General features: G+C 43.6%; 1 protein-coding gene across 5 annotated transcripts; it reads left to right on the top strand.

Annotated features, from left to right (window-relative positions):
- The first annotated feature begins 30,903 nt into the window (after window positions 1–30,903).
- Window positions 30,904–48,738, top strand: DUSP14 (dual specificity phosphatase 14). Of its 5 annotated transcripts, none has more exons than XM_063444391.1 (4): window positions 30,904–31,268; window positions 43,031–43,084; window positions 45,656–45,774; window positions 46,922–48,738. In XM_063444391.1, exon 4 carries the CDS (start codon window positions 47,023–47,025, stop codon window positions 47,617–47,619), a length of 597 nt encoding a protein of 198 aa, XP_063300461.1. In that variant the 5' UTR covers window positions 30,904–31,268; window positions 43,031–43,084; window positions 45,656–45,774; window positions 46,922–47,022; the 3' UTR covers window positions 47,620–48,738. The 5 variants fall into 5 exon arrangements, with proteins under 5 accessions (XP_063300461.1, XP_063300460.1, XP_063300462.1 ...); XM_063444394.1 differs by lacking the exon at window positions 30,904–31,268 and adding an exon at window positions 32,810–32,878; XM_063444390.1 differs by lacking the exon at window positions 45,656–45,774.
- Window positions 48,739–72,089: the final 23,351 nt, after the last annotated feature.

Here is a 72,089-nt window from a genome sequence, read left to right as displayed (position 1 = left end):
TGAAACCAAAGTTTTGGTCCAAGTCAATGCTGGCTATGAAAAAATGATGACACACCCTGACCGTATCTTTGTGGAGTATTTTTTGTAAACTTTATCAACACACTCTAGATCATACTGACAATAATTTAGCTCATAAAACTACATTACAAGCTTCCTTGGACCTTCCTAGGGGCCCAGCTGCGCATATGAGTGTTTGACCACAATATTATGAAGAGGAGATGACAGTAAAAGTAACAAGAAACCTGTTCCACATGGCTATGGGTCAGTCTATAATACATTCTGAGAGACACTTGCCCTATATCTTTTACAATTATATAATAATACCTTACAATGTCATGGCTCCCACCCAGAAGACACGGTAGCCAACAGTCCTATTCCTAAAGAGGGAAAAGGCACTCAATATCACCTAAATTTCCCTTCTTAACATGGACTTAAACGTTATGTTCAAAATCCTTGCAAACAGGCTTGCAGGGGTGCTGTGTCACATTGTTCATCTGGATCAGGTTGGCTTCATAACCACTTGCCAAGCATATAACCCTCGGAGGAGTATCTCTTTAGTTTGTTTTTTAGTTCACCACAAAATGCCTTCTCTGCTCCCATGGCTGAATATAGAGAAGAATAGTAAAGTGGTAAACTACTGGTTTGATTGGCAACATTGTTACAGTAAATAATAATATGGTAACAAAAGAAGAAAACAGGGTAAATATCTTCAAAGCTTCAGTCAGCTACCTAAAGTTGCAGAGAGAGGTGGAATAACAGTGGCTTTCTTTCTGTTAGCTGATTTGTGAATTTAGACCTTGAAGTTGAAGAGAGAGAATTTATATTTCAAGTTCACTATTGCTCCTTTCTGAGAATACTCTGCCTACCATTGAAAGATTGGAGTGGGACTTGGCGGGGGATAATAGAGAATGGCGAATAGGAATATATTTGATAGATGACCTTCAAGGTGTCCATCTGAGTTCAATTACAGGAGCAAATGTACAGAATTATGATGAGGTGGTATACTACTTATCTTATACAAAATGGGATGTTGTAGCAAAGATGCTTGCTGCGGCTCTAGTGGTTTAAGAGGAACATTCATATGCAGTGTATGAGCCTTAAGATTGTCCCTTACTGGAAAAAAAATTGGAAAGTTAGCTGCTCACACCTTTGGAAGACCCATGGACCTAGATCCCTGGACTTTTCTATTGTTTTGTCATGTGGAGCGGTTCACCACTGCTCAACAAAAACTGTTGAATAGCAGTATGCTTGCTGGCCAGAAGGCTTTAACCAGATTGAAGAAGATCAACAAAGGAGTTAACATTAAGAAACTGAGTTTGATGGGTAAACACAAGTAGCTTAGAAGTGAAGGAGAGTAGAATTGAGCGGACACCTGGATGTGACCCGAACTTCACCCTGAACCCGAACCTCATTGAAGTTAATGGGGACCCGAACTTTTGGGCACAAAAATGGCTCTAAAAAACTCCTGGAAAGGGCTAGAGGGCTGCAAAGGGAAGTCAAATGGGGGTAAGAGTAGGACAAGTGCCCTGTAAACAAATGTGGATAGAGAAATTACTTAAAAATAACATAAAATAAGCAGCCGCTTAGTAGACAACTCCCTAATTCCCACGGTATTAGGGAGCTATCTACCAAAAGGCTGAAAGACCTAAATTGGTCTTTCAGCCACATTTACTAATACTAAGTAAAGAATACTTAGTATTAGTAAATTCAGCCCCTACTCGCTATACCGCACGAGTAGGGGTGTGTCTAGTAAACAGTGAGCAGCCAGTGGCTGCTCACTGTAAAAAAAAACAAACAACCTACTGCCCCCACCCCTGTGCGACGGGTGGGGGCCCTATATAAGAATGTGGAGGGGGGGGACCTACTGTCCTCCCCCCCGGCCCCCACCCCTGCACGGCGGTTGGGGGACCTAAATAACAATAAGGGGGGACCTAATGTTCTCCCCCTGGCCCCCACCCCTGAGCGGCGGGTGGGGGCCCTAAATAAAAATGTACCCCCCCAGGTGACTAGGGTTCCCCAAACTCCTAGTCTACCACCTCCCCAAAAAAGAATTACCCCTACCTACCCCCCTGATCCTAAAAATAATGAGGGAGACCCTTATCTAAATATCTGTTTTAAAAAAAAATAGACTTACCATTTGATGTCTTCTTTCTTCTAAAATCTTATTTTTTCAGCCACAAAAAAGGCCAAATAAAAATCCATAATAATAATTAAAAAAAACGAGTGCAAAAAAAATAATCCAATCAGAGTGCTCTGACAGGTAAATTAAGAGACTGACAGCTAAGTCTCTACATTTACCTGTCACAGCAATCTGATTGGTTGGCTTGAGATCCACCAATCAGAGTGTTATGAGTCAGATTACACAGCGTGGGAAAATTCAAAAGAACTTTCCCACGCTGTGTAAAATGACACAGAGCACTCTGATTGGTGGATTTCAAGCCAACCAATCAGAGTGCTGTGACAGGTAAATGTAGAGGCTTACCTGTCAGTCTCTTCATTTACCTGTCAGAGCACTCTGATTGGATGGCTTAAACCCACCAATCAGAGTGCTCTGAGCCTTATAAGCCTTTCCCCGCCCTGCAGAGCTCAGTCTCCGCGGAGCCCTCCATGGGTGAAAATGGATTTTTAAAATTTTTTTGCACTTTTTTAAAAAAAAAAAATTTTGCGTCGGTTATTATGGATTTTTATTTGCCCTTTTTTGGGGCTGAAAAAAGAAGAGTTTAGAAGACATCAAAGTCTTTTTTTTTTTTTAACAGGTATTTAGATAAGGGTCCCCCCTCATTATTTTTAGGATGAGGGGGATAGGTAGGGGTAATTTTCTTAAAGGGGAGGAGGGTGACTAGGGGTTTGGGGACCATAGTCACGAGGGGCGTACATTTTTATTTAGAGCCCCCACCCACCGCTCAGGGGTGGGGGCCGGGGGGAGGATATTAGGTTCCCCTCTTATTGTTATTTAGGGCTCCCACCCGCCACGCAGGGGTGGGGGCCGGGGGGAGGACAGTAGGTCCCCCCTTATTGTTATTTAGGGCCCCCACCAGCCGCGTAGGGGTGGGGGCCGAGGGGGAGGACATTAGGTGTCCCCCCCACCCAATTTTTATTTATGGCCCCCACCCACCACTCAGGGGTGGGGGCCGGGGGGAGGACAGTTGGTCCCACCCTTATTGTTATTTAGGGCCCCCACCCGCCGCGCAGGGGTGGGGGCCGGGGGGGGAGAGGACAATAGGTCCCCCCCAAGTTCTTATTTATGGCCCCCACCCACCGCTCAGGGGTGGGGGCCGGAGGGGAGGACAGTAGGTCCCCCCTTTAGTTTTAAAGCCCCCACTCGCGCGTCACGGGTGGGGGCTCAGGAGGGGGGATTTTTTTTTAACAGTGAGCAGCCACAGACTGCTCACTGTTTATTAGACATGCCCCTACTAGCTGGGTCACATACTGCGCTGGCCAATCACAGCCATGCCATTAGTAGGGAGTCAAACACTTGTCATTAAATCGCCGAACACCGAACTCCAACCCGAACATCCAGTGATATGTCCGTGTTCGGGTCCGGGGTCCAAAAAACGTAATGTTCGGTACGAACCCGAACTTTTCAGTTCGGGTTCGCACAACTCTAAAGGAGAGTAGTGATATGGGACGGTAGTTAGAAGCAAAAGTAGTGTCAAGAGATTACTTTTTAGGATGGGAATGGTGATTGTATGTTTGAGGTAACAGAGGAAGATGCCAGTAGACAGATGTTGACGTGCAGTCACCTCCTCCCAGCGTGTGATCTCGTCGCAGGGGGCTCGGTCGCGCTGTTAAAACCTCTTCAGTTACTCACCTTATTCCACTGACGGGCTCCCTTACCTCTCCTCCCCCGCCGACGTCAGCTCCCCCGTCTGACATCAGTGTAGCGGAATGCGCATGTGAGGCAGTGCCGCGCACGCGCGCATTCAAAGTATCCATAGGAAAGCATTTCTCAAAGCTTTCCTATAGACGCTCTGCGTGATGGAGGCATAATCACAGATGCGCCTCAAGTCCGGAAGACAGCCTCTAGTCCGCAAAACAGCCACTAGAGGCTGGCTTAACACCAAATGTAAACATAGCAGTTTCTCTGAAAGTGCTATGTTTACAGCAGACAGGGTTAACCCTAGAGGGACCTGGCACCCAGGCCACTTCATTGAGCTGAAGTGGTCTGGGTAACTATAGTGTCCCTTGAAAGGTATTGTAAGCTATGGCCTTGATTTATTTTGTTTGAAATCATTTCTGATGCTGATTCAGTCTTTTAGAAAAACAAACAATTGTTCATCTACAAATATTTCCATAGACTTTAATGGTAACTTTTACTGAAATATTATTTTAAGTTTTATTTTGCCATCAGTTCAGAATTGGCAGGAACCAGTGGGACCCTGGTACACCTATCTACTGTCTAGTTAGAAGAGGTCTTTATGGAAGACTTGTGGCCAAAATCCATACCTCCTACATGAAAACAAGGCCAAGTGACTCAACTATTCATGAAAACACGGAAGGAGTCTCTTCATGCAACAGCGAAGCAAAATGAAGGTTCCTTGCAAGTTTGCAAATGGAGTTGGGCATTTGATCGAAATTAATGGTCCCTTCAATGCTGAGATATTTATTAAATGCGTGCATTAATGTTTTTCAGTTGGTACAAACAAATCACATTCCCTTTAATCGACACCCAAACAAATTGATCATCTGGGATTTATCTGTGGAGTCTTATTGAATGAATTAGACTCCACAGGTAAATTCCCGATGGATTAAAAGACATTTGATTCATTTGCAGCAGCTACAACTTATTTGTGCACAAGTCTAATATTTTTCCATCATGCATTACCATCAGGGAGACATCTGACTGGCCTCAAATTATTTCTGCAGCATGACAATGCACCTAAACATACTGCCCAAATCATTAAAACCATCTACAATGTAATGAAGAACAAAGAGTCTTGGAAGTGGTGGCATGGCCCCAATAGAGCCCTGATGTCAACATCATCAAGTCTGTTTGGGTCTTACATGAAGAGACAGAAACAAATGAAGCTGCCTAAAGCCATGGAAGGACTGTAGTTAGTTTTGGAACAACCTACCTGCTGATTTATTTACAAATTTTTCTTCTGTTCCTTCACTTTGCATTTTGTTAATTGATAAAAATAAATTTTGAACATTTGAAAGCATTCTTAATTTTTTTATTTTTTTATTTGTATTTTATAAGGTACAAACATATAGCAAGCGTTATACAAAGCATACAGTATACTTTTACATTGTTTCGGTTTCACACATGTATTTCAACAGTTTCATTGGGGTGGTTATACAACATGTAAGAGGATATCTAAACTTAGCTTTCATATTTCCTTGGATTTTGTGAGTCCCTTAATTAGATGTGGTAACCACCACTATCCGCCTGCTCCTGTGGTGTCTTGTACCTGCTTTACTTTATAGTACCAAATGGTAAAAGAAAGGAAAAAAAGAAAAAAGAACCCCCCAAAAAAAAAAAAAAACAGGGGAGAGGTAGGTGGGTGGGACTAATGAGAGTATTGGGGATGGCAGGAATATGGTTTCCTTTTATTATGCCACACTTCATTTTATGGGGACATGTCTCACACATTCTCTCTATTTTTGCGAGCTTTATTTTGGTTGCATGCCATTTCCGCCCTAAGGTTTTGCTTTGTTCTGTAATTATCCCATAGGGTCCACGCTTCTGCCCAGAATTTTTTTGGTGCTCTATACGCTCTAGTCTTGCTTTCATATAGTTTGATTGTTTCAATTTGGTCTATGCATGCCGCTAATAGCGGCGGTTCTTTTTTCGTCCATGATTTGGCTATGGCAGTTAGGACTGACATGATGATGTGGTATACTAGATATTTATGGTGTTTGGCTAGGTTTGTAGGAAAGTGCTGGAGCAGGAACACCTCTGGGTTAAATGGTATCTCTATACCGTCTAAGTCATGTATAAGTTGTCTCACGTTTTCCCATAGCATTGCTATTTTTGGGCATTCCCACCATATGTGTATTACATCGCCCTTTGTAGAACCACAGCGCCAACATTCTCCTGACTGTGTGGGGTCTATGTGTTTAAGCCTGGTGGGGACCATATGCCACCTGTAAAGCAATTTCCTAGCCATCTCTATCTGTGATGTGCAGAGCGTGAACTGTTTGTTAGCCGTAAAGCTGCGTATCCATTCCCCTTCTGGGATGTGTTTGTTTAGGTCTTTTTCACATTTCTGTATATACCCCATGTGGTGTGTCTCCGTGTGGCAGCCATAATTTTCATAAATTTTGGCCATAGTGCCCCGTGTTTTCCGTGTAGTGTTGCATATTGATTCTAATGCATTCAGATGTGCCCTGTCTTTTTGTGGACGTACCATTTCTTTGCGCCGTTGGATCCATGAGCAGATCTGTCTATGCGCAAATTCTGCTGTGACCGGAAGATCATACTGTTTTTGTAGTTTGTGGAAGGGAATGGGCACTCTGTGGTCTAGGAGCTGGTATATGTGTGTTAAGCCTTTTTCCGCCCATTTGCTGATGTTGATATGCGGTATTATCAATTCAAAGGAGCGGAGCGTCATTATTGGAAGAATATTCCCTGCAGGGTTTATTATTTTTATGTACCTGTCCCATTCCCTCAGTGTTATTGAAGTGGTGGCACACATATGTGGGAAGGTTTTCCTACATTTTTTCTCTATTCCTGCAAGTGTGGTAATTTCGATACTATCTGTGTAAAAGGCTTCTATTTGAACCCATGCTGGTTTATATGCCGGGAGGTGAAGGGCCGTTACTAGAGGGCTGATCAGTGCTGCTTTGTAGTATCTTTCTATGTTCGGCATTCCCATTCCCCCTGTCTTTTGGGACATGTACATGATGTGTGCTGCTACCCTTGGTCTTTTTGCTGCCCATACGAAAGAATTAAGTGTTTGTTGTGCTTCTTTTATATAGGTTGTTGGTAGACGTATAGGAAGGGTTCTAAATAAATATTGTAGTTTTGGGAGGACCGTCATTTTCACAGCAGCTATTCTGCCTGTCCACGAAATGTATTTATTTTTCCATTGCATGAGCTGTTGTTTAATTGCTTGGAGAAGGGACGTATAGTTAGTTTTGATTAGTCTGTGTTCCGATTTTGCAAATTTGATGCCTAGAAATGTTAGGTGGTCATGTTTCCACTCAAAGGCATTCATGTCTTGCAATTGTTTATTTTCGGATGTGGGTATCTGGAACCCCATTGCTTGGGTTTTTGATTCATTTAATTTATAATATGAACATGCACTAAATTCGTTCAGTGTTGCTTTAAAAGCTGGGATAGATATTAATGGGTTGGTTAATGTGAGCATAACGTCATCTGCAAATGCCGTCAGTTTGTGCTCTGTGTTACCAATGGTAATGCCCATGATTTGTGTATTTTCTCTAACCGCTTGTAATAACGGCTCCAACGCTAAGATGTATAATAACGGAGACAGCGGACAGCCTTGTCTCGTTCCATTAGTTATACTAAATGGTTGCGAAGCAAACCCTCCATTGGTCTCTCTCGCGGTGGGTTTGGAGTATAGCGCTCTGATTATGTGTAAAAATTGCGTGGGGAAATCAAATTTGTGCAATACTTCATCAAGATAGTCCCAGTGCAACCTGTCGAAAGCTTTTTCAGCGTCCAGTGACAGGTATACCCTGGGACCACTCCTGTGAGCTTTGGTGTACATTAAATCATAAAGTTTTCTCGCTCCGTCTGTCCCTTGTCTTCCTTTAACAAAGCCCACTTGCTCTGAATTTATCACTGTGGGTATTACTGTCGCTAGTCTTGTGGCAAATATTTTGGCTAGGATTTTGGTATCTAAGTTCAATAACGATATGGAACAATAAATAAACAAAACTGAAAGACAAAAGTAATGGCTATCAGAAAATAAGAGGGAACAAGACAGAGTAATACGTGGAAGCTCGAAAACTGGAGTGAGTGGGGTTTCACCAAATCCCAAGGATTAACGTAGAAAAGATACAATTTATCCAGGAGCTTTTACAATAAAAAGAAGAGAATGCCTTATAGTTACACAATAAAATTCTAATTTCTAAAAATGAGGAAATTCTTAAAATGCAAATGTGTGTACTCAGGCAGACAAAGTTATACTCAGTATAAAATCACAGCATTATATTTCATAGCAGCAAATAGTCCAAGTATAAATATATAAGTCCCAAATTGGATGAATAATATATACCAGTCTTTTAGAGTGTGTATCATAAACCACCTTTGATCTGCTGGATGAAATAGCAAGATCAACTGGGGTATTTATGAATTTATATACTTTCAATACAAGAAAGATCGAGTGCAAAAGTAGAAAATTAGTGATAATTCAAAAAAATAGATCCAAAATGTCAGTAAATGAACCAAAACATAAAAATGGAAATGGAAATAAAATAAGGACTAATTAGTATTGCTGACTAACAGCCAAAATGCTTAGTCTCTCACCGAAAAAAATCTGGGCTGACAGCCTGAGAGTGATAATTGTGGCTGTAGCAATCAAAGATAAAAAATATATTGTGTTAAAGTCGTGACAGGATCCGTGTATAATCCGTGTAATGCCAATAAAAGATAAAAACTTGTAGGTGAAAAATAGAGTGTTATTTTATTTAATTAAAAAAGGTAAATCATCTAAATATAGGTGAATAAAATATTATAGAACTGCTCCAAAAAAGAAGAAAGCAAAATTGGCTAAATAACCTGACCGATGATACTGGATGGCTGTGGATGATATTCGTCTTCTACCAAGTGGGTGTTGCAGCAACCGGTGAGGACGGCGTCCGCAGTCTTGGTTAGTCCACCTCCGACCTCACATCGATAGGTGAGCCATCTCGGTGATGTCAGGCAGAAACAGTAGATAGCCAACAGATGCTTTCTCCAAACAGGCCTTAGTTCTCAAAACTTTCCAATGTGGATTGTAGCCTTACGCGTTTCAAAGGGTATTGCCCAATTTCATCAATAACGATATGGGTCTTAAATTTTGTGGTTTATTTGATGGCTTGCCTGGTTTTGGAAGTGTCGCTATATGCGCCATCAGCATGTCTTGCGGCATGGAGCCCGTATTTATTATTGTATTAAGAGTATCTGTCAAGTGAGGTCCTATGAGGTGGCTAAAGGCCTTGTAGTACGCCGCCGTCAGACCATCATTTACCAATCGGTAGAGCTCTTATAATTTGCTGCACCTCCGTTAGAGTGATTGGATTACTTAGTATCTCTCGTTGTTCCTGAGATAAGCTAGGGAGCTTCATTTTGGACAAAAATTTTTTGATTTCTGTTCTGGTCGGTTGGTGTGTATGTTTGTCATGTTTTAGATTGTATAGTGTTGTGTGGAAGCTCGCCAGTTCTGTCAGGATTTCGTGTGGGTTGTATGTTTTCCCTCCGTCTTTCCTGTAAATATACTGGATTTTGGCTTGAGCTTGCTTTTGTCGCAGTAGGGATGCCAGGGCTTTCCCGGCTTTATTCCCTTGAGTATAATTTCTAATTTTTGGTCTCTGCAGTGTGTGTGCTGTATCCTCAATGTGCAGTTCGTTGAGTACTTTAGTGATCCTATCTATGTCGTGTTGTTTGTCTAAAGTGGGATTAGCTTGTTGCGATTTTTGGGCGTCTTGCAGAGCCTTTAATAAGTTTAGATATTTTTTATGTTTTATTCTTTTGAGATACGATGCCCTGCTTATAAAAACCCCTCTTATTACTGCCTTATGTGCCTGCCATGTGGTTGTGGGCTGTAGTTCTGGAAGCGTGTTGTTTTGGAAGTATTCACCTAGTTCTGTTTCTATCTGTTTGCAGAATCCTTCATTTTGTAACAGGGTGTCATTTAGTCTCCATGGAGTTTTCCCCCTGTGATCAAAGTTAGATTGTAGTGTTATTGATAGTGGTGCATGGTCTGACCATACTATATCTCCTAATTGGCTAGTTTTTACCCTTTGCAGAATGTTATTAGCTACCAAAATCATGTCAATCCTAGAGTATGATTTGTGCACTTGTGAATAGTATGTATACCCTTTATCTGTTGGGTGATGTATTCTCCATATGTCATATAGATTGTGTTCCGCTATTAGTTTGGCTAATGTTTTGCATTGTTTTTTTAGGGATTGGGTTCTAGGTGTGTTAGGGCTAAGAGATGTGTCGGCCAGTGGGTGCATGACGTGGTTTAGGTCCCCACATAAGATCAATGAGGCTCGTTGTGGCGGTGGTATCTTATTAAGAACCTTGAGTAAAAAGTTTCTCTGGTCTGTGTTGGGACAATATACTCCTACCAGGGTGTATGTGGCAGTATTTATGATGCAGTGTAAGATAATGTATCTTCCATTTGGGTCTTTATGTACTTGCAGCAGTTCGAATGTAACGGACTTATGGAAGAGGAACGAGACACCTCTTGACTTAGATGTGTGCGTAGCATGGTATTGGGTCGGGAAGTCTTTTAGGCAAAATTCCGGTATTTTGTTATGCTTAAAATGAGTTTCTTGTATACACATTATGTCGATTTGTGCTTTTTTCATCTCTTCCAGGAGGAGTCTCCTTTTGTGTGGAGTATTTAGGCCCCTTACATTATGTATTTGCAGTTTTATGTCAGGCATGATAGAAGAAGGAGTTTGTGTGGCGATGCATTATGTTCTTGCGGCATGTTGTGCTGTGACTCTGTTGGGTGCAACCTAGTGTCACTTGTACTCTTTTGTTGTTGGTGTGAGGCGCTATTGTGCCCTTTATATCATGAGTGGGCAGTGGTAATTTACGTGTCGTTGCCTGCCATGTTCCTTTATCAATGCTTGGTTTCGGAGGAAGGGTGACGGGGTTGGGGTTAACTGGGTTAAACATGAACAAAACGTATGTACATAGCCTCTTCTGGTGATGCTGGGTACCCATTGTTGGTACTTCGGGGGTAGGAACTGTCGTGTTCCAAGTCGTGGCGACGGGTCTATTTATTTAGGTCTTATATTGATAGTCATAGTGCTCAGGTTTTTTTTTTTTTTTTTTTTAATTATATATATTTATATTGTGTGTCCATGTAATCCCTAACATGGGGAGATCTGGTTTTATCTTTCTAAACTCCCAGTTTTATGGACATGGTTATTTTCAACCTTTCCTGCTATTGGCCCTGTATAGGTGACTGCCTGAGCTAGGAGTATCTCTTATCTCCTAAGTGTAGCACCTATCTGCACCACCATTAACTTGAGTATATTTCTATCAGACCCTACAGTTATAGTAATAAAAGAAAAGTCCATCCTATCTTGCACAAATCAGTCACATATGTTAAATTGGTAGTATGGATTAATTTAAAACAACGGATAGCAAACGTCCTGAGCCGGCAAGAATTATCTGGTTGTCATGTGGGTGAAGCTTTATACTTGCAGGTTTAATGGTCTTCCCGTCTCAGCGAGGTGTTACTCCACTCCAGCGGTAAGCGTTTCGTCGGCGATGCCTCTTGTTCCGGCTTTTGGTCGGTAAGTCCCCATGTGTCGAGTTTGCGTAGGCCCTCCTCGGGTGTGTTAAAGATTTGGGTAGCTCCATCCTTGGTTTCGATCATTTTGGTGGGGAAACCCCACCTGAAGCGCAGTCCGTGCGTTCTCACTATGTCTGCAACCTGGGCGAAATATTTTCGTCTGCGTAGCGTGGATGGTGAGATGTCAGCAAAGACTTTAATTCCTGGATATTCCGCTGGTTGCTTGGCTTCGTTGCGGCACGCTCTCAGGATGTGCTCTTTGACATGATAATAATGAGCTCTGAGCAGAACATCCCTCGACGCCGTTTCAGGTAAAAAGCGCGGTCTTTGTAGTCGATGAATTCTATCTATCAGTAGCATTTCAGTGGGAATGTCCGGTGAGTAGGCTTTGAAGAGGCCTCTCGCATACGCCTGTAGGTTGTCCGTCGTTACTGACTCAGGTACCCCTCTTAAGCGCAGATTGTTTCTGCGGGCCCTGTCTTCCAAGTCTGTAAGTTTAATTTCAGTTGCCGTTATTTTTTTTTCTAGCTGTTCAACATGGGAAGCCAGATCATTGTGGGCTGAGGCAAAGCTCTCCATTTTAGTCTCCACATGTGCCGTGCGTTTCCCCAGCTCTTGGACATCTTTCCTCAGTGAGTCCATCGAGTGTTGCCAGGTACTGATTAATTTATTAGATAAAGCATCCAGCGCTGTTTGGAGATAGCTTTTGGTAATTCCGTCTGGATTTAGATCCGGTTCTGTGGTCTTGATTTGGCCTTCACGGCCTGTGTCGCTTTCTTGCGTGAGGGCTCGTGTAGTTTCTTGGTCCGTCGTTTTGGTGCCAAAGAAGTTTAATTTTTCCGCCTTGCTGGCATTCTTCTTGGTCTTCTGTTGTGCCATCGTTGTTTTTTCGTTTATATTTTGTGTTTATTCGGTGGATGGAGTTAGATTGCAGACCCGTGTAGCCGGAGCTAGGATTTATGCGTCCATTACTCTCGGCTGCTGGCCACGCCCCCAGCATTCTTCATTTACATCATTTTTAAAGTATGTAATTGACTGTCAAATAAACATCACTGTAGACAATAACAACATCACTTAACCCCTTAAGGACACATGACATGTGTGACATGTCATGATGCCCTTTTATTCCAGAAGTTTGGTCCTTAAGGGGTTAAAGGAACTCTCCAGGAACCATAACAACGTCATCTAAATTAAGTTGTTATGATGGCAGTAGGCAGCCAGGTGCTCTCTTACATCAAGAGGTTAAACCTTTCTTGAAGTTTTCTCAAGCGCCGATCTCAACAACTCCAGGCAGCACACGGCTTCTGAAATTTCAGTTTCAGGAAGCTTAGAGTTCCACCGGCCAAGGGCACTGCTGATTGGCTGAGAGTGGTCAGCTGATGCTCTCAGCCAATCACTGATAGCCGACTGAGGCAGATGTAGCTAGGGCTCTTTGGTGGAAACCCTAAAATAAGGCTATTAAGCGGGTATTTAATGTGATTTTTGATGGTAAACCTGCCTTCTATATCTACCTACACCATAACAGTCTGACTAAGTTTTGGAAGACAGATTCAGCGCTACTTACCTCAGAGCCCTACGATATCAACTAGGGTGGAGGGGATGGCTGCTCCTTCACCTCACATTCTTGCAGCTTGTTTTGGGCTCTGTCCCACCCCCACATCCTCTTTGGACCGGTGGGGGATATCTTGGTCCCCACTGGTGTGCCGACTGAAGGACGGTTGTAAGCAACAAAGATTAGCAGACAGTTCTGAGAGGCCATACACCTGAAACCACCATTCCAAGATGGCCACCGCAACTTCCTAGGCCCTCCATGAAAAGCGCATCGAGCAGGCCTTTGCACGACTGTGGGAGGTATTCTTGGCTAAATTACGTCAACAAGTAAAGAGAAATGCACAGAGGAAAAGTTCCTTGCAACCAAAACCAGATGGAACCCTTGACCCAGATTCTATTCTAACTCATCCTTATCCTGACATCTAAAGCGGGAAGGCGGAGAAGGGAAAGGCGGGGCCAACGCCTGCCTGGGCCTCAGCCCATCTGGAGAATACTCTATCAGCACAGCTCACACACTTAGAGGAAAGGAGACCCAGGGTACACATTCGGGTCACAGAACGCAGTCAGACCTGTGGGCAATGGGCACTGGATTGTGATGCAGCCTGGAACTGGTGGGGCGCAGCTATATGGATCCTGAGTAAAATAAACCTGCTGGGTACACTGCACTGTTTGGTGGGCATAGACTGAGTGTTTTACTTAGCATTGAGGTCTGGGACTTCCTATCTATTCTCTTACACAAGCCTCTAGGCTCATACCGGGCAGCTGTTTTTGTTACTTATCTTTGATCTCTACATACTCTGCTTAACATTTCGTTTGGTACCAGCGGCACAATCCTATTACACAATTTCAGCATGATAACATTTGTGGCATTATGCCTTTTATTTTACTACATTTATGTCACTTTACATAGTTTGCTCTCACTACTCCTCTTGATTACTACTTTACTGGCATAATCTGCTTCAGCATGTTTATTATATTATAAATTGTGCAGTTTTCTCATGTTCCATAGTATTGTTTCTTTTGAAATGCTTATGTTTGCTATTGTGGCAACACGAGTCAGTATGCCAACCTAAGTCAGTATGCCAACCTTTTGCACTACACAAATAAAGAATATTAAAAATAAATAAATAAATGCATTTATTTGTGAGTGTGTGTAAGAATGTGTGAGTGCTTCTGTCAGTGTGTGTGTGTCTGTCAGCGTATATGTATCTTCAGTCAGTGGCAGATCCAGGGGGGGCAACAGGGCAATTGCCCCCCCCCCCCCCCCCGAGATTCTCCCCTGCTGGCTAATGCAGGGCTGGCATTGTCCAAGTGGGGAGGGAGTGAGAGAGGACCCGGGAGCTCAGCCTGCAGCTTTGCCGGGTCCTCCTCTCGCGAGCATGGAGCGTTGCCGCGGTTACCACGACAACGCTCCAAATCTCGCGAGAGTGAACTCTAGCCCTGGAGCGTGGGCTAGAGTTCACCTCACCACCACCGGACCACCAGGAAATCCCACTGGACCACCAGGGAACGAAATATGTCCCCCCTCCTCCCAGTAAAGGTAAGAAGGGAGGGGGGACATAAAATTGATTAATTTTATTAAATAAAAAAATGTAATATTAAAAAGCCTCCTTCCCCCCCCCATACAAACACTGCCCCCATACACACACTACACACACTGCCCCACAAACACTGGCCCCCATACACACACTGCCCCAAACACACACACACTGCAACTCTCACACACACTGCCACCCTCACATACACACTGCACCGCTCACACACACACACACTGCAGCTCTCTCACACACACTGCCCCACACATACACTTCCCCCTCACACACACACTGCACCTTTCACACACACTTCACCCCTAACACATACCACTGTTCCTATGCCCTATATCCCAGCAGACCCCAGGTAAGTTGTCGAACTGTTCTTAAACAGTATGACTACTTACTCTGGGATGGGATCCTAGCACTACTGGCGCCATAACTACTACACTGAGCTGTAGTGGTTATTGTGCCTGGATTATTTCTTTAAATAATCTACAAGTGCCCCTCCCGAGATCAGGCTCTGGATCCGCCACTGTCTTCAGTATATGTGTGTGTGTATGTCAGTGAGTATGTCTCTTTCAGTGAGCATGTCTGTATGTTAGTGTGTGTGTCTGTGTGTGTTTCAGACAGTTTGTATAAGTGTGTGTGTGTATCTGTGTGTATATGTGTGTGTTTCAATGTTTATGTGCGGGGCAGTGTATGTGCAAAGTTTTATTCTGCCCCAGGCAGCTGTAACTCTGGTTACTCCACCGGGTTGAAAGTCTCTGTCTGCACCCATAAACATGGTGCACTTAAAGGGTTACTCCAGCACTTTGCACTAAATACATTTTTGATATAGCATGCCCTATTGGGCATTAGTACTTAGCTCCAATGCCCTTTGAAAACCTGTTAAAGTAAAAATAAACATACCTGGAATCCAGGTTGCTTCAGTCACTAACACATGGATTCTTGGAAAAAATGTTGGCACTAAGCATGATTCTTCACTAAAGTGTAAATTGTCGGGAATCAAAATTTTGCCCAAATTAGTTGAATTTAAAAACAAAAACATCCATCAGCTATTCTTTTAGTTCAGCTATTTTGCAATTAGAAATTCACTTTGTGTTAAATATAAAAGGTCTTATTAGTAAACGTCCCCTGAATGCCTTTAATACTAGGATGAGCTTACAAAATATATATTTTTTAAAGTTTGCTATAAATATAGAGAATGCATGGGAGACCAGGAATAAAATGCATGCAGGAATTTTATTAGACACTTTGAATATATATTTGCTGCAGAACAATATCATCCGCCTCTAAACTTGTTATCAATGAGCTGAAAGCTCGATAATTTACCATATACATTTTAACCTGAACACAGCTGCATTATGCCTTTAAACATGTTGACAACTGTGGTTTTTCTCACTTGACAAACTGCCACTACGTTTGGATAATGAATATCAGCAAATTGCAATCTGCAAGCTTTTTTTTTAACCCCTTAAGGAATGAGCCAAATGTACACATTGTGATCAAAACAACACGTAAACAAAACCTGGCATTTGCGCTATATGTCTGTTCAGGCGTCATTCACCTCTTTCATATTATGTGCACCCACACTTATTATATATCATTTTATTCCGGGAAACAGGGCTTTCATTTAACATCAAATATTTAGGTATAAAACATGATTTAATATGAATAAAATATTAAAAAAATGGGAGAAAATAAGAATTAAAAAAAAAAAATGTTTAGTTCTACGTGACATTCTAACTGTGAATGTCATAATACTGTTTGATTTTACTGCAATAAAATACACATATTTGTATTCAGCAAAGTCTCACATGTGAAACAGTACCCCCTATGTACAGGTTTTATGGTGTTTTGGGAAGTTACAGGGTCAAATATAGCATGTTACATTTTTCAGTTCTTTCACATTGAAATTAGTCAGATTGGTTACGTTGCCTTTGAGACCATATGGTAGCCCAGGAATGAGAATTACCCCCATGATGGCATACCATTTGCAAAAGTAGAAAACCCAAGGTATTACAAATGGGGTATGTCCAGTCTTTTTTAGTAGCCACTTGGTCACAAACACTGGCCAAAGTTAGTGTTAATATTTGAAAATGCAAAAAACTAATTTGAACGTCAATTTTGGCCAATGTTTGTGACTAAGTGGCTACTAAAAAGGACTGGACATACCCCATTTGCAATACCTTGGGTTGTCTACTTTTGCAAATGGTATGCCATTATAGGGGTAATTCTCGTTCCTGGGCTACTGTACGGTCTCAAAGGCAACGTAACCAATCTGGCAAATTTAAATGTGAAAAAACTGAAATGCAAGCCTTATATTTGACTCTCTACCTTTTGAAAACACCATAAAAAACCTGTACATGAGGGGTACTGTTATCTTCGTGAGACTTCGCTGATCACAAATATTAGTGTTTCAAAACCGTAAAATGTATCACAACAATTATATTGTCAGTGTAAGTGCCATTTGGGTGTGAAAAATGCAAAAAATGTCACTTTCACTGACAATATCGTTGTTGTGATACATGTGAGTGTTTTGAAACACTAATATTTCTGTTCAGCGCAGTCTTCCAAGTAAAACAGTACCCCTCATATACAGGTTTTATGGTGTCTTGGAAAGTTACAGGGTTAAATATAGTGCTAGCAAAATAAATTACCTGGACTTTTAGCCTGGGTTGTCAGGCTGGTCCTGCTAATTGTAATTAATAAAATGACCTAATTATGTAAAATTATTACATAAATATATACGTAGAATTATTATATATATATGTGTGTATATAAATATATGTATATATATATATATATATAATTTTTTACAATTATTTTTATTTATACAGGGAGTGCAGAATTATTAGGCAAGTTGTATTTTTGAGGATTAATTTTATTATTGAACAACAACCATGTTCTCAATGAACCCAAAAAACTCATTAATATCAAAGCTGAATATTTTTGGAAGTAGTTTTTAGTTTGTTTTTAGTTATAGCTATTTTAGGGGGATATCTGTGTGTGCAGGTGACTATTACTGTGCATAATTATTAGGCAACTTAACAAAAAACAAATATATACCCATTTCCAGGCCCGGACTGGCCATCGGGCACACCGGGCAAATGCCCGGTGGGCCGCGATGGCCGTGGGGCCGAGGCCGGCAGGGGAAGGTCCCAGGACTTCCCCTGCCGGTTTATGCAGGGCCGGCACTATCCGAGCGCCGGCCCCGCTGTATTCCATGTCGGGCCGGTGGGGAGATCAAAGATCTCCCTCACCGGCCCACATGCTATCCAATGCGGCCGCCGGCGGGGAGAGAGGGAGGGAGACAGCCTGCCCGGAGAGAGGACCCGGCGGAGCTCTAACTTGCAGCTCCGCCGGGTTCCTCTCGCGAGATCCGGAGCGTTGCCATGGCAACGACCGGATCTCGCGAGAGTGAGCTCTAGCCCGCAGGCTAGAGTTCACTCACCACGAGGACCACCAGGGAACACTGCCACTCTGCCTCCCAGTCCCAGGAACCAGTCCCCCCCTCCCAGGCTAAAGGTAAGAAGGGAGGGGGGGACATAATGCCTGTTATTTTATTTGTTTACCCCCCCCTACACACAAAATCCATTCTAACATTTATACATCACTCACACCCATCACACTCAGCACTCTCACACCCATCACACTCAGCACTCTCACACCCATCACCCCCAGCACTCTCACCCCCAGCACTCTCACCCCCAGCACTCTCACCCACAGCACTCTCACCCACAGCATACACAGCACTCTCACACCCATCACACACAGCACTCTCACACCCATCACACACAGCACTCTCACACCCATCACACACAGCACTCTCACCCATCACACTCAGCACTCACACCCATCATACTCAGCACTCTTACACTCAGCACTCTCACCCACATAACACACAGCACTCTCACACCCATCACACTCAGCACTCACACACCCATCACACTCAGCACTCTCACCCACATCACACACATCACACTCAGCACTCGCACATTCAGCACTCTCACACACAGCACTATCACACTCAGCACTCTCATACCCATCACACACAGCACTCTCACACCCATCACACACAGCACTCTCACACCCATCACACACAGCACTCACACCCATCACACTCAGCACTCACACCCATCACACTCAGCACTCACTCAGCACTCTCACCCACATAACACACAGCACTCTCACAACTATCACACACAGCATTCTCACACACAGCACTCTCACACACAGCACTCTCGTACCCATCACACACAGCACTCTCACACCCATCACACAAAGCATTCTCACACACATCACTCTCACACATCATACACAGCACTCTCACACACAGCACTCTCTAACCCATCACACACAGCACTCTCACACACATCGTACACAGTACTCTTACACACATCACACTCAGCACTCTCACACACAGCACTATCACACTCAGCACTCTCACACCCATCATACACAGCACTATCATACACAGCACTCTCACACACATTACAAACAGCACTGTCACACACAGCACTCTCACACACCACATTCTTACACACATCACACACAGCATTCTCATACACACCACTTACCGCACCCTCACATACCACTTACCGCACCCTCACACACAGCACCCCTCACACACAGCATCCATCACGCACACATACTGCACCCCTCACATACACACAGAACCCCCCCCAACACACTGCACCACACACATACACAATAGTTCCAAACACACACATATATATACATACACACACACACACAGCACCCCTCACACATACTGCACCCCTAAACACATTACATTCCAGACACACACTAGATCCCTTACCCAACTCTGGATCATCTACACACATATAAACACTAGATCCCTATATACACTCTGAATCCGTTCTAAACACACACTCACTAGATCTCCTACACATTCTGGGTCCTTCAAACACACACTAGACTCCTATACACATATACACACACACACACACACACACACACACACTACACTCTTAACATATACACTCTGAATCCCCTATACACACACACACACACACACACACACACACTAGATTCCTTGTAAGCAAACACATACTACACCCCTAAACACACACTTTCTACAAACACTACATCACTTATACACACACTCTATAGCCTGTTTGCACACATGCTACATCCCCTTTACATACATTCTCTACAGCCCCTAGCCACATATGCATCACATTACACCACAGGCACAACATGTCTAAAACTAACCTTATTACACAATACCACACCACAATCAGCTCACTCTACACACACGCAATACCACAAGCAGACTCCAAACACATGCACAATACTCTTTCCTGGCATTTTTGTCTCCTGGTATCCAGTTATAGAGACACCAGAGACAAGTTGCAAGGAAACACAGTGCAAGCATGTTATTAAATTTGCTTGCACTGTGCAGAACAAATACAGTTTTTTTTTTTCTCATGCTAGAGCTCTTCAGCAGAGCTCTGCGCATGGTCTGCCCTGGAAGAGCATTGAACCAACATGCTCACTTTGAGAGGGGGCGTGCTTGTCATTAGTGATGACAAAACACACCTCCTCTGACCCGCCCCCTTCTTAGTGGGCCGCTGGGATAAAAAAATGCCCGGGCCGAATTTTTCTCCCAGTCCGGCCCTGCCCATTTCAATTATTTATTTTTACCAGTGAAACCAATATAACATCTCAACATTCACAAATATACATTTCTGACATTCAAAAACATAACAAAAACAAATCAGTGACCAATATAGCCACCTTTCTTTGCAAGGACACTCAAAAGCCTGCCATCCATGGATTCTGTCAGTGTTTTAATCTGTTCACCATCAACATTGCGTGCAGCAGCAACCACAGCCTCCCAGACACTGTTCAGAGAGGTGTACTGTTTTCCCTCCTTGTAAATCTCACATTTGATGATGGACCACAGGTTCTCAATGGGGTTCAGATCAGGTGAACAAGGAGGCCATGTCATTAGATTTTCTTCTTTTATACCCTTTCTTGCCAGCCACGCTGTGGAGTACTTGGACGCGTGTGATGGAGCATTGTCCTGCATGAAAATCATGTTTTTCTTGAAGGATGCAGACTTCTTCCTGTACCACTGCTTGAAGAAGGTGTCTTCCAGAAACTGGCAGTAGGACTGGGAGTTGAGCTTGACTCCATCCTCAACCCGAAAAGGCCCCACAAGCTCATCTTTGATGATACCAGCCCAAACCAGTACTCCACCTCCACCTTGCTGGCGTCTGAGTCGGACTGGAGCTCTCTGCCCTTTACCAATCCAGCCACGGGCCCATCCATCTGGCCCATCAAGACTCACTCTCATTTCATCAGTCCATAAAACCTTAGAAAAATCAGTCTTGAGATATTTCTTGGCCCAGTCTTGACGTTTCAGCTTGTGTGTTTTGTTCAGTGGTGGTCGCCTTTCAGCCTTTCTTACCTTGGCCATGTCTCTGAGTATTGCACACCTTGTGCTTTTGGGCACTCCAGTGATGTTGCAGCTCTGAAATATGGCCAAACTGGTGGCAAGTGGCATCTTGGCAGCTGCACGCGTGACTTTTCTCAGTTCATGGGCAGTTATTTTGCGCCTTGGTTTCTCCACACGCTTCTTGCGACCCTGTTGACTATTTTGAATGAAACACTTGATTGTTCGATGATCACGCTTCAGAAGCTTTGCAATTTTAAGAGTGCTGCATCCCTCTGCAAGATATCTCACTATTTTTGACTTTTCTGTCAAGTCCTTCTTTTGACCCATTTTGCCAAAGGAAAGGAAGTTGCCTAATAATTATGCACACCTGATATAGGGTGTTGATGTCATTAGACCACACCCCTTCTCATTACAGAGATGCACATCACCTAATATGCTTAATTGGTAGTAGGCTTTCGAGCCTATACAGCTTGGAGTAAGACAACATGCATAAAGAGGATGATGTGGTCAAAATACTAATTTGCCTAATAATTCTGCACTCCCTGTATAGGTATATATATATAGTGATATATACGTATATACTTATGTATATAAAATCCTGGTTCCCCGCACTCAGTTTAACCGGTCTTGTTCAGTGCCTCGGTGCAACAACTCCAGCCTCTCCATATATTCCCGAAAGAGTGCACTCAGAGGACTTGAATAAACTTCAAATAAATGCTTTATTGAGCAATAATGTGCAGAAATATGCAGTTCAAGTCAAGTTTCAGTCCAGACGGACTTTTATCAAGACCAATATACTTATGTATATAGATATATATATATTATTTTGTTCTACATGTATTTTGATATCAATATATATAAATTTTAAAACACAGTTAGAACGAATTTACACTTATATATTTTATTTATTTTTATTTTTTTTAAATAAAATTTTTTTAACGTACCGTATTTATCGGCGTATAACACACACTTTTTTCCCCTGAAAATAGGGGGAAAATCGTGGGTGCGTGTTATACGCCGATATCCTATAATTACTTACCTGTCTTGAAGCGCTGGCCGGTGTTCAGCACGCACCGCGGTACTGGAACTTCAATTTCAGGTTCCGGTTTCCGGCGGGACTGAAAGGAAGTGTGCACACTATTGTGTGCACACTTCCTTTCAGTCCCGCCGGAAACCGGAACCAGAAATTGAAGTTCCTGTACCGCGGTGCGCGCTGTGAAGCCGGCCCACGCTTCAAGACAGGTAAGTAATGATGGGACAAGAGAAAGTGCATGGGAGGGGAAGGGGGGAGAATACTATGGGAGGGGAAGGGGGGAGAATACTATGGGAGGGAAAGGGGGGGCAATACTATGGGAGGGGAAGGGGGGACACTATGGGATGAGAGGGGACACACTATGGGATGAGGAGGGAACACTATGGGAGGGGGTGGAGAATACTATGGTAGGGGGGGAGAATGCTATGGAAAGGGGGGAGAATACTATGAAAAGGGAGGAACGACACTATGGGATGAGGGGGGGGGGATACTATGGGAGGGGGGGAAATTTCCTGGAGTTTCCTTCTAAAAATGAGGTGCGTGTTATACGCCGGTGCGTGTTATACGCCGATAAATACGGTATTTACAGATTTATTTATTTTATGTTATATATAAATACATATAATGCAAATTATATATATAGAAGGCGTATGCCTGAAGTTGTGGGAGGGATTTTATGCCTATTTAAACCCAGCAAACCCCTTACTCACCTGTCTTCGACGATTTCGGAAATTCCCGCCTTCATTTCCGCTTCACAGACCTCTGACGTCAATCTGCCGCGACGCTCGTTCACAGCCCGCCAGTTTTTCGTGAGTATTTTTTCATACGCATGGAAGCCTTTCGTCGGTTCATCCAAACCGTAAGTCCATTCATGTAATCTTCATTCTAAATTCCGTTCCGTACGAATATATCTTTCAACGGTATGCAATTCTCTGTACAGCCAGTTCGTCTCGTTTCACTGTTCGGCAACGTTATTGATCAGTTCACAAAGGGGTAATTCTTCTCGCACGCGTGTGACCAGCAATTAGTATGTGAATATAAGTGCAATATGTTGGTATATAATGGTGCCGTCACATAATTGTCCTTTATTTGAAAGAAAATTTGAAATTGGCCAGTCATATAAGGAGCTCGACTCCTTGTTCTTTTAACCATTGTAGTTCTCCCGGTATCCCCGATCCTTCTAACCCCGGACTGAAATGGTACCTGGATTCACCTTCTCTAAATCGGGTCTGGTCTGATTCTGGGCCTGTTTCATTCTGGTATTTTAAGGTTAAGTTCACTGTCTACACTGGGGGGCTGGTATGAAGGGTTACTTATTCAATCTCGGTGTTACCTTTATCTGTCTATGTTTTCTGAGTACCTGCATGTCATTATTTCTATGTACCCCACTCATTAGGGTTGCAATTTGAGGCAGCGTATTCCATTCCTGACCTATCGATTAAGTACATTTTAAACCTCCTCTACATTTACGCCAGCCGAATACATTCAACGCTTACAAAATCCTTTCGGAACATTCCGCAACCCTATACTTCTCGCATTGTACATTGCTTGATATTATGTAGGTGCTGTAATAGTTCATCCCAATTCGATACAATGCCATGTCATGGCACATTACTAGATGTGTTATTTTGTTATATCTATACATCCATTCGCATATATGCACTTCATACGAATATACAACTATGCACACGTGTGTATTTCAAACATGGAGTTGGGATAGGTTCAGAAGCCAGTAGGGGAAGCAAAGCAACGTTTAATTTACCGTTTTTCCCTGAATGCACTAGGTGTTCGGGTGAGATTGGCAGTGGGGTTTGTGATGAGACATATAATTGCAGCGGTTACTTACAACCTTGTCAATACTTTTACAGGCTATCCTGTGTAACCGAGTGGATAGCGGGTTCTGCTAATTAATGTGACTTTCACATGAACGTGTCAATTCTCATGTTCTATAATACTGAGCAGAGAGTTGCATTCATGCCCAAGGCATGAAGGGGTTAATGTGCCCCCCTTTGCTTGCTGTATTCCAATATTACCAGTCTTGCCTGCGTAAATGTCTTGGATCTGCACACCTGTTAGATTGCATAATCTCCAGCCTTAGAATACTATTAGACTCATTCGGTGCTACCTGCACGGTGCAGTCAGAGCCGTTAATACGCTGCATACGGATCGTTTTTGTTTACAGTGTCTTATCTACATTACACTGTCTGTATACTGGGTAGGAAGGTGTTCCCCCTCTTCTCCCCACACCCCCCTCTCCCATTGTCCGTACACAGTTGCGGAGTCATGGTAGTCAAATGTTAATAGAGGATTTCGGTACACGGAGTATCTGTTTCCCTCGGCAGAGTTAGATCCTCCATACAATAAACGTAAACCCCACAGAGGGCTTGATTGACATGCTGGTGGCATTACGGGAAGCCATACCGGCATCTGATTAGGAGTGCAGATCATATGTAGACATGAGGGAACGCCGCACTGACTTTCTTTACCCTGCTCATCATTGTGAGGGTCATTGAAACTATGTATTTACACTGCAAACAATGCATTGTCTGAACCAGCCCTATTTCATCTTCAGTCAGTGCGGCAATATGCGTTAGATGAAAGTACTCCTACGCAGTCGAGCATATTTATTACTGGACAAGTGCATTTAAGTTCACGCTGCAGTTCTGGTGACCGAGCCTCGGTAAGGGTAAGTACGTGTCTTTGCCGGTACTATGAACGAGATCAGCATATACAAAAAAATAAATAAATAAATAAAATGAAAGTAAATTAAATAAAATGTTCATTCGTGTTACAGTTCGTATCAAAGCCACGATCTGGCACCACGAGCCCCGAGGGCCATGCATACAATCGTACACGCATTCTAGTTTACACGTCCCGACCATCTGGACCCCTACATGCTCTCGGGGCACTCCAGTTTCGGTCAAACCGTACGATCCTAACTCATTGCCACCCACGTTTCGTTCAGTAGTATATCCTCTCTCACTGACTAACCTTCCATCTTAGTTAGCAACTGCTGGCTGTTAGGTTCCTAGGTGCCCACTAGTTGTTATTCCCCCTGGCTTCTTCGCCATAGGTTAGTGGTCCTGCGAGGCCAACACCCACCCTCATGCTTGGAGGTACTACGCCCCTCGGGCCAAATCATAGTTAGTCGCCTCGCATTGTGGCATAGAGAGGGCCTCATCTGTCACTCCCAGTCTGTCTTATGTTTACTGTCACCGAGAGGCCGACACCCCGCCACATCATTCAGTGGCCACGCTACCCCCTCGCGCCAACGCATAGATAGAGCCTCTCAAGCCGCTTGGCAACTAGCAGGGCCTCACCTGTCACCAACCTAGAGTAATCGTTTCGCCGCTTTGCGGCACTAGCTAGTCAGCCAGCTCACACTCACGCTCGCACTCCTAGTAAGCTGGGTGGGGACGGCACACTACAGACCCATCACGCATGATCACTATGTTTTAGATCCTATAACCAAATCAGGCATCCTAGCGCTTTATTTCCCGCTTTAGTTTCGATTGTGTGTTACATACTCTTACAGTGATGCAAACAGTATGTCAGAACTTTCATGCTAGGCTAATTCCTGTGCTTTCAATACGTTATCTCTTACGGGCTAAGGGTCCGCTAGATACTTAGTTATAGCAGTACCAGGATGCCATATATACATATTACCCCAACCTGTCACTCGCTGGTGATCCTTAAGTACCACATACACTACGTGCCCACGCCGAGCTAGTAGACACCTAGACCAGCGGTTCCTTCCAACAACTTGTTTCAGGCATTTCTTACATATTTTCAGTTAAATACGTATGTTGGGTCTCACGTTGTCTTTCACGTTACACGTCGTACAGGTTTGGCCTTGTATTGGACCGTCGTCAGGTCCTCCAGACGCTGACGTGCATACAGTGACTGCTTCCAGACTCATGTATTACAGTTATACTATTTGTTACTTCGCAACATATTGGGGGGCATTTAGTACATTGAGTTCTAAATTATCATTTGTCGACTCATACTATCACTTAATTTTCACGTCTAAGTCACTTATACAAGCAATGCAGGATAAGCTTTAGCAATCCGATTAGACCGGGTAAACAGAATTCCCACTTGTTTCATATCGAGCATCGAGGCATCACTCTGCCTCCATTTCGACCAAACGAATACCATTCAAATCCTTAATCTACTAATTAGGGACTTGTCTGCGCGCTTGGCGTTCACAGGGTCCTCCATGCGCATTCAATTCATTCTTCACGCATTTGATGTTGTTCACGTTTCACTTTATTTAAGTTTAAGAAGTCCATCAGGAGTTACTTTCGGTCATGCTGGATGTTTCGATTTCAGTTGTAACACCATTACGCATCCTATAATACAAACTTTTATGATCTTGCGCCTACCAAGTAACTGCTATAGGGTACTTGCTATACAAACACATATCGTCTTCGAATTTAAACTACAATCGAAGCTCCTTTTCAGGTTCCTCTCTTGTGCAAATATTTCCCTACGGTGAGTCACGGCTCTGCATTCTATTCTTCGGTTCACATCACGACAGTTAGTTTCATTAGGTGCCTGTTACAGTCCTTTTTTCGCTGTGGTTTACTGCAGGTAATCACACGTGTACGGTCAGGTTAACGCTCATCCACAAGAGGTTAATACCCTGCCACGCGTAGTTGGTACAGGTCCACATGGCCCAAATCATAGGTAGGGCCTCTCTCAAACACAGGGCTACTGGCACGGCCTCAACTCCTACGGGATAGTCCTTATCTTCGCCTATTGGTTCCCATTAGCTAGCAGCTCTACTACACGAGAAATTCAATGGGCATCTGAGTCTTGCATAATTTTAACTTTTACGTTTCCTTCCTCCTCACAGCACGCTACAACAACTAGCTCCAGGTATCGTATTATCTTTAATAAACGCTAACCCTGTCGTCTCAAGTCCCCTGCAGTATCCTCCGCTTTAGCCACTTCCGAAGTCCTGAAGTCGGACCTTGCTTAAATGTAACGGTTGAGATAAAAGAACACGCAGTCCAGATTTCCTCTGCAGGTCAAAAAAGGTATCGATCATGCCTGGAGTTAGAGTCTACGCAGGTAAGATTTGTCCAATAATACTAAGCAAACGTACTCTACGGCTTACGATATGTGTAAGTATTATATGTGGTTCAAGATAATGCATGCGTTCCGATTACAATGGTTGCTCGTACAATTTTTGCCACATCTCTCAAACAGTTCATGCTATACATTCGCTCCTTGTTTATAAGTCTTGGCCTCAATCCAAATTCCCTCTCGGGACATACTTTCTGTTTTGGGGCCGCCACTGCAGCCTCAAATTGTCAAGTTCCAACTCATGTTGTAGAAGAAGATGGGACGCTGGAAGTCCTCGGCTTACAACCGGTACATTCCAAATCCAGAGCAGTAATCAGGCTCGCTTTCTATAATATGTCTAAATGATGTTGTTGTGATAAATAAATGTTACATACTTTTTGGCCCTCTTTTTACAGGCCTAACCTCGCGTCGGTTTCGGCACACCTCAACCGACTTTTATATATAAAAACTACACACACTTTAATGTGCGCCCCTTCCATAATCCCGTACACAAATAGAAGGCGTATGCCTGAAGTTGTGGGAGGGATTTTATGCCTATTTAAACCCAGCAAACCCCTTACTCACCTGTCTTCGACGATTTCGGAAATTCCCTCCCACCACACCCTCTTTATATATCATTATATCTGGGTGGGCCCTCTTTTTACAGGCCTAACCTCGCGTCGGTTTCGGCACACCTCAACCGACTTTTATATATAAAAACTACACACACTTTAATGTGCGCCCCTTCCATAATCCCGTACACAAATATATATATATATATATATATATATATATATGTATATATATATATATATATATATATATGTTTTTTTATTAATTCTTTATTTTTGTTGTGCGGGTAGGTACAGCATATAATCAGGCGCCACAACAGCGTATTGCAAGAGTAACATACATTAGGTAGTGGCATGAGAATTCGCACATTTTTACAGTTTTAACAAGCTTAATAAAACAATTGTACTTTCAGCGTAATAGTGAGTAAAACAGGTGAGCAAAACCGATGCTTAACATGTTTAGATTAGCTATGTTAGTTTTGGTGTGATGTGAGTAACATTGAGGTTTGCCTCACCATAATGGCAGTATGCAACCACATATGCTAATGAGTTATCTATTCTACATGTTATATGTTGGCAGCGTTTAACACAGGCTGTTCCGAATATATAAGTAGGCAACTGTGAACACAGGAAATTTTGCCATGGGGCTGCCTAAGTGGCTGGGACGTTTAAGCCCGTGGGTAATCAGTAGAGCTAGGGCACATTTCTTAATATTGGCATGTTAGGCAAGTTTGGAGCTTGCATTGCGCTGTAATCTGGGGCACAGTACAGAGGCAATATAACATTTGCATCTAATATGTGCATACAACATTTGCCTGGAATTATGGGCTCGCTCAACATTACTAGTACGTTTCTAATAGTTGTGAATTGCTAGCAAGAGATATAGGTTACACATGGTAAACAGGTAAGCAGGTTAAACAGGCTAAACAGGTTAGGAGTGTACATGCAACAAGTACTGTTAGGAGTGCACATATGAGGTATGGGAGTCTACTAAATAGTAGCTTGGGTGGCATGACAGGCTAGGTATGCTAAAATTAGTGTCGCCAAGGCTGACAGCGTAAGGTGTTAGGTTGTGTATGCTGTGCTAGCTGATAAATGCTGACATGCTATACAATGTTATGCTATTTCTGTGCAGGTCTAAGTTGCAGTGTCGAGTAATTAGACATTTACAATATACAATGGTGAGTGCTGTATATGTTACTGTGTGAATTTAGCTGGGAGCACAGATTTTCATTACCAAGACATGAAAGATGCCCATTGATATGCTGGTATGCCCGCTCTAACAACTACAAAACATACGGTAAATACAGGCAAACATCGATTAGCAGGCTTGCTACATACTTTATGCTAGTTTGTTAAATTTGGCTGCTAAGCTGACTGTAAAGTTGTTATTTATAAACAGATTATCTTATGTGGAGGTAGGCTAGATGTCAGTAGGTGAAGTATATACTTTCCAGTCCTATGGAGTACAGAGCTTTTGTCCCTTGTGTGTCCGTCCTGGATGGGGTATTCTGCGTATCCGTTTAGTACCCGTGGTTAGGGCTCCAGGGACACTGAGTTGTAGACTTGCTTTTGTCCCTGTCAGCCAATTCCCTTTGGAGGTATGCCTATGGAGCCCGTCTGTGTGCCTCTGGGTACTTCCGCGGTGTAAGTGCGGGTGGGGGGGTCCCTCCTGCCCCAGGCTTCTATGTTGACCGGCATTTCTGTGCCACAAGCCCGGTTGCTGTAAAAGTCCGGGTGTCGTCCTCTTGCGGAGGTTCCGGAGGTCTGTCGCCGCTTGTGGCGCTTGCACCTCCGTTTGCGTGGGTAATGCCTCTGGGTTTGAACCCTGGTGGTCTTCAGCCCGAGAGAGCCCTTTCTTTTAACAGGAGCTGAGCAAGATGGCGCTGTGCCCGAGGGTGACCCCTTCGCTCCGCGTTGCTCGCTGTCAAGTACCGCTTTTGCCGGGAGCTCTTGACATGCAGTCTGCTCCATCTGCATTCGCTTCCGCAGTTTGTCCCAAAAGCACCGGAATATTTGATCCAGCCGATGCTGGAAGTCGGCGATGGTGCAAGGACGATGCCCCGGACTTGGTTGCAGGCTCGCTGCTGCAGGTAAGCGGGCAGCCGCCATTTTGTGGTCGCCACGAGGGATAGGTTTTCCGGGCTTGTTGCTCTGCATACATGCTGATTGCTCCAGTCGCTTGTTGCGGACCGGGATGACCCCCACCGGTCCGGGGGGGGGGGGGGGGGGGTAGGAAGTAAGCACGCTTTAGAGTATTTTTATGGGGCCGTGGACGGGAAGAGCGGACGTCCCCTCCCGCATCGAACCCCATTAGGCCTCAGTTGCTTGAGTGGGGCACCTGGGTGTCGATCCGCCAACGTGTGGTAGCAGGTTGGTCGCCTGGGTGTTCCCCTGCTTGTTAAAAGCTAACCAGGAGACAGACGCGCCAAGTTTAGTTTTTTTTCCCCCCAAAACAGTCGCTTTGGATCGGGAGCTGGGACTCAGCACGTCTGCTCAGCTTGGCTGCTTGGCTCCGCCCCCTTATATATATATATATTTAATCAATATCATTGTACGTGTATTTTGATAATATATATTTATAATTTTATATATATATTAATATTAAACTACACGTAGACAGTGTATGTGTATATATGTGTATGTGTGTATATGTGCATATATATATATACTTAGATCATAGTATATATAATGTTATTTTACACTGTTTTAAACTTTAATTACTTTTTTTTCAGACAGCAGGACAACTGACAATTGTCACAACTGTCATTACAGGCACTCCCCCTGCTGGCAATGCCTTGGACGGCTATGCCGTCCATGTGATCGTGAGGTCCTTGCAAGAACCTCGCGATCACATGGCCCAGGGGGGCCGAAGAGGACGGAGGGGGACTTCCTGGGCTCCCAGGTGAGTCCCCATACCGGGATTGCCGGCGACCGGGTATGTAGAAAGGACGGTTTGGGCATTCTAGAGCCGAGTCCCCAAGGACGGCATAGAACGCCCGCCCGCCGTCCTTAAGGGGTTAAAACACATAGTTAATAGGCTGAAAAGAAACAGGCAGCCATCAAGTTGAGCCTTTCGCACATCTGTTTTTGCTGTTGATCTAAATGAGCTTTAAAATGTTCTAGTTTGGTTACATATTTTTTTTTTATCCTTATTGCTTTCCACGTATTGATGCCCTAAAGCAAAATGTATAATCTGAAATATCACATGTGGAAATATGAGCTTTCAAAATCCATCTCAGGCTTTCTAGGCAACAGATTATATGCAAGTGACATCAGCGGAAACACGACTGGCCACAGAAGGTGGGGGCTGAGAGCTGGGTCTCTGAGTGTGTCCAACTAGCAATGACAAGAAGAGGGGGAAGAAAAGTACCCGCTTCAATAGGAGAAGCTTGAGCAAGTGCTTCGAATCCTGTATCTTGGCAACAAGGCTTCTGTTCAACATTGAGGAGGGGCGTGGCGTGAGAGGACTTGCCTTTTAATACCATCAGAGAAGGACTCTCCTGAGCTGTTCTTGCAGACCTTTTTTTTCTTCTTTTTTTTTTTATCTTGAGTTAAAAAGAATCTGGTTTTATTTTCAGATTTAAGAAGCAGGGCTAGTTTTGTTTTTTTCCAATTCTTTTTGAAGCGGGAGTGCGACAGATTAGCATGGTAAGGACAAAAATAAAACTATTACTCCAGAAAGTAAAAACTTCAGCTATAACTATATATTTTTTCTTAAACACAGATGCATGCTAGGCTTGGTTGCAGACCAGAGTATATATTTTAATTACGTAAAATAGCATTTCTTCTTGTTTGAGATTTAAAAAAAAAAAAACATAAATGTGTGTGTATGTGTATATATATATATATATATATATATTATAGTGTGTGTTTGTAATATATGATAGTTATTAGCGCATTAACACTTTCTATATGTGATGTGTCACGTAATTCTAAAGTTTACGATCATGATGGAAAACATGTTCAGTATAATGCATCCTTTATAGCAGACTGCAAATAAAATGATACATTGGCGGTAAGTCCTAAATAGATGCTTGCGACCCTGCAATTAAACCTGCCATGCAATTATGTATTGCTTTAAAGTTTTAACACTTTCAGCACTTTGTAAAAGGATTGCCTAAATGATTCAGTTCCAAGTTTTGTGGGGACTGCGGAGAACTAAGATTGTAGATAAATGGGTTAATACTGAAGCGGTTTCTGTTTTCATCAGCTGCCAAGACCTTGTTACTGCGTCAACTTTCTTAGCAGCCCAGAGCTAAGCCTGAGCATATTTAGTTGAATAAGCATTTGCTGCAAATAGCACATTTATTCTGGGTAGGCCTGTGGACCCTAACTTGTGTACTGTATTCCAACCCTTTAGTACAGTCCAACAGTCAGTTAAGTGTTTCTGAGGTAACCCCAAATGTATTTATTTTTGTTTGCTTTTGTTATTTTTGGGGTTGTGTCTAATTAATGGTGCTTTCTGTCTTATCTTCTTGGGATTATAATGCTTCTGCTAAAAAAAATATATAAATTGTGTGTGTTCATTGATAGAGAGTGAAGCACCCCCATAATGTATTAGCATAGCTCTTAAGTGCAAGGCTTTTGTGTAAAGGTGCTTAGAAAAATATCAAACTGGAGCACAAATGAACTATTTGGGATTTGTCTCTATGATCCAAATTGTCAACTAAATGGCTCAAATTTGTATATCCTCTAAATGGTAATGGCTTGCTAAATCAACTTTTATTTTAATATTTCCTTGTGCTACATTTATTTAGAGACAGCGTGTTACTATTTTTCTTGCTAATTAGAAGTAGAGATCCAGGATATGTAAGGGTCCCTGAGAACCCATGTTAAACCGTGAAATGGCTTTGATGGGTTGAATTCCTAAAATAATTAAGTAGGGGTCCCTTATTAACCATGGGAGAGCCGAGATTTCACCCCACCTATGTCTTCCCCTTCAGTAAGATGTTAACCGTATTATGTAAAGGTGGGGGTTCCTTTCGGCTTCAACAACCAGACAAGGTGGTACGCAGTGAATGTCAAGAGTGCAGATGGGGCAAATAAAATAATTTAGCCGCAGCGTCCCAATGCCATGGCCATTACTATAGCACAGTAACAGGGGAAACACAAGCGTTTGAATATAGGAAGGAGGATACATTTGACACTCTTTCTAGAACAGCCCAGCCAATGATATTACACCCCCTTTTCCGCAGCCCAGCAGATGAGGACCATGCAAGGTGAGACATTCCCTGCAGAAGATGACCAGGTTTTTCTAGGTGGGGAATGAGAAGAGGATATCTGCCCTTTTTGGTTGAGTAATGGACACTTATTGTATTAACCCATCGTGTCTAAGGATTGAGGGAGGAGACAATTCTGAATAATGGAGGTTCTTTAATTTTCAAGGGGCATTCCAGGGATTGCTTGAGAGCATTCTTAGCTGATATTCTGATGGGTCTCTGTTTTGTGTATTTATTTTCGTTACAATACAACTTGTAAATACGATGAGTTTCAGTCGAATTGAGGAAAACAAAACCGGACCAGATTTAAAAAATCCAAATCGCTAATGTCCAGTGAATAAACCACTTCATTTAAAAAAGAAAACATTTAAACCGTTGGCACGGTGCCCCCTTAGATCTTTTCTATTGTAATCTGCTGCCAAGAGCTCATGGCAATGCGGGGGGTCAGGCTGAATGATAGAGCACAGGCCTTACAGGATCACAGAAATTGGGTGGGGAAATTTACTAGGATCAGGGAAGTGGAACGTTTAATCTATTATGTATTTACATTTCTTTAAAAAAAAATAAAAAATTTGTTCTACAATCTAATCATTCATTCCCTACCTTTTTAGCCACACAGCGATTTTTAATTCTTCCCCATATACCTTTGATAATGTGCTCTTTCCTTATAAACAATGTAGTTTTCTTATGTACCTAGTTTCTGAAATTAATATAATTGTAGTGATTTAAAAAAAAAAATATATATATATATATATATATTTTAAATACTTGCTTAACGAGTTCTATTGTACGGATGGGATATTTTCCTGTGTTGACCAATATTTCCATATGATTTTACTTTCATCACTTGCTAGATTAAAAAGATGAGGAATTTCGGGTAGAAAAGAGTTACCCTGAAGGAGTTTATGTGAGGTTAGGTCATTTGGGATTGGGAAATTGATCTACCTCGTATTGTAGAAAAATTAGGCAGGTTATATTTTGCTAACACTGCTAATCTTACATAACTATAACTCTCACAGCAAAATACATTTGTTCAACAAGAAATTAATGGAAATTCCGATTTGGGTAAATACTGTCAGTCATGAATGCTCTGTTTGGATCAGAATTGTTGTGTGGGTTTTTTTTAATGATATTTATGAGATTAGTTTGTCTTGGAACATGTCGATCTATATTTAAATTACACGTGGTTAGCTAAAATCTTATACTTGTCAAGCCTCTTCCTAGCTTGTATGGAAATAATTCCTAGGTTTTGTATCTTACTTTTTTTGGCATGATTGCTTCAGGACTGTGTTTATAGCTTCTTTGCATCACCATACTGTACAATAGTGGTTCTAGTTCTTATATGGTCTTTTTAAGGTGAAGGTCCATGCTTTCTTTGTTTGGAAATGTATGTATACATATGTTTGTTTGGCTATTTGTACGTATTTGTTTTGTCTATTTTTGTGTATGGGGTGTCTGTACATATTATGTGATTTTTTGTATGCGTATACAGTATGTTCCGGTGCTTCGGGCTCACCTGTTGCCAACATGTCAATAAAATCTAGCACATCCCTATAGACAAAATTGACAGTACAATGGATCAATTGAAGTGACATTAAACTCGACACTGTCATTGAATGCCACCTTTGCCAAGTCAGTTCAGAAATCTATGCCCAACTAGATCTTCCCTACTCAATTGTAAGTGTTATTAATGTGATGTGGTAGCGTCTAGAAGCAACAGACAGTCATGCCCACAGAGCGAGTTGTAAATGGTATAGCACATAAAAAACTATCATCTGTTGTATCACTCATCACACCATTCCAAATCACCTTTGGAAGCATCATCAGTACAAGAACTGTGCGTCGGGAGGTTCCTGAATTGGGTTTCAATGGCTGAGCAACTGTATACAAACCTGACATAAGCATGAGCAATACCAAGCGTTAACGTGATTGATGTAAAGCATGCCTCCACTAAACTTTGTAGTAAGGGAAATGTGTTCTTTGTGGTGGTGAATCACACTACACTATATGGCAGTCTCATGGACGAATCTAGAGGGGTGGATGCTGGGAGAAAATTAACTACCAGAATGCATAGTACCTACTATGAAGATGGGGGCTGTTTTCCAAGGTTTGTCCTGTGGCAACTGAAACTAAGATATTAATTCTACAGGATACAAACACATTTTAGACATGTTGATGCTTGCAACTTTGTGGCAACAGATTAGGGAAGGTCCTTTCCTGTTTTACCATGAATGTCCCCTTGTGTCCTAAGCAAGATCTATGAAGACATGTTTTTTTGTGAAATTCTGCACATAGCTCTGGCCTCAACCCCACCTAACACCTTTGGGAAGAATTGGAATGCCAAATGAGAGTTGGTCCTTCTTGTCAAACATCTTTGCCTGATCTCATAAATGCTCTCGGCTGAATTGGCACAAATTCCAACAAATACAATCCAAAATCTTATAGAAATACTTTCCAGTAGAGTGGTGGCTGTTATAGCCACATATGTGTGTAGGGGAAGTTACTCCATATTAATACCTGAGATTTTGGAGTGTAATGTACGACAATCTCATATAGGTGTGATGGTCTGGTGTCCACGTACTTTGAGCCATCTGTATACGTGTGTGTGTATGTTAGCTATTTGTTTAATTCGAACTTGAATTCAGGGTTCTGTCTCGTCATCTCTGGTGTCTTCTTTGGTGCATTTAGGGACATCCGGGTAATGTCCAGAATCAATGCAGCGTAAGCACTTGTGCTGTGATCAGTATTCTCAGAACGTTCTGTACACGGTCCTCCTTAAGTTGGGCTGGGCAGAGATCCTACCTCTATGGGCTGACAGATGGATGCACCCACTTTCATACCTCCCATTGTTTTGTGGTTTGCTTACTACTGAGCACCCTTTTCTGTCATATCCGCTCTATCGTGGCTTTAAATACCTAATAAAATAACATACAGTTTATGTATTAAAATATACCATTTGCCAAAACTATAAAACCACCCTGAACCATCCCATAAACCCCTCTGCCACTGCTGAATGTTTATTGTTGTGCATTTTAGGCAGTGCCCAGCTAGTAAGGTTATGCACACATGCGGATATATTCCAGTTTCTATCCAAATAATCAATGAATGAGAATGTTTCAACTCATTTCCAAATGAGACCCTTTGTGTTGTTGCTGGAGAAAAAGTAAAACAAATCATATATTGGTAGTTTCTAATGGATCACTTTTCTTTTGCTGCATTAATTGATTTGACATATGGGGCTGCTTTTAACCAATTTAATAGATTTAACATTTAAAGAAGATTTGGGGAGAATGTAGAGGTAATGCTTTCTATTAGTTATATGCAGGTTAGACGTATGAAGCTGGGTATAGGGCGATAATAAACATTGCATTTTAGCTTCCTTGGTGTAATGAAAGGATGACAGTAATTATCTGGAGACTATTAAGGGGTGATATATTGAGCCCACTGAAAAAAAAAAATGTAATTTAACCCCTTAAGGACCAAACTTCGTGAATAAAAGGGAATCATGGCATGTCATACATGTCATGTGTCCTTAAGGGGTTAAGGATAACTTGAAAATTAAAATGTGAAAATTAGATTTTTGTTTTACAACAGACCTTTAGCTGACATGGAAAGGAGGATTTTATCTAGAAATGCTGCTTAACAAGTAACCGTGTCTCCTTTATTTCACTGCAATAACCTCCATTACACGAGCACACTGGGCGTACTGCACTGACAAATTCTCAATGCAATCTTGTGACTGCTGACGACAGCCCTGAACTACTGTGGACAGTATTACACCATTATTTTACAGGAGTCCCAGCCTAAAATGCCAAACCATCGCAATATGGTTTTGACACTTACCTGGGCCTTACAGCCTGCTAACATTGCTTCTAATCTAGTCGAGCAGCAGAAGCTAAATAATGTTCACTTATTGGCTGACACTGTCAGCTGAGCACCCTCAGCCAATGAATGCATTCATGTCATGGAAAAAAAACTGCACTGCTTTTGGTCAAATATCTGACACTCGGTGGAATCTAGGTAATTGTCAAACCATATTAAAAACAGTTTGCCAAGTACTCTGCGATTGCGAAAGGGCCTTCATGGCACCATAATCACTACAGTAGGCTATGAGTGTTCTTTTAAACTTACCTGTAATCCAATGGTAAGTGGCCATTTTGAGCCTTGATAAATTAAATAATATAAATTTGGGTTATTGTAGCTACTCAGTTTGCTTCACCATTCCACAAAATGTTGAATGGATTTTTCTCTTATTTATAAAGACCACAAGATAATTTGTCTGAGCAGTCCTTTGACTAACCATAACAAAACGGTTAAAATCACATACTGTCATTTTCTCTGTGTAATCAAAAACATAAAAAATATTCATAGAATTCTCCCCCCCAAGGTGCATTCATATCGTGCTGTATGTGGGAACTTAACTGATACTGTTTCACAAGGTGTAAGTAATTCTTCAGTCAGTAACATGTTAATACAGGAGTATGTAGTGTATGTTATCTGACATTTACAAAAAAAATGTGTAGAAAATTTGAAGCACATTAAATATGCAACATAAAAAAAATCTGAACAGTTTTCAAGTTTGACAAGGGATCTAGCCTCTTCTTCTAGTTTATGTTGTAGCTAGGGACTGTCTGAAATCTCCCGGCTAACCACAGCCTTTGTGGGAGACTTGTTCAACATGTTTGACAGGTAATGGGTTAGTTGGCTCCCATCCAAACTTCTATTATAAGTGGCAAGCCTTGTATCTAGGTCAGCTTTCTAAAAAAGATTAACAATAGTTTATGTCATTTGGCAGATTTCTGCTATGTATTTGTGGAGTAGTTGCTGCAGTATAGTTACATAGTTACATAGTTACATAGCTGAAAAGAGACTTGCGTCCATCAAGTTCAGCCTTCCTCACATATGTTTTTGCTGTTGATCCAAAAGAAGGCAAAAAACCTAGTCTGAAGCGCTTCCAATTTTGCCACAAACTAGGAAAAAATTACGTCTTGACCCCAAAATAGCAGTCAGATGTCTCCTTGGATGAAGCAGCTATTACCCCACTAATTAGAAATTATGTCCCTGTATGTTATGTTTTTGCAAGTATTTGTCCAATTGCAGTTTAAACATCTGTAATGACTCTGACAAAACCACCTCTTCAGGCAGAGAATTCCATATCATTTTTGCTCTTACTGTAAAAAAACCTTTTCTTTGCCTTAGGTGAAATCTCCTTTCTTCCAGCCTAAATGTGTGACCTTGTGTCCTATGTATAGCCCTGTTTATGAATAGATTTCCAGATAAAGGTTTGTACTGGCCCCGAATATGTTTGTATATATAGGCGCCGTTTTTCCAAACTAAACAGATTTCATTTTTTTATTTTTTTTTATTCTTTATTTTTTTCTGTGCAAAGGTGGTTACAGGCATATATCAGGTGCCACAACAGTATGCATCAATTGAGCATCAGGGTTATCACAGTGACATTGCAGAGAAGTGCACATTTTTTGTTTGTAAGCTAGGATAAGCTAGGTATAGCAGTAGCATCAATTTAGTTGGTAACCGTTTGGCACATAACAATAAAACATTTAAAGAGAAACATTCTCATGGCACATAGCTGTAGTGCAGTGGGAATAGAGCTGGTGTGAGGGTACTAGTTGTCGGCCTGAGCATAAGTAGCCTAGTCTTTGGGCCTGGAGCTTGATGGTCTATAGTGTGTTGTCTTGCGCTGGGGCCGTGTTGCGTTGGTGGAAGCCGTGCTGTGTTTCGTGGCATGGGTTCATAGCGACTGTGTGTGCTGTAGAGCCGGTTCTGATATTTTAGTGTCTATCTCCCTGGTGTTGAGCAATAGCGGGTGGTCTAGTGTCCCTGTCTGCTGTATTCTAGGTGGCCCCTATTATCCCGGGGGGGAGGGGGGTACTCAAAGGAGCTATATGTGAGTTGCTATAGGGTGCCCATGACTGCAAGTGCTAGTGTGGGTGTTCCATAACAAGAATCCGAAAGAAAGAAAACAAAAACAAACTTATAACAACAACATGGTTGGTTTACAAGTTCAGTGGGTGCAGCAAGTGGTGTTGCTGAGGTATGGTGGTTGATAAACCTGGTAATTTCGGGGCTGCCTCAGGTTTTGGCTGCTATTTTGGTTGCTATCCCTGCTCCTCTGGGGACAAATGGGACCACTGTTGCGGGGTTCCAGGTGGAGCCGTGAGCCGGCGTAGTGCTGGTCACCGAGGGGAGATGAGGGGTCGAAGGGATTCCCAGTGTCGGTAGCAGTTCATTTGCCTCTTGCAAGTCCCAGATGGTGTAGGCTGCAGTCTCGTGGTTGATGAGCAGTGTGCACAAACCTCTCCAGTGGTAGATGATTTTATGCTGGCGTAGGAGGGCTGTAAAGGGTTGGAGTGTGCGTCGCCATGCCAGAGTGGATCCTGACAGATCCGCATAGAAGGAAAGCTGCATGTTTTCGAACGGATATGGTGAGTGGTTTTGCGTGGTCTGCATTACCGCCCGCTTGTCCCCGTGGTTTTGAAAACGGACTATAAGGTCTCGTGGGGCCGTTGTTGGGGCCTTGGCTGCTCGTGGCAAGCAAAACATATGTTCTATGGGCACCTGCCTGGCTTGCTTGGGAGGTAGGAGCGTTTGTATCAGTCTCCTCAGTGTGTGGGGGAGCTCAGTCTCCGGTATCTCCTCTCCGATTCCTCGGATTTTAATGTTCCAGCTGCGGCTCCGATCCTCCAACGTTGCTATTCCCTGCTCATAGGTAAGGTGCTGTTGTTTGAGGGCTTGGACCGTTTGCTGCAAGAGTTGTGTGTGTTGCTTGGTGCACTGGGAGTCTGCCTCCAATGTGCCCAGGTGGCCTGTTAGGCCCTGCAGGTCTGTGCGCAGTTGGGCCATGTCGGCCTGTATTGTTAGTCGGAGCTCTGCCAGGAGGCCTTTCATGACCGAGACGGTCACCGATGAGGAGTCTGGTCTCGGAGGTGACTGGCGGGGTGATAGTCTGTGGAGTCACCGTCTCTGCCTCTGTGGTGAAGTCATCGGATACGTCCGAGCTGTAGTTGTCGTAGGTGGCCATGTTTGGGCCTTGGGCACTGAGCGCTTGCTTCCACATGTCACCTATAGTTTGGTGTTGCCGCGGGTTGTCGGGCTTTGGTTTTTTAGTTTTGCGACCCATGTCGTTAGCGGCAGTCCGTGGGTCAGTTTAATGCTGTTTTTGTTCAGATGGGTCCTCGTTAGCGGGCCCAAAGTGCTAGTTCGCTGGAGAGCTCGCTTGGCGTGCGGTCATTCAGGTTGGTTGCTTGGCTCCGCCTCTCAGATTTAATTTTTTTAACCTTCCTTCATAACTAAAATGCTCCATTCCTTTTATCAATTTTGTAGCTCGTCTCTGGACTTTTTCTAGTGCCATGATATCTTTCTTTAGAACAGGTGCCCAAAATTGCACAGCATATTCAAGGTGTGGTCTTACCAGCGATTTATAAAGAGTCAACATTATATTTTCATCCCGAGAATTTATGCCCCTATTTATACATGACAAAACCTTACTGGCCTTAGCAACTGCAGATTGACATTGCATATTGCTGCCTAATTTGTTGTCTATAACAATTCCCAAATCCTTCTCGTGTGTAGTTATCACTAGTTCACTACCATTTAGGGTGTAAATTGCTTGTGCATAACTTTGCATTTCTCTACGTTAAATTTCATCTGCCATTTTAGTGCCCAGTCCCCCAATCTATCCAAATCCCTCTGCAGCAAAGCAATATCCTGCTCACATTTTATTACTTTACAAAGTTTTGTGTCATCTGCAAACACTGATACATGGCTTTCAATGCCTATTTCAAGATCATTTGTAAATATGTTAAATAGAAGTGGTCTCAAAACAGAACCCTGAGGGACACCACTTACCATTTTTGTCCAGCCTGAACATTTACCATTAATGACAACTCGTTGTACTCTATCCTTAAGCCAATGTTCTACCCAAGAACAAGAATATTCATCTAGACCAATTTCTTTTAGTTTGAAGATTAACCTATTGTGAGGAACCGTATCAAATGTCTTGGCAAAATCCAAGTTGATCAGATCCACTGCAACACCTGATCTATACTTCTACTTACTTCTTCGTAGAATGCAATTAGGTTTGTTTGACATTACCTATGTTTCATAAAACCATGCTGATTATTGCTAATAACAAAGTTCTTCCCAATGAATTCCTGAATATTATCCCTTAATAGCCCTTCAAATATTTTCCCAGTTACAGAAGTTAAGCTGACAGGTCTATAATTTCCAGGCAAGGATTTTGAACCCTTTTTAAATATAGGAAAAACATCTGCCTTCCTCCAATCCTCCGGTACAATACTTGAAGCAAAAGAATCTTGAAAAATTAAATACAGAGGTTCACTTATTTCCCCACTTAGCTCCTTAAGTATGTTGGCTGTTTGTGGTATTATGTGTGTGGGCTGTGGTTTTATATTTGAGTTTGTTGTTTTGTTTTGTTTTGTGGTTGGGTAGCATGTGGAGGTTTTGTAATTGCTTATGGGTTTTCTGTGGTATTTTGTTTGGTTGATTGTGGTATTTTGTGGGTGTTGTGTATGGGCTATTGTAATATGTTATTATAAAGTTTTTCATTTTTAGCTTTCCCTCTTACTTTAAAGGGTTACTCCAACCACCATGACCCCTTCTGCTTTCGAAGTGGTTATGGTGATTTGAGTCTGGATGTACAGTATTTTAGCTTGAATCAATGCACATGCAGAGTTTTTTTCAGCATTGTGTTTTTCTGTGTGTGTGTGGGGATGCACTGTGTGTGAGTGGGTGTGTGTGTGTGTTTGTATGTAGGATGCATTGTGTGTGTGTAGGGATGCATTGTGTGTGTGTTTAGGGATTCATTATGCAGTGTGTGTGTGTAGGGATGCAGTGTGTGTGTGTTCATGTAGGTATACAGTGTGTGTGTAGGGATGCAGGGTGTGTAGGGATGCAGTATGTGTGTGTGTGTAGGGATGCAGTGTGTGTGTGTGTGTGTGTCATTCCCTCCATCCCAGTAAGTAGTGTCTGTTTCTGTCCGTGTGTGTTTGTGTGTAGGCGGTGCATTGTGTGTGTCTGTTTGTGTAAGGGATGAATAGTGTGTGTTTGTAGGAATGCATTGTGTTTTTCTGTCTGTGTGTGTTTGTGTGTGTGTATGTAGGGATGCACTGTGTGTGTGTGTGTGTATGTAGGGATGCATTGTGTGTGTGTGTGTGTTTTTAGGGATTAGGGTGTGTGTGTGTGTGTGTTTTTAGGGATTGTGTGTGTGTGTGTGTGTTTTTAGGGATTAGGGATGCAGTGTGTGTGTAGGGATGCAGTGTGAGTGAGTGAGAGCGTGTTCGCTGGGTAGAAAAGGGGGTGTGGGGGCTAAAAAGGGAGCATCTTTTTTTCATATATATTTATTTTGTAATGTAATTTAATTTGGTGTCCTACCAGCACCCAGGGAGGAGGCAGCATATTCCGATGGTGCTGCAGGGGCTCTCTGACTTCACCTTTGCCAGGTGAAGGCTCTTGTGTGCAAGTGCCGGCACCATGTGTAATCGCGTGTTGCCGTGGTTACCGTGGCAACGCTCTGAAAACCGAGACTTAGCACGGAGGTGAAGGCAGAGAGCCTCCTCCCCTTCCTGCATCCCAAACTCTGCAAAGACCCGGGGAGGGAGATAAAAAGATCTCCCTGACCGAGTCTGTGTGCATGTAAGGGGCCTGGGCTTGTGGGGCTCTCAGGTGGCCTGGGCCACTTACAAGTGAATTGGCTGTACCCCCCGACTGGCCCATGGTTGCAGGCATCGAAGTTGCGGTCGCGACCCTTGCGACTGTGGTAAGTATGCCACTAGTGCCAGTGTGATCTAAACTTCTCTCACTTGTAGGTTTCGAGTTCAAGTCCTCATCTTCACATGAAATTGGGGTCCTTCCTTGTTTGTTTATTAAAGTGGCTTTTTCACACCTCTCCACGCCCTCAAAAAAGAGCATATTATAAAACTAATACATGAAAAGCTCTGCAGGGATCATCTTCAAATAAGTATAACTCACCTTAGCTGCACACCAACTGGTGATGTCACCATTGGGGCTCTTTGCAAAATATGCAAGGGACCCAAAAGGTGACAGAGCAACTTAACGGTAAATGGCCTGCATAACACAGATGATTTAATTATGTTCAAATGCATTATGCCTGTAGTATAATGAATATGTGTTTCACTTATTTTTAATTAGGTTCAGTATTGGGACATCATATACAGAAGGTGGTTCAAGAGACCTCTCTGAGTGGTGAGTTTACAAATTTTTATTTTTGCGCACCTGTTCCCCACTTCAGTGCTGCCTCCAATCCTGTGCCCAGTAAAATGAACCACATTGTGGAGATGCAAGGTTTCCCCCTTTGAGCCATCACTCCAGGCAGAATATTTACATTTTGCTATAAAGCATGCACTTATCTCTCCTTGTTTACATTTTTACTGTAACTTTTAATAGCAACATGGCAGAAATATAAATTTTTGCTACATGGCAGAAATAGCAGGGCAATTACCCATTTTTTTCAGACCCTCTTTCAATTTGCTCACACCATGGGGAATTATCAGAGCAGGTGGACAGGTGCCTATCCACTCCTATTTTAAACCACTCAACTGTAGCCTATAACCCAGCACCAGCTTCTTAAAGGAACGCCATAGTGTTGGGAAGAAAAAAATATTTCCTTTTCTTCCATGCTGCTCTCCCGCCAACGTGGCTGAGATCATCGAAATCTCAGCCAGTCCAATACCTTTTCACAGGAAAACATTTGGAGGCTAGTTGAGTGACTGCTACTAGAGAATGGCACTGTTTTCAGCTGCAGTATTAAAACCGGGGAACATGTCACCATGACCACTTCATTGAGATTGCGTGGTTTGGGTGTCTGTAGTGTCCTAGTAAATATATGCGCAAATGATGAAAAATAAACTGAATGAATTAATTTTGTTTACCACGCAATTTGATTTTTGTTTAATTTGGTCATATGGTGATTTGGTCATATGTGATTGAGTCGTCTGTCTACACCCCACCCCCATCTCTAATAATATTTTAGGAAAGTCTTCCATAACATTCTGTATACTAATGAGGGCTTTGTTTCTCAACACAATTACAATTAATCTCACAACACGTGCCTGCAAGTCTTCAGAAGAGGAAAATTTAGTTGGTCCTCCTCCTATTTAACACTAGCTTTCCACACGACATGTGGCTAGGGAATTGAAGGGGGATTGTGCTCACCTCAGTTTGTAAATTATTACGGGGTCACTTTAAGCACCATAACAACCTTGTAATTGTGAAGACTATGGTACAGAGAGACCTTGCACTCAATGTCAGTATTGAGAGTGGCATATAACTGCATTGCTGTGTAAAAAAATATGCAGCTATAAGCAGATCCCCTGTCTCAGACACTGCAAAGGAAGACTTTTCAGGTTTTTTTTTTTTTTTGCCTGGTCAGTTTTGTCCAACGTGTGTGTGCATGCACACATAGTCAGTGGCATCTGCATTCACTGCACACAGCCAAGTTAATAGTGTAATTAATCCTATATGGTGAGTGGAATTGTGCCTGTGGAATAAACTGCTTTTATCATAGATCCTGGACAGGTGTTTATGGAATGGATCAGACCCTGTAAACCAGAAACGAAAAGGCAGTGATTGGTGGAACCTCTCCCAGCTTCTCTAAACTGTATATTGTTAGTATGCATCAACGCATAAGGGTCATTTTGTCCTTTGTTACCAATTAATGTATTTGTTCTTTTGGGCCTCCCCAGCACATTATGCACTGATTGGGAGAGGACCTTGCCACCATTGCATCTGGTTTACTAAAAAAAAAAAAGAAAAAAAAAAAAAGAAAAACAGTACAATATTAATAGACAAATACAAAAGATAAAAGGGGACCTTCCTGTCAGCTGGGATCTAGAAATTAAGGTTGTTTAGATTGTAAGATCACAAGCTATCTAGCTAAGTATTAAAGTATAAAATGGGTAGTTGAGATATCAAGGGAAATGTGAAAGCGATGATTAAAGAATATGTGTAGCCACTATTGATGTGTAAAGAAAGTAATGAGAAAGAATTTAGATATTAGACAGCTGGAAAAGTTTGCAGTTTACTCTACTCGCTCCTCGGCAGCCCAGCCTCTGATATGCTTAACCTCACGCCATACTAATCCAAACCAGTGGACCCCAGGCACGATAATGACTTCAATCAACTAAAGATGTCATGGACTCATGGTGCCTGGAGTGTCCCTTTAAATCACTTTGTTTATGCAGTCTAGCCACACCTTCCCTGGCTGTGCATACACAGTTCCTGAAAAATACTTTTTTTTGCATTCCTTATTGCACAGTGTGCTTAATTAGAATTTTTTTTTATCTAATTCTTGATTGGTAGCCTTCAAGAGCTTGCAACAGTCTACTGTGTGTGATTAAAGTTCAATTACAGTGCAGATAAACAAGTATTATGTAAACACAATATGCTGTAAGATCTGATTGAAAAATGAAACCATTTTTTATATGGAGGCTGTGTGATTTAGTCAGGGACTAAGGCTGCAATTAGATTTTATTTCTAAATAGCAGTGAATTAATGATCTATACACCAAAACTACTTATTTAAACTAACGTTATTTTGGTGCTTAGATTATCTCTTTAAGAAATATATGTTTGTGAGGTGTTGAAAGTAAAATGAAATATAGAACTATACACATCTTTATGTTCCAACTGGGTGCCACCATCCTAGCTCTTTGTCAATCGATGTTATAAGCTCTGCCCTTTGCACCTGGCACTAAGCATTGAGGAAGTATACAGAGCAGAGGAGGAATTAAACAATGTTTCTATTCTCATCTTTTAGCAATGTTTGCCCTGGCTTTGCATTATCTGAATTGGATTGTGACGTAATTTGCAAAATCTTTAATATAAATTTTAAAGATAGTCGAGCAGCTCATGAAGAAAAGGTTACACAACTTAAAGGTGATTTTCTGTATTTTATTCAATGGTATGAATTCCAGAGAAGTGACAGTTCCTCTTTAAGAAGTCCTGTGATGGGGGAGATGGCACTGATTGATAGGTCTCCTATGTGACAGTGTGTCAGATTACAAAATACAAAGCATTGTGCTGCATTTATTCATCTAGTTTATGTGTAGGCACATTATGTCAAGTTATTAGAATGAGGCTGCACAAAAAAAAAAGAATAAAGAAGGGAAAGGGAAAAAATAAAATAAAAATAAATGAATTTAAATAAAATTAATTAAATAAATAAAAAATAAAAAATAAGTGAATGGATAGGTCTAACTTCACTAGATATATCTGAACTATTTCCTCAGGAGTATGATTAATAAAATAGTAATTTAAAAGGATTATCAAAAAGATATATACTATTTATTCATTGACATAAAATCATAATCAGCAAAATAGTAACTCTGAGGGTGCAGAAATAACAGAAACAAATAAAACAGCAACAAGAATCCACAAACATTGGAAACAGAAATTCACTAGTAGCTAAAAATATAAAGCGCCAATAGCAGCCAATAAGTCCAAGGTGCATAAAAGTCCAAAAGGGAGTAGACAAAATGTCTTATATCCACTTAGTAGATGCAGTGTGGATACACTGGAGGTGACTCTTTTTGATAGACGAACCTGTGGTCAAGTCCAGAGTAAGTCTCTAGATTCTTCCAGCTGCCTTAGGATCTCTAAGCAGAAATAGAGAGACAAGGTCCAGGTTAGCTCAACAACCGCTCCTCGTAGGTACTTGTTTCACCTTTCTAGGCTTTATCAATGGCTGTTGATTGTTTTCCCTTTCCCTTCTTTTTTCTCAGTGCAGCCTCATTCTAATATTTTTTTTTATATATATTTAGTAGGTTTTCCTAGCAAGGCTTGGTGCCACCAGTTATTCCCTCCTTTTTTATTTTTTCACTTACACCCTACTCCTGCATTCACATTATGTCAAGTGGTTACAGGTATAGCAGGTACAGGGGGGTTACTCACTAAACAGAAAATTCGGGGGAAGTTGAATTTCAGAATATAGGTTAAAAAATTGAAGCTAACAAAATTATTAAACTGAAAATATGAGCACGTCATAGAACTTCAAATTAAGAATTCTTCTTTATTTTCTTTTCAGGAAAGGTGGAAAGAAGACATTGAACTAGAAGGCACTTGTTAAAATGCAAAAACTGATTTTTATATGTTAAATATGATAGTCTGATTATAAGCCAAACAAGAATGACATCACGGAGTCATAGCTATTTGCACCGTGCTCTCCTTACACCCCGATGGGTATCTGATGGGGCCCTCAGTGGAATAGCAGAAATCACCTCCTTCCTTTACCTTGGTCGCGGCAGTGTGGCATCAAATAGGACTCTCCTTTTGGCCAAAGGCATCACCTGCATTATCAATGCTACAATCGAAATCCCAAATTTCAACTGGCCTCAATTTGAATATGTGAAAGTTCCTCTGTCAGACATGCCCCATGCTCCTATATCCTTATATTTTGACAGTGTGGCCGATAAGATACACAGCATAGCTAGAAAACATGGTGCCACCTTGGTGCACTGCGCAGCAGGCGTTAGCCGATCGGCATCTCTCTGCATCGCCTACTTGATGAAGTATCACAAGGTGTCCCTTTTAGAGGCTTACAACTGGGTCAAAACAAGACGACCTGTAATAAGACCCAACATTGGATTCTGGAGACAACTGATTGAGTATGAACGGAAACTGTTTGGAAGATGCTCAGTGAAGATGGTGCACACACCATATGGTGTCATTCCAGATGTATATGTAAAAGAGAGGAGGAATCTGATGCCTTACTGGAGAATTTAATGAATCACAGCACTGCATCCAGAATAAAATACAATGTAGAAGATTAAGAAGCTCTTTAATTAGTTTTGTGAATCTTGAGAACACATCCTCATACCTAGAATTTATCTGCGACCATAATGTAGCAAGAACAATTGTTAATTGAATAAATGCCAAAGGATGAATTAGAGGAACATTCCTAGCACTATGCAAGCAGTTTGGTGACGTACATGATGTCTGCCGGGAACTAGTCACCTCCTCTGTGAGAACCAGAAGTTCGTTGCATTGACCCAAGCTTGGAAGTACAAGATATCTCACTGGTGGCAAACAGTTAGCTGACACTCTCAAGCAATGAGGTGGAACTGCACAGGAGGGCTTAGCTCAGGAGAGCTAATGGAAAATCTGCTGGCAATGGAGGAGGTGACTGTCCTCCAGTGGACCCCAAGTAAGTAGTCTAGCCATTAGCAAATGGTTTGACTACTTACATTGCACTGTAGTGGTTATGGTGCTTGGAGTGTTTCTTAAAGAGATTTCATGCAACTTCCTCTAGTTATCCATATAAACAGCAAAGATAAACCAAGATCCAAATAGATGTTTCAATGCTGCATATTACAGGACACATACAAAACATATCTGAATACATGATGTATGCATTTTTGTGGGTATTATATTATTATTTTTTTAATGTTTAGCCTTTTTTTTCATCCCGATAAATCCACTACATTCATCAGCAGTAGTATATTTTGTCAGACTCCCTGAAAAAAACGTAAAGTAAATAGAAAATGAATGCTTCAACATGTTATGTAACTATCTTGCTGTATACAACTTGATAAGCTACTGCATGATTGCTAGGGGGAATACAGGGTGTTAATAGCTCATTAATAAATAAATGATATATATATATATATTTTTTACATTAACATGCACATGATAGCTCAGAAGAACTTGGTTAAGTTTGTATTGCATGCATGGTGTAAAGATAACAGCAACTGGATTTAAATATAGGGTCCCTGGAACCTTTGTTTCAAGATATATTTCTCCATATGCAAAGGGAGGGTTTTGCCTGTGCTTTATCACGGACAGGTAACAACTGAAAACTTAGCAAATGTTTGAAAATGTTTAATAAATATTCTGTTCACCAAATGGCTTTATCCTTTCGTGTCATCATTTATTTATTTATTATTATTTTTTTGTGCAGAAGACTATATACAGTCTTATGCTCCTACACAAGGTGACAAGATAGTACATAGCTTATATGTGGTAGGGCATTTAGCAAATACATGCACCATTTTTAAAGGGTATAATGACAAGCTTAGAAACATACTGAGTGAACGTTCTAAGTAAACACAGCTAGACTTGACTTAAAGTTAAAGAGTAGGTTTGAAAAGGAATTAAAGGGCTAGACATGTAAATCACATATCAATATCAAACAAGCTGGGAAACCACTGGGACTGAATATCATGGGAAGAAAAAAAAGAGAAAGTGATATTACTGCAGTGCCTAAAGGTAGTTGCAGAAATAAGTAAGTCAATTGCAATCAGCCAATGCCGCTGATGGGCCAGACCAGGAAGGGTAGTTTGGTACCAGGCAGTGCTTCTTCTCCCGCCATCAGCAGGTGATACCGTGAAACAAGAACAGTCTCTTACTCCAGTCTTGCTCACCTCCTCTAGCAGAGACCTCATGGTGAGCCGGTGCCTGGTGTCCAGGGATCTTTCTTCTCCCTCCGTGTAAAAATCCTTAGGCGCTTGGACAGCGGTGTGGAAGTACATCCACTTGGGCCCCCAGCCAGTTTGGATTTGCCTTGTGGCACTTAGATCCTCAGGTATCATGGGTCTGCTATTGCAGGAAGGTAATTGCCCCAGCAGGGACTGGGATATCCTCCTCTGGTCTGGGGGGGGAGGGGAGTGGGTAACACGCCTGCATAAAAATTTATTTGTTGTGCGACTGCAGTCAAGAAATCGTCCTCCTTCCCCCAGCCGACTAGCAGTCAGGCTTTTTAGGCTGCTGGTCCGGACGGTGAAATTGCTCGCCTGTTCGTTGCGTTTCAGGATCAGGACAGGTCTCGCTGGTACCCGAGTGGTCAGCTGTACATTTTGGTAATCTTTCAGGTAAGAGCACAAAAAGAGAGCAAGGGTGGAACAGAAACTGATCACATAGTGGCTGCACACCTGAAAATAGGGTAACCCTCAAACCCTTCAGGAGAAATCTAAACAAATGGAACAAAGGGTACAGGTAGCACCAAATAAAACCAATAAGTAAATAAAATAGCAGTAAAGGTATATAAAATATAAAAAGAAAATACAGAAGGTACCAAAAAAGTATTTTTAGGCATAAAAGTCTTTAAGTGTTCAAAAGACATCTATGGTGTGACTTCAAACATCAGACGCATATGCAAGAGAAAATATGAAACCAATAGTGCAATATTGCAAGCCAGTGGACTGTAGACAACACTGAGATAAAGATTGCTAACTCACGTCTTAGAGAGCTATAACCAACTCTCTGTAAAAGAGCATACAGTGGTATTTAAACTCCCCACTTGTAGGATATCCCTCTGATGGTAGTTGTAGTGTTGGTCATATGCAATAAAAGTAGGGGAAAAGGCTTATAGTGCTCTCCATATATGTAAGTTTTAGTGATAGAAGGAAATATTCTTACAATTTGAGGAGCAGACGGACCACTCTATGTATTAGGCGTGGGTGGAACAATCCCCACCTAGGATTCTTTGACTGACGATGAGCCTGATGTGTCAGGTGATAAGATGTACCAGGTATGAATAAAATAATAACAGTATAAAAGACTAACCCAAACAGATAGGTAGTCTAAAAATATAATTTTTATTAAACAAATTATAAAATCACAATGCATTTCGCCCTCTTAGGCTTTTTCAAATGGAGTAAAATAAATGCCTGTCAACTTTGATTTATATAGGTAACTAAATGACACAAATTTGAATTTTGGTGCCAAAATGACATCACAGATCATGTGACAGATCACAGATCATGTGACCGCGGTCACATGACCTTCATTTATAAATACACTTTGAAGTAATTACAATAAGAAAAATAATATTTGTTTTTTAAGTAAAATATATATATAAAAGCATTAAACTATAGTTTAAAAGGTTGTACATTGTTTTTTACTTTAAAAATATGTAAAATAATAAAAAAGCGATATGTTGCAAAATCGCAGTGGCCGCTCTATGTAAAGGGTTATATAGGTGTGGGTGAGGGGTAAACATGTAAGGATTAGTGTATAGAAGATATATTGGGCAAAATTAGCCACGGAAAAGGAAAAAATTGGTGATCGTGATCGCAGGGTATTGTGGGAAATATAGTATCTCGGGTAATAAAATGTCCAAGAAGTGTGAGGGGGGCAGCCATCTTAGATGAGGGCTAGTGATGGAAAATTGTTAGCATATGTACTTATTACTTAAAGGACAAGATAGAAACTGTGTGTGTAAATAGGTGTTGAGGTAGATATAGAAGAAGGGGCAATTTATAATAATTTTATGTTAGACAGACAAACCATTACATAATATATGCAAATTAAACTGATAGTATAAGGGGTGGATTTAACCCCCTAAGGACACATGACATGTGTGACATGTCATGATTCCCTTTTATTCCAGAAGTTTGGTCTTTAAGGGGTTAAAGCACCATAACCACTACAGTTTACTGTAAAATGGTTTTTACTTCCCTTTCCCAGTGGCCAGACTCCATCTGTTCTGCTCATCTATTCCTTCAGCATTATGGAGGAGGTATGGCTTCCTCTGGCGATGGTCCAATCCAATGCTCTTTATTCAACGTTCCCCATAGGCAAGCATTGAATTGAATGCTATCCTATGAGCTGCCATTGATGACGTTAACATCTCTCGACAGGATTTGACATGGTCAGTTTAGCGGTAGTGACACTAGTCGGCCCCTTGTGGCATATTTAACCCTTAGGGAGCTGGATCCTGGTCGTGGATCCAGGGTGGGTGAGAGACGACGAGACCCGGCGCAGCTGCATCGCTGGAAGTGGGGTCCGCAGTGCTGATGGTGTCGGTTGGAGTGCTCGGCGTCCTCGGCAAGCGCTAGGAGCATCGATTGGCGGAGGTACTCAGTCGGAGTGCCAGCGGTCCGTCACAATATCTTTTCACAAAAACTGTCAAAAGTCACAAGGTTATACCATCAGGTCGTCTACAAATTCTGGTGATACAAAACTGGTAGATGGCGACTTCCATGGGCAAATCACTGTGACTTCAGTCAGTCAGGGTGGGGTAAGTAACAGGGAAAGTCTTCTGGTAAGAGGGGAAAAAAAGGGGGGGGGGGGAGTGGAGGTTTAATAGCTTGTGTTGTTGGCGGATATGTACAATAGCCATGGTGTCCACGTCTTTGTACTGCTATCTGAACAACCTTGTAGGGCTGCAGTCAACCCATTGCTGGAAGGATGGCGCACCCGCCCACTTCCAGAGCGTAGGAGTGAGGGATTTTGCCGCTGTCAGTACGATTGGTCAGGGACTTATTGTAGGTCTTAAGGGTCATGTTTGCGTGGTGTAGAAGCATGGGGAGAGGCTGGAGCAGCAGGTTAGAGTCTGTGATCTCTTGGATCTTCGAGTTCACCATCGCCCAGAAGGGGGCTTTAACTGGGCAAGTCCACCATATGTGGAACATGGTGCCGACCTCCGCACAGCATCTCCAGCAGTCATCTGGAATGTCTGTGTTTATGCGATGTAGTGTGTCTGGGGTTCTGTACCAACTGGACAGTAGCTTGTAGCTCGTTTCTTGGAATTTCGAGCTGATGGAGCATTTGTGTGTGAAAATGTAGATTTTATCATACTCTTAGTCAGTTAGCGTTTCACCTTTCTATCTCTCCCACTATGTGGTTGTCTTGGGGAATTCTGAACCGTTTAGAAGTATGATTTTATACACCCATGGATGATTAGGTTCCAGCTTGAGATTCCTACAAAGCTGTTGGAACGAAGCGCACAGCTCAGATTTGAGTAGCTTGGTTATCGAGGTTAGCGTGATATGCGTGCAGTACAATAGATGATTTAAGTAAAACAGGCATGTAGCACGTGCAAACTATTTTCTAACAGCATGGTAGTAGCTTGCATAATAGTTATATCGTGTGTGTGAGAGCTGGACACATGCATTTGGGTGTAGAAAACATGCAAGGCGCTTGAAGCTTATTAAACTACGTTAAGTATGCTAGTATGGTTGAGCTAAGTAAGTTTAAAACCACTAGAGCTGAGCAGACCTCTGTGCCAAAACATAGTTATGTGAGAGGCTGAGCAGAGAGAGATAGTTAGAGTGAGCAGAGTGGCTAAAGCGCGAGTCTGTGACCATTAGATCTTAAGGGGGCCATGTTAACCCGAGAGCTGCTGTCTTTTGCTGAGCCCATGGTTATGGTGGGTTGTGATTCTCTGTATTGCATAGTGTCACCCAGAGTTCACTGTCCTTGGTAAAGTGGCACAGTGGCTTGCCAGAGCATGAAGTCATTGGGGACCCGCAGGCCCTATCAGGCATCTTAGTTACTCATCTGGGTGGCAGTGCAGCTCCCCGTTCCAGGCTTGATTTTTGGCCAGGTTCTCTTCTTAGCAGGCTAGTCAGGAAATCGGTAAGTTCGTTTGGTAAAGCCGTATTGCGGCATGGTCTCACAGCTTCCCTCCAGCTCCTGGCCCCAGCATGGGTCGTCTGTTGCGAACAGAGGGTCCCATGACTTGCACAGCTCCACACACTACCTCCCTGTCGTGGGCAATCAGTAGAGTAGACGCTGGAATCGCTGTGAGGTCTGCTGCTTGGGCAGGTGATATGGCTTCCTCTCATAAAGGCTCAGTGGTGCCCGAGCCGTTGGTGGAGCATCACGGGCCGTCGCCATCTTGCGAGGTAGGTTCAGTCTTCTCCCAGCCCAAGTTCCCCTCAGTGGGGACCGGGATGACCCCCCCGGCCCAGAGGGGGGGATGCGGGACCGGTAGGCCTGTCGATAAGCCGGCATGTGGTGGCCCGAACTGGAGGCAGGGCGGCGGCCGTCCACCCCGCTCCCCTTCTGAGTAGGCCGCAGTCCAGAAGCCTCGTGCCTCCCTCAGAGGATCCGAAACTCCCGATCCCGGGGTCTGCCACCTACTCCACCACCGTGTGGATGTCTCGAGGCCTCATCTCGAGTGCCAGAGCAGCAAGTTTTAGCCTAAGAGGCTAGATTTCTCCGGAGCCTCTCCTGCATGCAACCGGACAGCATGGCGGTCCGGCCCCGCCCCCGTACTGGACTTTTTACTTTCTAATTTTTCTGCTTCAACATTTTATTTTCTACTGACTTGTCCACAATAATCAAGTGAGGGTATCTGCAACTCCCTTGCAGGATCTACATACATAGGAGGATGCTACACATCCATCCATTCACTCCTTCACCACCGGACCCAGCAGGAGTGCACTCCAGTGTCTGGAATCAGTTTTTCTTTTCTCCTTTTTTTTTTCTCTTAACATTCTCACAACTTTGGTGTATTTTTGTATATATGGACTATTGGTTTTATTTGAGTTTTTAACAATAAAAGATAGGTGATCATCTGTTGAACCGGATATTTTATTTACCTACAAATATTCATTTAAATTTTTTCAGTTTTTATATACACATATGTGTCTGTCCTGATAATTTAAATACATCCTTAAATCTTTTTTTACTCTAGCATCTTGCGCTTTCTTATATTCTGTATGTACTCTGATTTTATACACCGATGCTGGTTCAGATATGTTAAAAAGTAAAAAATATCTCTAATACATGTCTTACATTTCCTGGTAGGTTCTAATTGATATTTTAGATTTCATTTTAAATATTCCTTTGTGTTGTTAAATATCTCTTTTAAAGAACTGGCACGTGACAACTTTTATTTTCCTCCTAAAAGCAAACACAGATCAATATTTCTGTTTTGTGCCAAACTTATTTTAAATTTCTGTCTGTATAGTAATGTCGTATTTGACCTTGTATTGAATTGACTATTCTTTTTTTGGTCGCGGTTAATAAAATTATAACAGTCTGCTACGACAAAACAGATTGTGTAGCAAATGTTAGTGACAGTCAGCTAAGGGCATACTAAATGCATCTGATCCTCAAACGCAGGCTAGCAACCTCAACAAATTGTACATTTGTTCTAATGTATTTGTTACACATTAAGACATGTTAAAATAACTAGTTTGACTTCAGCTGAAAATCTGCATACCAGATATATCTCTTGCTATATTTAAGATTGACTCTCTGAAAACAAATCCACAAATTACACACTGTATGCCCTTTCCACACTCTTAAAACAGCAACTCCACTTCAAGCATTCTTTGGCATCACCTTCATTCAGGTCCGAGTCCAACAAGCTAGGAATTGCTGTAAGGTCCGGAAATATTTGGACACTCAGACAGTTTTCATAATTTTGGCTCTGTACGCCACCACAATGGATTTGAAATGAAACAACCGAGATGCAATTGAAGTGCAGACTTTCCGCCTTATTTCAAGGGGTTGAATAAAAAATATTGTATGAAACATTTAGGAATTGCAATCATTTTCATACACACTGCCCTGATTTCAAGGGGACAAAATATTATTGGACAAATTAACACAATTGGGGGCGGAGCTTGCCTGCAAACCTAACCAGACGCCATCTTCCTGTGCTCCTCCAGACTTACACCGAATCCACCAGATATTGGCAAATCTAAAGCCAATCAAGCTTGATAACCCACAGAACCTAAACCAGCAGGCAGGGCTGCGTCGGCTGATGCATTTTTTCCAGCTCAAATGGCAGCCTAAATGGCGCCGCAGAATTGAGGCCTACCACCCGCTGACAGTCCCCAGCCTCATAGCAATCCTCGGCGGAGACCTTGCAGAGCACCCAAGAGTGGCTTTGCCACCACACATGACGGCCATGGGCCGAAGATCACAGAAACCCACCTCTGGGTCTGACAAGAGACATCAGGGTCATGTTGCAGCGATCAGCACAGCCTAGGCCTCCTACGACCCCGGAGGAAAACCGGAGGACGTCAAGCCCCAAGTTGGGCATAAGGGAGCCGGAAGCAACACCTACCCCTCTGACAACACTAACCTTATCCATGGACACCTCCGATGACTCTGCTCCAAACACAAAGGGAGACCTGAAATTTCTCCTCGCTAACATCCACAAAATACTGGCAGCAGACTCAGCAAAGCTCAAAACTGAGTTGCAAACAGTCAGGAAGAGAGTGAGGGCCACCGAGGACAACATTGCAGAAACTCAAACCAAGATCACTACGGTGCAGGACTCGGTCCACCAACTCCAACTGAACCAGAGAATCATGACTGCAAAGCTCACGGCCATAGAAGATCGACAACGCCACTCACATATAAAAATCAGGGGGATCCCTGCTGCAGTGTCCACGGAGGAACTGCCTCACTATGTGAGACGCCTCCTTGCTACAATACTGCCTCCAACCGTGGCACGCAAACTGACTGTTGACGGCATGTACCGCATCCCCACAACAGCCCACACAAAACCCAACATGAATCGAGATGTCATCTTACGCTGCCTCACGGTCCAGGATAAAATACAAATCATGCAAGCCATAAAAGGTAAAACACCACTCGAATTCGAGAACTCCACATTGTCCTTCTTCCAAGATCTGATTACGGCTACCCTGTTGTGGAGGAAATCCTGTGGACCCGTCACTACCCAACTACGCTCGGCAGGCCTGCCATACATACTGATAACACTATAATGGTCACACAAGCCGGCACCACTCATGTCCTACACACCATAGATGAAGCAGTACCCTTTCTGCAGAAACTGGGACTACTCACCTTACCAGCAACTCCGAGGCCACCCGAAAGCTCCTGGGATCCAGCCACGGTTACTCCCTTTGTTCCACGTGCCAGAGAAGCACCACCGCCAGTTCCATGAGGAGGCAAGACAAAAGCCGGTACACCGCTACAAACCTTACTTTTGGGGGGAGGACAATAGGTCCCCCCCATTTGTATTTAGGGCCCCCACCCACCACTCATGAGTGGGGGTCAGGGGGGAGGACAATAGGTCCCCCCCTTATTTGTATTTAGGGCCCCCACCCACCGCTCATGAGTGGGGGTCAGGGGGGAGGACTATAGGTCCCCCCCCCTTATTTGTATTTAGGGCCCCCACCCACCACTCATGGGTGGGGGTCAGGGGGAGGACAATAGGTCCCCCCCCATTATTTGTATTTAGGGCCCCCACCCACCACTCAGTTCTGAATTTCGGAATGTCGAACCGAACCGAAAATTTTCACCATGCACATCCCTATTGTTCATCTGTAAAATTAAGCGCCCTCACTCTGTCTCCAACATCTATTTTATGGATGTGCTGTGCTTTGGATCATGAGTCGTTCTAAGCCTTCTCCATATTTTTTTCTTCTGATTCTAGCACTTAGATCTTAGTTTCATCTGTTCAAAAAATGCTGCTCTAGAACTGAGCGGGCATTTTTAGATTTTGTTTTTGCCAAAGTCTAATCTGACCTTTCTATTCATGAGGCTTATTAATGGTTTGCACCTTGCGGTGAACCCTTTGTATTTGCTCTCATGAAGTCTTCTCTTTATGGTAGACTTGGATAATGACATGTCTACCTCCTGGAGAGGGTTCTTCACTTGGTTGGATGTTGTGAAGGTTTTTTTTTTTTACCATGGAAAGGATCTTGCTTTCATCCCTCTGTTTTCCAGACCTTTTTGTGTTGCAGAACTTACCAGTGCGTTCTTTTTTTCTCAGAATGTACCAAACTGTTGATTTGGTCACTCTTAACCCCTTAAGGACACACGACATGTGTGACATGTCATGATTCCCTTTTATTCCAAAAGTTTGGTCCTTAAGGGGTTAAAGGACCACTCTAGGCACCCAGATCACTTCAGCTTAATGAAGTGGTCTGGGTGCCAGGTCCAGCTAGGGTTAACCCATTTTTTTTTATAAACATAGCAGTTTCAGAGAAACTGCTATGTTTATTAATGGGTTAAGCCTTCCCCCAAATCCTCTAGTGGCTGTCTCATTGACAGCCGCTAGAGGCGCTTGCGTGATTCTCACTGTGAAAATCACAGTGAGAGCACGCAAGCGTCCATAGGAAAGCATTGTAACAGCTCTTGCCGCGCGTGCGCATTCAGCCGACAGGGGCGGAACGGAGGAGGATCGGAGGCAGAGATCTCCCCGCCCAGCGCTGGAAAAAGGTAAGTTTTACCCCTTTTCCCCTTTCCAGAGCCGGGTGGGAGGGGGACCCTGAGGGTGGGGGCACCCTCAGGGCACTCTGGTGCCAGGAAAACGAGTATGTATTCCTGGCACTAGAGTGGTCCTTTAATGTTCCTGCTATCTCTCTAATGAATATTTTTTGCAGTCTAAGGATGGCCTGTTTCACTTGCATTGAGAGCTCCTTTGACCGCATGTTGTGGGTTCAAAGCAACAGCTTGTAAAATACGAATGCCACACCTGGAATTAACTCCAGACATTTTACTGGCGTAACTGATGAAGAAATAACAAAGAAATAGCCCACACCTGTCCATGAAACAGCTTTTGAGTCAATTGTCCAATTATAGCTAACAAGTATATCTCAAACAATATACAAACAATTTAATAATATAATAAGCAATAGTACTTAGCTTATAAAGACGTGTAACAGCCTCCCTAGGTCGCTACCCAAACAAGCGACCTATATCATATATGATGAACCAAAACAAAGAAGATTCGGGATATGGCTGTGTAAATCTACATGAAAAACATAAAACAAATTGTCCAATTTTGTTTGGTCCCTTGAAAAAGAGGGGTCTACATGTCAAAGAGCTACCATTCCTAAACCCTTCCTCCAATTTGTATTTGAAAACCCCTATATAAAGCTGAGAGACTGCATTTTAAGCCTATAGTCATTACAGCCAAAATAACAAAATATTGTGTCAGTGTCCAAATATTTTCAGACCTAACTGTAAATATTATAAAGCGGGCATAGGCTGGCTGGAGCATTGAGGGCATCACTATGCATCCTCCCTGTTATTACTTGGTGGAGCAACATGCTATAGTGCTTGGAGTGTTTCTTTAGGTTTCTGTTTCGTACCTCCCAGTGACAAGTATCAAGAAGTTCTAATGGTTGCAATGACAAAATATGGGATGCTGGAATTTAAAAACAGTGGATATTAGGCAGGCGGACAGGCTAAGCAAAACAAACATCAGTCAGATCAGTCTTATATGGGAGCACAGCTTTACTCCCATCTTTTGTAATTGTCTTTACTCTATTTCCATGTCTTCAAACCATCCCTGGTCCAGTGGCTCTAACCTAAATACTCACGTAAGGTCGTCAGTGAGGCAACATTGCAAATTAGTTCCATACATGGATGACTCGTTGCTCTTCTTTGTACTTCTCAAAAATGTCAATAAATAGTATATCTCTTGGTAAAAAAGGTGTATGTGATCCTACCAGAAGAACGCTCTTTGGATAGAATATTGTGTAAGGAGGTCCACTGTCCCTGTCTCCCTGAATAAAGTGTCATAAAGTGTCAGTGTAATTGGAATTTACAAAAGAATAAATAAATCTATGTGGCAAAACCAGCTTCGCCACTGTGAACTGGAGAGGCCTGGTTGCTAGCCTCCTGCCCAGCGATTATGGCCCTGGGAGATTGGGCCCTTTAAGAACAGTGTTCGCCCATTTAATGACTATGGGAGAAGGATTGGCACTTACTAGAGGGCACTTCGGATGCAGCCGAAGTTGCCGAAGTGCCGAAGTTACCGAAGGTGTCGAAGTCGTCGAAGTGACCGGCATTGGACAAAGGACCACGTGGCGGCGGCCATTTTAACTCGAACACCGCCGACCCGTACCATCGACTGCACTTCGACACTTCGACTAAAGTCGAAGTACCGAACACATTTCGAACGGGTTTCGAACTGGTTCTTTTATGCCTCCCCCTGGGTGTGGCCTGTATGTGTGAGTTGGAAATAAAAGCCAGGCTGGATGAGCCAGTCCTGAGTTCCTGTTTAACCCTCAAAATGAAGTGTCGTCTCGTTCTTGGGGGGAATTGGATTGTAAGCTGACTGCCAGGAGTGTAAGCGGATTGTATGCTTTTCTTGTTCAGCTGTTCCAGTTCGGAGTGTTATTTCGTATCCAGATCGGGAGTTTGGTGTTCTACAGTAGCTGTGCCTGTCTCTCAGAAAGGGGATTATCGCCTAAACGGATTTTATTCCCTTTTATGCTGAAACGGTCCGCAACAATCTACAATTATATAAGGCCATACCCTAATACAAATGTTGGCAACATATATTATAGCTCCATTCAAAAGATAAATGTCCAGCGCACTTTCAGTTCAGTTATGCTGCAGTTTAATCTTTGCATTAATATAATTTTCTATATTGTATTTATTTTTTTACATATTCTTCTCATAGCATTTATATAATGCATCAAAATGAAGCCTGGAGTGCTTTAAATCACATTATTCATCAAATACCAGTAGATCTACTATTTTATTGACGTATGGCATTTGCAGTGAGTTTGCTTCCAATGTCTATTTTTCACACAGTCTAAATCCTTATTTATCTCTAGGGAGGCTGCTTACTGTATATTCTTCATCTCTTTTTTTCTATATAGGGTTGTTACCACTGCCTCGCCCATTCCTCGTCATATTTCTTTGAACACAGAGCAGCTGCTACTTGCTACAGCTGTCTCCCCAATAATATCAAAATACGTGTCACATTTCCCAGAAAAAGAATAAGGGTAATCTTTCACGCTAAGATATGCACCAGCCGGAGGCATGTACGCTAAAAGTGGAATGAGCTGTCATGGGTCACATTAATAATTTTTAATTCATTTTAAATCCTGCTTTCACAATGGTTATAGCTGTGCATATTTAAAGGGACACTCCAGACACCAAAACAATGAAGTTGTACGCACACTTACGTCAAGGTGTTAAACGCTTCTCGAATGGTTTAACCCCAAAGTTGCTTATAGCGGCATTGAAAAAGTGAGGCCAAGGAGAGCATACATGCAAAATATATAAGTGGATTGTGCATATAATATTGGAGGTTAGATAAAGTGAACCTGACATGCCAGGTTCCGTTTAAAGGGACTCTCCAAGCTAAATGACCTTAACAGAACCTGCTGAAGTGGCTATGGTTCCAGGAGTGGTCTGGTTCCCTCCTATAGTAAGTAGTCAAACTATTTTTAAAACAGTTTGACCACTTACCTTGGTCCCACCGGCCACACAACTCCACTACACAAGCTGCTGGAAGCTTCTGCCACTGAGCTAAGCCTGGCTTTGTTGGGCTGCACTAACTGGCTGAAAATGGAAACTGTAAGCTCTTTGCAGGAGCTCCCAAGGACTAGGCAGGTGGTGATGGCGGGTGGACTGAGGGTACTGAATCCGTGAGGAAGCCAGAGCACCCCTGACACCATAACCAATACCGCAGTGTTCATTTAAATAACATCTCCTTACATAGTCAATAAATTGATATACTATACATTTAATTGCCTTATCTATATAAAATTTTACTTATTTTTAACTTACTATATTAAAAATTAAGTCTTAATATAAATTGCTGGCTCTCACATACAGATACACACAGATAACATTCGGTTATTTATTCGGTTTTCTTTTTCTGTTTATTGATTTCCACACAATAGATTAGTGTTTGTAACGGACCGTTTCACTTACAAGAGGATAAAACCCAGTTTAGGCGATAATCCCCTTTCCAGATGCACAGGCAGCTACTGCAAACACGATTCTCCCGACTGGAACCACACGAACACTGGAACAGCTGAACAAGAAAAGCAGACATCGGCTTACACTCTTGGCAGTCAGCATACAATCCCATTCCCCCAAAGACCGAGACGACACATCGCTTTGAGGGTTAAGCAAGAACTCTCGACTGGGACACCCAGTCTGGCTTTTATTACCAACAAGTACATACAGGACACTCCCAGGGGGAGGATGAAATTAGCCAATCACATGGATGTACCTCCCACACATTTCCTCCCCTTAGATTAACACTTAACACAATTATACTGTACACCTTTTTCCCCAATTCCTGGATGTACCCCAAATACCTATGCTACACCTCCAAAACAGGTATCCCCTGATAGCCCTTATTCAGGGGGACAACATATGCAAGAATCAGCCCATTCGGATAAATGGTTCGGGAGTTATGGGACTTTAAAGTATTGACCGACCGCATGGGTAAAGTATCCGAAAACAGTTCCATGCATTTTGGCCCTGCGGTCGGTCACAAACAGGTGAATGAAACATACGAATTACTTGGGTTATAGAGACTAAGGGGGATTCGCATGAATCCCCTAGTTCGTATGTTTCTTTCTACCGAACGGCGGGTCATTCGGTAGTTTCTATACGAATTCCTGGAAGTCTGGAGGTCTCAGCGGTGTTTGCCTAGTCGAGTGTCCGATTTCAGTTCCAGACACTCGACGGCAAAACACCGCTGTTCGGCAGTTAAAGATGGCCGCCGCCACGTGGTTGTTTCCTGAATGGCGGCCACCCAGAGGACACAGAACACATTACATGATTGCCAATTACCCGTTTGCAACATTGTTGCAAACGGTAATTGGAGGCACACTTAATCCTGGGTGGTCTGGTTGTTCGGTAGTTTCCTCAATACAATGAATGGAGTGATTCTACCGAACAATCAGATGAAGGCTGCATATATATATATAACCCAGGTTAACTGCATACATAAATACATATACAATATACAGGCAGTACAATAGGATATGCTTCACAGTCTTAAAGGGACAGTAGTCCCAAAATGTCCATTGCTGATTTTAAAGGGCCAGTAGCAGCAATATAAATTAGTACATGCCCAAATATAGTCTTTAAAGTGCAATATGTCCAGGGGCCATAGTCAGCGGGCAGGAGGCTAGCAGCCAGGCCTCTCCAGTTCACAGTGGCGAAGCTGGTTTCGCCACATTTCTCCCCTTGGCCAATTAGACTAACAGGGTACCTGACTTTCTGCCGGTCAGTGCCCTGGTTAGTCCAGCAACCCACCCACAAAACAGAAATAACAGAGCAGCCCACCCACACTAACCGGTTACTACATCTGGGTGAGGAAGGATTTTGTCCAAGTTCTGGTGTTTCACCACTGCTGGGTGGGAGACGGGTAGGCTGCCTTGGTGGGTTGCTGAGGGGGCAGAGACCAGCGGTACTCTGTCCTGTTGCCAGCACTACCACGGGAGTAGTCTGGTGGGCGTCTGGTTGCTGGAGACTGGCTGTCTCCCCTTTAGGTGCGCAGCTCGACTGCCGGAGGGGGAGACCGACTGTCTCCCCTTTGGATCCATCACACTGAGGCTGGGGAACAGGACCAACCGTCCCTATCCCTTGTGCTGTAAGTGCAGAGACTACGGTCCCATCTGCACAGTTGTGGGGCTTAACATCTCCCCTTGGTGAGTTAGGCTGCCGCTGGAGAGAGGGTGTAACAAGCTCCTCTCTCTGGACGGTAAACTGCCGCTGGGGAGGGGGGTTAGCAGGCTCCTCTCCCTGCCACTCTCTCTGCTGGTGGAAAGGGGGACCAGCTGTCTCCCCTTTCATTCTCTTGTCCGGCTGCTGGGGTGCGAGACTGACTGTCTCTGCTCCCTGCAGGACACACTGCCGCTGGGGAGGATGGACGACACCATCAGCTCCCTGGGGCACACACTGCCGCTGGGGAGGGAGGACGCTGCTCTCCTCTCCCTTCGCTTCACACTGCCGTCTTGGCATCTCACTTTGCTGCTGGGGGGCAGGAACAACAACCTCTGCCCCCTGTAACTCAGCCTGCCGCTGGGGAGGAAAGACTGCACCTTCGGCTCCCTTGGACACACACGGCTGCTGGGGAGGATGGACGACACCATCAGCTCCCTGGGGCACACATTGCCGCTGGGGAGGGAGGACGCTGCTCTCCTCTCCCTTCCCTTCACACTGCCTTCTTGGCATATCACTTTGCTGCTGGGGGGCAGGAACAACAACCTCTGCCCCCTGTAACTCAGCCTGCCGCTGGGGAGGAAGGACTGCACCTTCGGCTCCTTTGGACACACACGGCTGCTGGGGAGGATGGACGACACCATCAGCTCCCTGGGGCACACATTGCCGCTGGGGAGGGAGGACGCTGCTCTCCTCTCCCTTCACTTCACACTGCCTTCTTGGCATCTCACTTTGCTGCTGGGGGGCAGGAACAACAACCTCTGCCCCCTGTAACTCAGCCTGCCGCTGGGGAGGAAGGACGACACCTTCATCTCCCTGGGGTTGCTCACAGGACCAGTCTAGGAACTCTGCCACCTCGGGTACTGCTGGTTGCTGTTGGGCGGGAGGGCCGGTTGTCTCTTCCCAGGCCTCATTGATGAGTCGCAGGTAATCCCCCTCCAGGTTCCATTCCTGGGTAACTAAATATCGTAGGTCTGCCTCGAGGTCAATAGCGCCAAAGAGACCCAGCATGTTCTCTCGGATGCCGTACAGGTCCCAAAAACGATAGTCGGTATCTTCCCCAAAGTCCTCGTCACCACTATTATCCCAAAATAGACCGGGGCCAGTGTAATCTCCGCCTTCTGGGAACTCATACTCTGCCCTCCTGGGGACACACTGAGCCGCGTACCACTGTAGCGCCTGGTATGCGTCGTCGAGCACCAGTTCTGCGTATACTAGAATCTCGAGTCTAGTCACCCACTTTTCTGTGGTCTGTTTTCTCAGGAGGGGCATCCGCTCTGCCATTCTAGCCAGAATTCGCTGCCTTCTGCTGCGGCGCTGATCCCCTCGTGAATACTGTACTTCCTCTAGGGCTTCGTCCCACAATCCGGCTCTGGCAGACTCTCTGTACATCAACATGTCCTCTTCTGACACTGCTCCAGACCTCCGGAATACGGAACCGTACAATCTATCCTGCAACTTCTCCTCCATTTTCTGAGTTCCTTTGTAGATAGGGTCGCTGTACGGATACTAGCGTTGCCCTCAATTTGTAATCCAGAAATGGTGTTGTCTGTAGCTGTCCCTCTGGTTGTAGGAACGATCCCGCCGCTTGCCACCAATTGTAACGGACCGTTTCACTTACAAGAGGATAAAACCCAGTTTAGGCGATAATCCCCTTTCCAGATGCACAGGCAGCTACTGCAAACACCATTCTCCCGACTGGAACCACACGAACACTGGAACAGCTGAACAAGAAAAGCAGACATCGGCTTACACTCTTGGCAGTCAGCATACAATCCCATTCCCCCAAAGACCGAGACGACACATCGCTTTGAGGGTTAAGCAAGAACTCTCGACTGGGACACCCAGTCTGGCTTTTATTACCAACAAGTACATACAGGACACTCCCAGGGGGAGGATGAAATTAGCCAATCACATGGATGTACCTCCCACACATTTCCTCCCCTTAGATTAACACTTAACACAATTATACTGTACACCTTTTTCCCCAATTCCTGGATGTACCCCAAATACCTATGCTACACCTCCAAAACAGGTATCCCCTGATAGCCCTTATTCAGGGGGACAACATATGCAAGAATCAGCCCATTCGGATAAATGGTTCGGGAGTTATGGGACTTTAAAGTATTGACCGACCGCATGGGTAAAGTATCCGAAAACAGTTCCATGCATTTTGGCCCTGCGGTCGGTCACAAACAGGTGAATGAAACATACGAATTACTTGGGTTATAGAGACTAAGGGGGATTCGCATGAATCCCCTAGTTCGTATGTTTCTTTCTACCGAACGGCGGGTCATTCGGTAGTTTCTATACGAATTCCTGGAAGTCTGGAGGTCTCAGCGGTGTTTGCCTAGTCGAGTGTCCGATTTCAGTTCCAGACACTCGACGGCAAAACACTGCTGTTCGGCAGTTAAAGATGGCCGCCGCCACGTGGTTGTTTCCTGAATGGCGGCCACCCAGAGGACACAGAACACATTACATGATTGCCAATTACCCGTTTGCAACATTGTTGCAAACGGTAATTGGAGGCACACTTAATCCTGGGTGGTCTGGTTGTTCGGTAGTTTCCTCAATCCTGGGTGGTCTGGTTGTTCGGTAGTTTCCTCAATACAATGAATGGAGTGATTCTACCGAACAATCAGATGAAGGCTGCATATATATATATAACCCAGGTTAACTGCATACATAAATACATATACAATATACAGGCAGTACAATAGGATATGCTTCACAGTCTTAAAGGGACAGTAGTCCCAAAATGTCCATTGCTGATTTTAAAGGGCCAGTAGCAGCAATATAAATTAGTACATGCCCAAATATAGTCTTTAAAGTGCAATATGTCCAGGGGCCATAGTCAGCGGGCAGGAGGCTAGCAGCCAGGCCTCTCCAGTTCACAGTGGCGAAGCTGGTTTCGCCACAGTGTTCATGGAAATCGGGTAGAACATTGGCTTAAAAATACAAAAGAGTTGTCATTAATGGTACATTTTCAAACTGGACATGTGGCAAGTGGTGTCCCTCAGGGTTCTGTTCTGGGACCCCTTCTATTAACATGTTTATAAATGTTCTTGAAAAAAGCATTGAAAGTCATTTTTCTGTGTTTGCAGATGACACAAAACTCTGTAAAGTAATACAATGTGAGCAAGATATTACTTTGCTGCAGAGGGATTTGGATAGACTGGAGGACTGAGCACTCAAATGGCAGATAAAATTTAATGTTGAAAAATGCAAAGTTATTCACTTCAGCGTAAAGAATGTACAAGCAACGTATACTCTTAAAGGACCACTATAGTGCCAGGAAAACAAACCCGTTTTCCTGGCACTATAGGGTCATTAGGTCCCCCCCACCCTCAGGGTTAAAACCCTTTCAGCCACTTACCTTTCTCCAGCGCTGAGGAGCTCTCCTCCCTCTGCCGACTTCAGCTCAGCGCGCGCATTCAAACCGCCCATAGGGAAGCATTACTCAATGCTTTCCTATGGACGACCAGCGTCTTCTCACTGTGATTTTCACAGTGAGAATCGTGGAAGCGCCTCTAGCGATTGTCAATGGGACAGTCCTTTAATGGAAGCGAATTAGGGATAACAACACATGAAAAGGACTTGGGAATTGTTATAGACAACAAACCTTGCAACAATGTGCATTTGTGCAATGTCAATCAGCAGTGGCTAAGGCCAGTAAGGTATTGTCATGCATGAAAAAGGGCATTTATTCTTGGGATGAGAATATCATTTTGCCTCTTTATATATCACTAGTTGGACCACATCTTGAATATGCTGTGCAATTTTGGGCACCTGTTCTAGAGAAGGATATTATGGTACTAGAAAAAGTGCAGAGGCGGGCTACAAAATTGATAAAAGGAATGGAACATATCAGCTATTAAGAAAGGTTAACAAATTTAAACCTCACAGGGGATATGATTACATTATACAAATATATCTGGGGCCAATACAAACCATTGTGTGGAAATCTATTCACAAACCAGACTTTACATAGCACACGAGGTCAGCCAATCAACAAGCGTTTGACTTGTGTGCCCTCAGAAGCCATCACAGCCATGCCATTAGTGCAGCATGTGACCGAGTCTCTATATAAGCTGAGCTCTTATTAAGCATGAACTCTTATTAAACATGTCTAGTAAACAAAATAAAAAAAATAAAAACCTATTGGCCCCCACCCTTGAACGGCGGATGGGGGCCCTAAAGTAAAATAAGGGGGGGACCTATTGTCCTCCCCCCGGCCCCCACCCCTGAGCGGCAGATGGGGGCCTTAAATAACAATGAGGGGGGGACCTGCTATCCTCCTCCCCGGCCCCCACCCCTGCGCGGCAGACCCTACATAACAATGAGGGGGGGGGCCTACTGTCCTCCCCCCTGCCCCCCCCCCGAGCGGTGGGTGGTGCCCTAAATAAGATTGGGGGGACCTACTGTCCTCTCCCCGGCCCCCACCTCTGCGCGGCGGGTGGGGGCCCTAAATAACAATGAAGGGGGGACCAACAGTCCTCCCGACGGCCCCCACCCCTGGCTGGCGGGTGGGGGCCCTAAATAACAATGGGGGGAACCTACTGTCTCCCCCCCCCGGCCCCCACCCCTGAGCGGTGGGTGGGGGCCCTAAATAAGAATGAAGGGGGGACCTACTGTCCTCCCCCCGGCCCCACCCCTGTGCAGCGGGTGGGGGCCCTAAATAACAATGGGGGGACCTACTTTCCTCCCCCCTGGCCCCCATTCCTGCACGGAATGAGGGGTGGGGGCCCTAAATAACAATGAGGTGGGGGGACCTACTGTCCTATCCCCTCCCCCTGAACCCCACCCCCTCCAAGGTGACTATGGGTCCCCAAGCCCCTAGTCAAATCCCCCCCACCCCTTCCAAGGTGACTAGGAGGATAAAATGACACAGAGCACTGACTGGATGGATTTCAAGCCCACCAATCAGAGTGCTCTTTGTCATTTTACACAGGTGGGAAAGTTCTTTGGAATTTTCCCACGCTGTGTAATTTGACTCATAACACTCTGATTGGTGGGCTTGAAATCCATCCAATCAGAGTGCTCTGTGACATTTTACACCCCTTGGAAGGAGGGGGGTATTTTCATTTAGGGCCCCCACCCGCTGCTCAGGGGTGGGGGTCGGACAGTAGGATTCCCCTCCCTCATTCTTTTTAGGGCCCCCACCCACCGCTCAGAGGTGGGGGCCGGGGGAGGAAGGACAGTAGGTCTCCCCCCCTCATTGTTATGTAGGGCCCCCACCCGCTGCGCAGGGGTGGAGGGTGGGGAGGACAGTAGGTTCTCCCCTCATTCTTTTTAGGGCCCCCACCCACCGCTCAGGGGTGGGGGCCGGGGGAGGGAGGACAGTAGGTCTCCCCCCCTCATTGTTTTTTTTTTTGTTGAATTTTTTATTTTTGTTGTGCATATGGGTTACAACAGTGCTTGCATAGCCACAATAGCTGTCACAAGCTCTACGTCACATCAACATGGCTTATATATATCTTGCACATTTTTGTTTTAGTATATTATGACATGCTAGGTTAATTATGCATTGAACTTCGAGTAACAGGAGAAGGTACAGTTATGCTTATAATGTGATTTGCAATCTTGGGTTACACCGATAAGTAATGAATAAGATGAACAAGTTTTACTCATAGGTTACGAACTGAGGGTGAAGACCCAGAAGAAAATTATATACTATTGTTACATTAGTTTGCAAGTTAAGTAAATGTCGGTCATGACAGGTAGTTTGGGCAGGTCTAAATTGAATGAGCATATAACATTAGAACAAGAGAAACTAGAACACGCTGAGTTAGCCTGGTGCTGACTATATTTATCATTATGTGTTGCTAGCTAGCTTAAGTCCGGTTAGGTCTCATGTTGGATGGGCCCTTGAACTAACACATATAAAATTAAAATTAAATAACAGCAGAGCTAGAGAGCTGCTGGGTGCAGTCATGAATGTGGAGCATGCCAGCATGGGTCCCCATTGTACCTTACTGTATGCTTGCTATCATGGGTGTATAGGGGTCCCTGCGTATATGCAGTAAAATCAGGAGAGGTGGAGAAGTAATTAAAAAGCAAAGAAAAAGGAGAAAAGAAAGGAGACACAGGCTCTGCTTTACGGAATGTGTGGTAATGCCAGTCACAGTCAACCAATGCCGCTCAGCGGTCTTTTGCCTGGTTCCCGCTGCTCTGCTCTCCTGCCCTGGTGCGTCCAGTCGCAGATTAGGGAGGGTAGGTTGTTACCAGTGTAAGTCCCAGGTAGGAGGTTGTGCTGGTCTGTAGTCAGGGATCCGGCTCTCCATGGCATGTAGAGTTCGATGTAGGGCTGGGGTCTGTATCTTGGCAGTTTTCCCCTATGTGTTGCCGATGGCTTCGCTGGGCTCAGTGTCTTGCGCGCTGGTAGAGCTTTTGCCACAGATGCGTGTTGCCGTGCCCTCTGGAGCTTGCGTGGGGTAGCGTAGAGTTTGGCGGTCGGACGGGAGCTAACCAGTGGTGCCCTCCCGCTCCGGGCACGTTGCAGGGCCGGCACCTTGTGGCCGCGGACTCGGGGGCTTTCAGGGTAGGTCTGGAGATCCTGGGGTTGGAGGCGGATGGGTCTCCGCCTGCGTGGCCGATGCTCTGGGGTTGATCCCCTGGTGGCCCTGGGCCCAGATGGGCTGGTGTGGAGTGTCTTGGGCTGTGGTTGCACGGCTTCGCCCGAGGGCAGCCTGGTCCCACTCCGGTCTGTGTCGTCATGTTGGCCCTCCGCACCCCCGCTCACTAATAGCTGGGGTCGCTTTGCCTTATGTCGGGCCGCGATCTTAGCCCAGAAGGCCTCAAACAGCTTGTCTAGGCGGGTATTAAGGGAGTCGAGTGTGTTGGGGCTTCGTAGTGGAGGCCCAGTTTGTCCACGAGGTTGCTTGTCCGCCATTTTGGTATCGTGGACTGCTTGCAAGTTTGGTGCTGGTAGTGTCCTCTGGGTCTTGCCAGTCAAGGCGTTTGGGACCGGGATAACCCCCACCGGTCCGAAGGGGGGGGGGGGTAGTCGTTTGCTGCGGGTGCTGCTTGCGGTTATGGGCTGGGAGAGCGTCCGCCTCTCCGTTGCCCTGCTTAGTATAGGCCCCAGGCCTCAGCTCGGTCATTCCTGCGTTTTATTCCGGGCATGTGTGGTGTCCCCTTGTTCGCCATTGTTTGCAGAGTAAGAAGCGGTGAGTGGGGGGTCAGGTTTGTCGAGTTTGCCCCCGATTTTAGCAAGTAATTTGCCTGAGGCCTGGGAGCTCTCGTTTCATGCGACTGCACTGCTTCCCAGTCAGGCCACGCCCCCCTCATTGTTATGTAGGGCCCCCACTTGCTGCGCAGGGGTGGGAAGGACAATAGGTCTCCCCCGTCATTCTTATTTAGGGCCCCCACCCACCGCTCAGGGGTGGGGAGGACAGTAGGACAGGGTTGGGGGCCTGGGAGGGGGGAAGTCACTTGTCCTACTCTTACCCCCATTTTACTTTCTTTTGCAGCCCTCTAGCCCTTTCCAGGACTTTTTAAGAGCCATTTTAGTGCCCAAAAGTTCGGGTCCCCATTGACTTCAATGAGGTTCGGGGTCAAGTTCGGGTCAAGTCCGAGTCCTGAACTCAAACTTTTTGCCGAAGTTCTGCTAAACCCGGCGAACCCGAACATCCAGGTGTACGCTCAACTCTATTCATGATACTAGTAAAAAAATCATTGACATATACATAGCATTTTGAATTATACTCATCAAGTAAAAGTGTTTGCATTTCTGACATCATGTACCGTATATACTCGAGTATAAGACGAGTTTTTCAGCACATTTTTTGTGCTGAAAAACCCCCACTCGTCTTATACTCGAGTCAGTTGTCTGTATTATGGCAATTTACATTGCCATAATACAGACATGGACCGGGGGCTGTCAGGAAGCTGTAACTTACCTTCACAGCAGCTCCTATCAGCTCCCTTCTCTCTTCTCCGGTGCGTGCAGCTCCCAGGTCAGCTTCCTCTGCAACTCTCGCGAGAGCCGCGGGGTCAGAGCGCTGCCACGGGTTACCGTGGCAACGCTCCGCGCGGCCGCGAGAGTTGCAGAGGAAGCTGACCTGGGAGCTGCACGCACCGGAGAAGAGAGAAGGGAGCTGACAGGAGCTGCTGTGAAGGTAAGTTACAGCTTCCTGACAGCCCCCTCCTACAGCCCATCCACTGGACCACCAGGGAGTGAGAGCCCCCCTCCCTGGCCAGCTAACAAGCAGGGAGGGGGGACGAAAAAAATAAAAATATTAATAAGAAAACAAATAATAATAATAAATTTTTTTTTAAATAATAACATAAAAATAATAGAAATAATAATAAAATAAAAAATAGTTACCTAAAAAAAAATAACATTAAAAAAAAATTAAAATAATAATTAAATAATAATTAATAAAATGCCCACCCCCACCAATGCTCTGCACTCACACACACACACTGCACATACACACACTGCATTCATTATAAACACACTGCATTCACACACTGCACTCATATACACACTGCACTGCATTCATTATACACACACTGCATACACACTGCACTCATACACACACACACTGCATTCATACACTCACACACACTGCACTCATACATACACACTGCACTGCATTCATTATACACACACTGCACTCATACACACACTGCACTCATACACACACTGCACTCCATTCATTATATACACACTGCACTCATACACACTGCATACACACACACTGCATTCATATACACACTGCATTAATTATATACACACACTGTAAATAAATATTCAGTTAATATAATTTTTTTAGGATCTAATTTTATTTAGAAATGTACCAGTAGCTGCTGCATTTCCCACCCTAGTCTTATACTCGAGTCAATAAGTTTTCCCAGTTTTTTGGGGTAAAATTAGGGGCCTCGGCTTATATTCGGGTCAGCTTATACTCGAGTATATATGGTAATTAATTGGATTTATGACAAAATAATAGAAAATGAAATGGTAAAACAAAACTAAATTACTAGTGTCTGATTTATTGTGCATATATGTGCCTAGTAGGTTAATGCTAAAATATGTTTGTCATATTCTGGTATGCCAGAAGAATTGCTAAATGATTTAGCAGACTGGGATCAGGTGCCCTCAGGGG

The sequence above is a fragment of the Pelobates fuscus genome, chromosome 1, assembly GCF_036172605.1.
Source record: "Pelobates fuscus isolate aPelFus1 chromosome 1, aPelFus1.pri, whole genome shotgun sequence".
Lineage (NCBI taxonomy): Eukaryota > Metazoa > Chordata > Amphibia > Anura > Pelobatidae > Pelobates > Pelobates fuscus.
Note: the sequence above shows the minus strand (reverse complement) of the source record. Positions and strands in the feature narration are given on the sequence as shown.

Excerpts from the sequence above, each read along its gene's own strand:
- DUSP14 (XM_063444392.1), top strand. The coding sequence starts at position 47,023 with ATGACATCACGGAGTCATAGCTATTTGCACCGTGCTCTCCTTACACCC.